This window comes from Ammospiza nelsoni, chromosome Z (assembly GCF_027579445.1).
Source record: "Ammospiza nelsoni isolate bAmmNel1 chromosome Z, bAmmNel1.pri, whole genome shotgun sequence".
NCBI classification, from domain to species: domain Eukaryota; kingdom Metazoa; phylum Chordata; class Aves; order Passeriformes; family Passerellidae; genus Ammospiza; species Ammospiza nelsoni.
The window spans coordinates 17,195,085-17,267,173 of NC_080669.1; the positions used below are offsets into that span (position 1 = coordinate 17,195,085).

General features: G+C 38.7%; 1 protein-coding gene across 1 annotated transcript; it reads left to right on the forward strand.

Moving 5' to 3' along the window:
* Positions 1-14,856: 14,856 nt before the first annotated feature.
* SUSD1 (sushi domain containing 1) lies at positions 14,857-55,488 on the forward strand. The gene is made up of 16 exons (XM_059492418.1): positions 14,857-15,007; positions 16,794-16,925; positions 18,434-18,589; positions 19,234-19,386; positions 20,722-20,898; positions 22,323-22,502; positions 24,465-24,644; positions 30,058-30,152; positions 31,745-31,934; positions 32,921-33,015; positions 34,089-34,275; positions 44,933-45,026; positions 46,095-46,350; positions 49,901-49,940; positions 51,723-51,816; positions 54,546-55,488. The coding sequence occupies exons 1-16, from the start codon at positions 14,917-14,919 to the stop codon at positions 54,682-54,684; spliced, it is 2,259 nt and encodes a 752-aa protein (XP_059348401.1). The 5' UTR covers positions 14,857-14,916; the 3' UTR covers positions 54,685-55,488.
* The last annotated feature ends 16,601 nt before the right edge of the window (positions 55,489-72,089 follow it).

Genomic DNA, 72,089 nt, shown 5'->3' on the forward strand with positions numbered 1-72,089 from the left:
TAGGAAGCTTCTGGATCGTGCTGCTGTGTTGACAGATATTAGGGTGGTTGAAGTTCTCCATAAGGAACAAGGTTTGTGTATGTAAGGCTACTCTTCTCTGTAAGGGGCCTCATCTTCTCTGTGTCCCTGGTCACAGGGGGTGTCTGTAGCAGACACCCACTATAGATCCACCTTCCCTTGCCTGCCTTTAATCCTGACCCATTAACTCTCAAGTCAGCTCCTCATCTATCCCCAGGTGAGGCTCAGTGATCTCCAGCTGGTCTTTGACATAGAGGGCAACATTAACTCCTTGCCTACCCTTCCAGTCTTTCCTGAAGAGTCTATATCCTTGCATTCCAGCAGTCTACTCTTTGGAGCCATCCCACTGTGTGTCCATGACATACCAATGAGGTCATAGGCATGCCCACATGTCTAACTCTTGGAGTTGAGACCCTAATGAAGCTGACTTACTGGCTGGAGTAGCTGGAATTCCTTTGTGTTGTTCTTCTGGTGTTTTTCTGCTGACCTGTGATCCCTCTTAAGGCTCTGGGCATTGACACCAAATTAAAGGAGTGGGATGTGTTGGGACCCATCCCCATATGGGCCACCAAGTGTTGGTGTCGGTGCTTGGCACCAGTTGATGGAAACTGAATGTCACCATGAGTTTATCATCTTACTGTAAAGCTTTCATACCTTCTCTGTGAGTTCCCACAGGCAGCTTCTCACAACACTGACTCCTTTTCCTTCTGCATGGCTGGCTGACTCCTCCCTGTCCCTTGCACAATTGCCTGACCCTCACCACTCCTCACAGCACAGCCAACCAGCTCCAGCTCTCCTCTCAGCCAGCTAACCCGTTCTTTTATGGCACCCATCCTTACTGGACATAGCTGTGCCCTGTTAAGGGCAGGGCTGTTCCTACTCTTTGGTAATTAGTGCAGCTGCAGCTCTACAGGGGTGAGATTGCCTTCAGCACTATATCTATTCTCCTACAATCCATCCTCTCACAGGGATGGACTGAAGTTCCCTTCCCCTGGCATCTTTCATTTAAAGCCCTTCTCACTAGCCTGGTAAGCCTGTGGCAGAAGATGCTCTTTCCCTCTTCTAACATGATGGACCCCGTCAGCTCTCAGTAGACCCAGTTTCTGAAAGCAAGTCCCATAGTGAATGCAGGCAAAGCCCTGGCTGGGATACAGCCCCAGAGGCATTTGTTGGTTCACCAGATTTGACTGGCCCTTTCAAACACCTTTCCTTTGACTGTGAGCATTGATAAAAGACTGCCTGTGGAATCTTAAATATTCTAACTTAGAAAAAATTTGAATGTTGGTATTTATTATGTTTGCTTTCTGGTTTTGTGATGCAAGTATTGTGTATCTTGATTCACCTTTACTGTTCTGTTTTTGCAACCAAATTTTTCTTGCCAACATACTTTTAGATTTGTGTGTATCTGAAAGGTGCTTCCTCTTAGGGAGATCTGCTTTTAAAAGATATGCAGATAAGCTTTAGAACTTGACAGTACACCTTAACATTTGCTTAGCAGCGTGAAGGCACTAGTTAAGGCTACTTTTTCCCTTTTAGTGTTCCACCTTGGAAAATTGAAAGCATAAACACAACACCTTAGTTATTACAATGTATTGTTAGTGAAGAAGCATGGCAGAAGGAATACTTTTTATACTTTGTGCTTGACTCATTAATGCCTGGTGCAGAAGCACAGTTGCATCTCAGTTCTTGATTCTCTAAAGCCCTTGATATCTGTGAAAAGATTCAGGAAAGAATGATATTCTACAGAGTCTCATGGTGATGTGGATGGAATGGGGCCTCCAAAGACCTTAATCCTACCTTTCAGTCAGATTATAGATAACTTTAAGCAGTTACTCAAAGAATTGTCCACGTTAATTTAAAAAAAATAATCAAACGGAACAAATTCTCTGTTCTTCACAGTTCTGCTTGGTGGTCCTCAATGTGAATTTGCTTCCTTAATATGTAAGGCTTTAAACATACTACATTCTATGTCTTTTGCCTTTTTCCCTGTTACCTGGTAACTCTGAAGAGGATTCTGGCTTCATCTTTTCTATACTGTGGCCTTAAGCTGTTAAAGATATGTTTATAATTTCTTTAACATATGTTATTAATTTCTGTTTGTGAAATATCTGGTAATGTGCACAGTTTAAGTTGGAATTTGGGCACGTGGTGGGATTATTTGGGGCTGTCTTATGCAGGGTCAGGAGTCAAACTCTATGATCTTTGTGGGTCCCTTCCACTTCTGCATATTCTATGATTCTGTGACTGTATGGTTATGCCTCTGTATATGTCTTGACCTTGAATCAACTCTGAGTTACCTCCTAGTCCATTTTTTCTGATGGATGCACGCTTGGTTCAAAGTGTAATAAGGCCTTTTTAACAACCCAGGAGCAGCTAAGTGCCTTTTAAAATGATCCTTGATTTTTATTTTTATTGTTATATAATGGTAAAACTTTCGTTTCTTTTAATTTCTGCAGAACTACTAAAACATCAGAATCAACTTTTGAAACTTTGACTTATAATTTGACTCAGTTGCCTTGTCTGCTGGTCCTGTAAGTTGCATTGGATTTGTGTGCTGATAAATTGAGGTCCTTTTTATTCAGAAGATATTCCACATACCTGTGGAAACTTGCCTATTTTTAACATTTTTCTGATTACAGGCAGCAAACCTGTGTTTGTGTGCCAAGAAATCTATTAGTCCTTGTGGATAGTAGTGCCAGTGAGGTCTGTCTGATCAATTATCTTGGCCTCCTCTGATTCACGTCAGTAGGAAAGTGGTAAGTTGGGGTTTTTTATAAGAGATGTAGACCTACTACTTGCCATTTTATGTTAGCTTATATTTCTGTTTTTCAAATGAGAGATCAGCTGCCTACAAAAAGCATTGTTTGCCTTAACCTTTGGCCCTGACATTTTGTTAGCCAGAGCACAGCTCCTAGACTTAGTCTTGTTACTGTTATGCTGAAACTATATTAGTCAGATTGCACAAAATTTTTTCTTTACATTAACTTTATCTTCTTTCCGAAGTTTGGTTTGCTATGTACAAGATTCTTTACCTGCTCTTTTCAAAGCAAATCCTAACAGTTAGAATATAAAATTTCTGAAGTTAAATACTTCAGGGTTTTATTGATGGGGGATGTGATATAGGAACAAAATTGGACCAAAGTTTTTGTGCCTTCAGTAGTTTTATGTGTAGGGCTTTTCATATACTTAGGTGTCTTAGGTATAATAAATACATTTTTCCCCTCTGGAAAATGTATATTTATATTGTGAAAAATTAATATTGTCTACTGACTATACAAGAAGTGTACTACAGCTGTTTCAATACAGATTTAATTATTCTACCCTCTTTCCTATTACAGGGTGGTTTTTTTGGTTGTGGTTTTTTCTTTTTTTAACTGCAATATGTAGGAATCCAAGCATAACTCACATTATTTCCTACTTCAGATAATAATGACATGTTGTGCTTGGAGCCGTCCCAAAGAAATTAAATAATTTACATTATTGAAGGTCCTTGATAAATGAAGAAAGCTTTTACTTTAGCAGATTAATGTCATCATTGTAAGCAGTTTTTCAGTTCTTGGAAACTGTGCTTTGTTTATGAGTGGGAAGGTACCACACATAAACTTGATTTCAAGCACTTTCCAATTCTTTTTGAATATGTTACCCACTTTCTGCTGAAGTTCACCATAGAACTGCAGCAGCACAAGACAAAAGTTGCTAACCAAGCAGATTATTGCATCAGAATGTCACTTCATTCTCTGACCAAAGAGTGTTCTGGTTTTACTGAGATATGAAAACCTGTTTTCTCTCACATTCCTTTCTGATGGGAAGACCCAATGCAAAGTGGCCTCTATTTGAGACTGTTACTGGTGATAGAAACAGTGGAAAATGGAAATAGTAATGTGAACCAAATGGTGTGAGACAATGCAAAAAGTTAATATATTGCTTTTAGTACTGTACTCATGACACAGTAAACATCTCTGACAATTGCTGTCATTTCCTCATTTCACATGATCTGTTCATAAAAATTCCATTTCAGTTTTTAAATATGTTCATCTAACACAAGAAAATACTGTAAATATTTGTAACATCGTGTTTTGTTTTGGTTTTGTTTTGTTTGTTTGTTTTTTTTTAATCTGGAAAAAGAGTGTTTGGGGAAACAAATGGAAATGAAAAATGTTTTTATATAAAATTATTGTCTGTATATTTTAATAAGCAAAAGCTTTCATTTGTAAAGCATCTTGTGGCATTGCATGAAAAATATTTTATATCTGTGGAGATGACTTAAAACTGAAGAGATATAAGATGTATTAAAGAAACCTATTTTGTGACTGTGTAGTGCATGGTGAATATGATTTTGTTTGTGCTGTAATATATTCTGTTTTTTTAGGTTACTGTGGTTTCTGATTACACTATATCTATGCCTAACTAATTTCTTAACTCTAGTTGTTGTAGCATGTCTTTTAATAAATGTAATTATGACTTAAATTTTCCTGTGTTCTTGACTATTACTTTGGGGGGTTTTATGGTCTTAAAATTGTGCAGCTAATAACATCTAATTTTCTGGGGTTTTTTCCTTTAGCATACATGGGCATCTAAATAAAAGCTTTTCATATCAAAAGTATTTTAACAAGATTAGTGCACATCTTCAGCAAGAAGTGAAGGTCAGCAGCACCTAAAGTTTTTCCTGAGCAGCACCTAAATTTTTATTTTCAGTAGGATGGAAATTTATTCTACAACTCTAAACCAATGCAGTAGTTGATGACTATTATGTTATTTGAGACAGGAATGAGAGGCTTCAGTGATGAGAGACTTGGAGCCTTATCGTTGAGAACTCTTTTATCTTTTACCGTGCTGTACTCTTTTCTCGTCCTAGGATTGAAGTTCATATCCTTTGCACAAAGATTTAAAAAATGTAAATAGCAGCTTAAAAAGATGGTCTGCTTTCAGCTTCCTGTTTCTCAACTGTCTTGTTGATTGCTCTTCTTTCATACTCCTTTGGTTGCTCTTCTCCATGTTGCACAACACTAATTTAGACCCTCTTGTTCTTGCATGCAAAATTCAGGATTGATGGTAAACAGATAGTAGTCTAAGGCCATAGATACAAATACAAGGGGAGTGCAACACCTCTTTCTGAACTAAAATTTTCAGCCAGCCTGGCAAAGATTTAATTGTCTGCCCCCCATAGATTATGCAATTGCCAGTCTCTGAGTGTAGATGCTTTTGTGGGGAGAAAAATCTGACTCAGTTTAGACTGAATTGCAGGTTTCAGCAAATTATTCTCTAAAGGCTAGATGTGAAGTCCCCATGTGTAACTCTTGATTTTGTCCTTGATACTTAAATATTTGATAAGCATTCTGGGGAAAATGCTAGCTTTTAGTGGCCATAATTTGGCTTCTTATTTTTTGACCAAGTCTGCCTGAGAATGTATGAGGAACTGGAATTCCCAACTGTTGTCTTCTCCCATTACTCCTTAACCAAAAAGTAAATCCTATCTTGAATTCTTGTCTCCTGTTGTTAACCCTGCAATACAATCACAGTAATTTTTTCCTTTAGTAGTTTATATAAGTGTCCATCTTGGAAAATGAAAAATGAAATACAACTTTTAAATAACACAGATATAAATGTTTTGATACCAGTACTTCTATTACTTGCAAGCTGAAAGAGAAAGGGCAGTAACTGGCAAATTTGCCAGCATCTACTTTCTCATGGTTTGATTGAATCAGACCCAAAAGATTTCTTTATAGCCCCAGGGCTCACCCATTTACAGAGGTAGAAAGAAGATTATTGTGTGCTTTGAAAATACTATAAAAATTCCCACTTGCGTTTTAACTGTTCTGAGATATTTGTACTTGAGTTCTTTGGCATGTAGCAGGTGAGTACAACTATGTCTAAACAAAATATAATGAAAGCAGAAGTTGTGGTAGAATATCTAGGTGAGAGAAGGTGTGGGGCATAGAGGCAGAGGGAAGAAGAGACCTCAGAAATGTGAGTCATCCCAGAGACCATTTCCAGACTGATGCCCTTGCTGTTGAACATCAACTCATCTCAGATGCTGCAAAAATACCAGAAGAGAAGCAGTCCGGTGACAATGAGAACAAATGTTTTTAAGGTAGTGCTAAGGCAGCAGTATGAGTTGTTCGGCTCCAAAAAAGCTCTTACAATGAGAGTAATACTTTAATCTCAAGTTAGTGATCATTCTTATTCCATAATATTTGCTGCTTAATCTAAGACAGTTCATCAGGGTAACACTTTTAGGTCTTGTGTTTCATTTCCAGTCTGTTTCAAGTACAACTACTCCATCCTTTTGTGAGAATCAGAGCTTTTAATGGAAGTAAAGTATACTGTCTGTAATTCCTCCATTAAATCTACTATATAAGTGTTTTTCTAGCTGTGCAGCTTAAGGAGATACAGGAAGGCTGGAGAGGGATTTTTCAAAAGAGCAGTAAGACATGAGCAAATGGCCTCAATATTAACGAGAGTAGGTTTGGATTAGATACTAGGAAGAATTTCTTTACTATGGGGATGGTGAGACAGAGGAACAGGCTGACTTAGAGAAGTTGTGGACTTCCCATCCTTAGAAGTGTTCAAGGCCAGGTTGGATGGGACTTTGAACAACCTGGTCTGAAGGTGTTATTGCCCATGGCAGGCAGGTCAAACTATATTATCTTTAAGGGTGCTTCCAAGTGAGACTGTATGATTATAGGAACTGTTCCTCTTGTGCATGCATATTGTTTGTACAATGCAGGGTCTGTAAGGATTTTTATTGAAGGTCTTCTCTGTTTCTTTTTTTCCTCCAGAGTCCATCTTGGTCTGCAAAGCTGCATTGTTCAATGGTTGGAAACTTTTTTTTAAAGGACAGTGGACTGAAGGATATTGCATAATGCTGCAGGCTTGCAGGTCTGTGGTTGGATAATGGTTCCATTTCTACCCTGCCATGGTGCTGCCTAGCACATACCTAGAGAATATATTCAGTAAGTATCACTGCCTATAAAAATAAAATTGAAGCTCCTTTTAAAACAAATATGATCTCAACACAAAAAAAAAATTTACAAAGGCTAAAGAAATTAAGATAACTCTGCTATTCAGTACTATGAATTCTGTTGATGATCTAGGAAGAACTGTCTGTAGCTCCATGGTCTATTTTAGTCAGTGCAATGTGGGTGGGTGCTGGAAAGAAGGATTGTGGGTTCTTTTCTAATTAAAAACTTCCAACAAAAACCTGAAGTTGTCAGGTTTAGTTCTTACCAAGAAACATGGCACTGTTATTGGTTGACTTTTCAGCATTATAGACCTTCTCTCTTTCTTTCCTTTTCTTCCCTCTTCAAATTCTCTCCTATGGCCAAATTATCCAAAAGCAGTGTGAGATTTAATAGCAGCAATACAGTATCTTCAGCAAAATGTCATATCTGTTTATGCAGAATTCAAAGTCATCTGGTCATCAGATTTGAAGTATTTTGTGAATTGTGTAACTAAGGTTCCCCATTGTGAAAATCTTTGAAAGTAGATTTTCTATTTAAGGTCACAATAAATTTCTAAAAACAGTTAGCTACCCAAGTAATCTCTTCTATCTCATCTATTAACTGAAAATGGTTTCTATACTTTTCTTCATATGTGATGTTTGATTTGGTGACATGCTCTTTTCCTTTTTGTGTATATGTTCTCATTATGACTCAACAGCTTAAAACTCTATCTTGCTGACACTTTAATTATCTTTTCAAAAGCATACAGGGTTGATACTGTTGCTCTTTGTGTTTCAACAAGTTTATCTTCTTTCTCAGAGCCTTCAATGGTCTATGAGATACTGAACTGGTTAAAGATTTTTGATAGCGGACCTCTTCCAGTCAACTCCATCATTGTTGAGTGTGTTTGTTTCAACAGTAAATAACTGCTCTTTGAGCATTAGATCTTTCAATGTTGATTCAGCCACAGAGATATGAAGGTTAATGAACACCACACTTCTTGATGCTAAGACTTGTTATGCTAGAAATGTCTTTTTCTCTTTTTCTGCTCTGGTTTGGCACTGCTGGTTACAGCTTGCCTGTCACAAGATGGCCTGAGTTAATTTCTCCTTCAAGGCACGCTATATGTGCTTGTTAGATTCTCAAAGAACTTATTGGAACACTTTGTGGAGCTCTTTACTCACCAGTCAGTGCAGAACTATGCTACTTGTGTGAACAGTTTTTCTTTAAGTAAGTTGTTCAGTCACTGTATACCTCTAGCTTTTACACAAACTGCTTATTCTGCAGGACTTAGATTCTCCCAAGTTTATATTATGGGAAGATTGCATTTTCCATTTAGTTTTTTTTTTAATGCACCTGATTTTAATCAAGGCCCTTCAGAAATATTTAGGTCATTGTTGCCACTCATCAACAGAAAAATAGATAAGGAAGAGGTTACTTTTGAAGGGCCTGACCATAAGATGTTAGCAGCAGCATCCTGTCTTGCCTGGGATATCTTGGTCACTTACTGTCTCATGAAATCTAACAGGAAAATTGCTGATAACTTTGCCGATCAAGCCTAGAAACACTGGTCTTGATTAACATACTGAATGTAACTTTGGGAATCCTGCTGACTAGTCTTGATTCTGTCCCTTTCAAAGACTGGGATCCAGTCTAAACAACCACGCTCTAAACTGACATACACATAACTACTTACTCTCCAAATGATGGGGCTGTACCTTCAGCCAAAGTTTAAAACACCCTCTGGTGTACATCTGGTTGTGCATCAAACAGGTATAAAATAAAAAATCTGTAATTGTAATTAGTGGATTCATGTAGCACATAGCAAGAAAAAAATTCTCAGCCTTGTGCAGGCCCAAATGATCAGTCATTATTTAGTTCTCACAGGCTTACATTATTTGGATGTCAAGTTTTTCTGCTATATGGAAAGTCATGAGCCAATGGTGCCCTTATGGCTGAGCAGGCCTGTGGTATCCTGGGCTGCATCATGAAGAGCAGTGCCAGCAAGTCCAGAGAGGTGACCCTGCCCCTCTGCTCAGCCCTGGCGAGGCCTCACCTGGAATGCTGTGTCCAGCTCTGGGCTCCTCAGTACAAGAGAGACATGGAGCTCCTGGAGTGGGTCCAGTGGAGGGTGACAAATATGGTTAAAGGACTGGAGCATTTCTCTTACAAGGAAGGGCTGAGAGAGTTGGGCATCCTCAGCCTTGAGAAGCGACAACTGAGGGGGGACTTCAGCACTGTCCATGAGTATCTGAAGGGAGGATGTTGAGAGGATGGAGCAAGGTTCTGCTCAGTGATGCCAAGGAATAGAACAAAAGGCAGAAACTGATATACAGAAGTTCCACCTGAATATAAGGAAAAATTTCTTTACAGCATGAGTCACAGTGCACTGGAATAGGTTGCCCAGAGAGTTCATGGAGTTTCCCTCAATTGAGATATTCAAGAACCATCTGGATGGAATCCTGTGCCATGTGCTCTCAGATAACCCTGCATGAGCAGGGAGGTTGGCCCAGGGTACCTCCAATGCTCCCTTCTAATCTTTCTCATTCTGTGGTTCTGTGATTGTAAGATAAACTTGATTTCTTGCAAGTATTATTTGAAGATGAATAGGGCTTTCAGCTTTGGAATTTGAATGAAAAAGAAAATAAAAAGACTAAGTGGCCACAGAAATGCTAATCTTAAGTTTTTATTATAATTTATAACAACACAGAAATGCCATCACCCAGGGTGTATTTCTGCTCTGATTGCCAGTAAATGTAGAAATAACAGAGTTACACCTAGTTTAATATTCCAAGATCAAAGAACAGGGCTTGTGCTGGTTTTGTAATAGAACAAAAGCATTCTCATTTTTTTATGCCAATGAATGCCTAATTTTATGAATCTAAAATCCAACTCATTCTGCTAGCTTTGGGTTCCCAGGGTCTAAATATACAGTAATTTAAGGTACTTTCTAATTGAGATAAAAATAGCTACTTTGAACTTGATGAACAGCATGTAAAAGTTTAATTGCTTACATAACAACTCAGAGAGTAAGGCTGAGGTATTTATTATGAAAAGTTTGGTTACTAGTTTCCCTTTTCTTTCCCACTACACAGTGTTGATGCAAATCTGAGATTGCCTGGTGACAAAATACAATTGGTCCATGGAGAAGGAAGCCATGGCAAAAGAATCCCCAACTGCCTGAGCAGCTTCCGAATGGTTTGGTTTATTTTCTCTGGTCACAGAACCACAGAATGGTTGGGATTGGAGGGACCTTTGGAGATCATCTGGTTCAACTTCCCTGCTAAAGCAGGTTCACAGGAACATGTTCAGGCAGGATGGCCAGGAACTCACAAGACACAAATACGGAATTTATTTTCATAGATAATATAATTTGACGAGTTGCTGTATTTCCCATCTAATGTTTCTAGACTCACTTTAAGACTCATCTTGCCCATAAATACAGCAAACCTGATGTTGAGAGAAGAACAATACAAGGATAATTGTGTAGTCATGGGATTTGGGTTTTTTCCTGTACCTATCAAAGATATTGTCATTAATTTTTGCCTTATTGACAAGCTGTTATTAAGTTCTATGCAGCTTCAATAGAAAGGCCAACACCTCTGTGGGTGAGCTTGGGAAGCCTGGTAGAGAAGAAAGCATGAATCTTTTTGCCAAGTTTTATTGGCAGATTTTAGCAGATATTTTAGGATCTGAAAGAAAATGATGTCTGTTCATCTACTTGGAGCTGGAAAAATCACAACATTACTTTTTATTTATTATTATTTTTAAAATGTATGAAGGAAGTGCTGTTACTGTTCCTTTCTGAACTTGTCCTTTGTGCCTCTCTGTCTCTTTCCTCCCAACTATGGTCTTCAGTCAGCAAAAACCTCAAAATAATGACACAGCATGAAACAATCAGAAACAATGGGTATCAGCAGTATTCTTGGATGATATTCCAAGATCTGACAACACCAGGACATGGCCCCATAAAGCAATATACACTAAGTGCTTGTGACTTAAAAACTTCTAAAAACTGGGGCAGGGTGCTGTGGCATGAAAGCTTCTACCAGAGGTTATGTTGCACCATACACACTTATGTAGGAATACCATCCCAGTTACACATCTAAGTGGGAGGGAGAAGTGAAGAGAGGGAGAGAGGGGTTATCTTATCAAAGCTCCCAGTGGGTCTGTGGCAAAGCCTAGTTTGGTCTCCTATACTAAAACCCACAGATAGCAGTGTTTTGCTCTGGAGAGCTGCTTTTCTGATTAGCAGTAACTGTCAGCAAGCTTTATCACCTACTGTGCCCTTGTTATGAGATGTACAGGGCATGCTCTGACGTATGTCACATCCAAGACGTATCCTCTAGGCAAATTGTTCATTCAGTTGTAACATTCAATATTTAAGGTTCAAATTCAGGTGTCCAATGCTTTTTCAGAAATCTCATTTACTTTTCATCTTGAACTTCATCTGCTAGGAGTTGAGACAGTGGCATAGGCACCCTGAGTGTACAGACAGAAATACTGCAAATAACTTAATTGATAATATTTCCTTTAAAAAAAATCAAACAAGATACTTCTTTACTTCTGCACAGTATTTACTGAAGCATTTTCAATAAAAACTGAAGAGGATCAGCCAATCTTTTCAGTTATTTCTGAATATTTTGAGTTATTTTCAAAAATTGGTGTTTCTTATTCTAGGAGCTAAGTAACCAGAAACTAGTTATTAATTTGATTAATTGTAAATAAGCAAGCGAGACAGAATTCAGATAGAAGGAATCTTCCATCAAGCTGTAGTTACTCTTTTTATTGCCATTTGGAAAGAAAGAAGCACTTGATAGAAAACTGTTCAAGAATGCAGCTGCCCAATGAATAGCTGAGTGATCTGTTAACAAGGATGAAATACATTTATTCACTCTAGCTGAAGATGTTTGCTGTGGAGTTTTTAAAAATGTATTTGGTGAAAGAGCTATTAATATAAAATATTTTGTCTTCATGTGTCAAAATAAGCAGTGTAGTCTATGCCAAAAATCCTTAGGAAAAAAAATAAAGAGATTTAGATAACATGGTGATATGCATTGTCTGCAAAGGAGACAGAACAAATACATATGGCTGAAGAAATGTTTAATCCAGCTTGCCCATCAGATTTTCAATTATCTGCATTTAGACACTTGCAAGCAAAAAATGCACAGCAAACTTCCAGGCATCTCTGGATGAATTGAATTACTTTGACCATCACAACCCTTTTCACAGAGAACAATTGAAGCAAATATTGGTACATACATCTTCTGGGGAATTTAACATTAGGGGTGAAGAAAACACTGTAATTAAAAACTAGGCTTTCTTTAAGTTTGACAAGGAAAAGATTAAATTTTTGATCCTATCCAAAACAGAAAATATAAGTAGATATTAGTCTGTGTTTTCAATAAAGAGATTTTACATGAAACAAGCAAGATTTGCTGAAGATGTTAAGGATGAGCATGTTGGGACATTAGTCTTACCCTCCCAAGTCTTTAATTATCTTTTTGTACCAATTAGCTAGGGTTTGGACAGGTGACCTCAGGGCAGAAGTGATCTGTGATGAATCTCACCAGTGGATTCAAACCTGAAGTAATGGAAGAGATTGTTTGGGAACACTGAATTCTACATCACTGTGAGCATAAAGAGCAAGTTAGACAAGTCAGGAACCATATTACTGACCTTGTTGTAGAGCAGAAAACAGAACAAATGACCTCTAAACATCTTTTGACACTTACTTCTTATTGCCATGCAATGAATTTAAAGTAGCCTTTGTATGTAGTTTAATTATTTGGTTCTGAAGTATGTCTTAAACAGCAATTAATTGTGTGTTTGAGACACCATAGACAGGGACATAACAAGGAGATCAGTTCCAGTCTAGCTACTGTACTTTTTTCAGCTGATACACATCTTTGGTACTTTCTTTAAAGAATATTTCTATTACAATTTTTAATTTGTTCTCTTTATAAATATGATGTATTTCTTCAGGCTTTGTGCCAAAAATATTTTCCTGATTGCTGCATGAGGTGTTTAAAATTATAAAAAGTTGCTTCAACAACTTTTTATGAAAGGAATAGTAGAAATAGCAGTGATTAGTAGGTCTGCTACACAGTGGGCTGCCAAGGAAGTGGAAAATTGTAATTTCCAAACCATTTAAATATGTTGTGCCAAAAAATAGCTCTCTGAACCATTCCCTATAACGATAAGCTACTTATGACCACTGACAATGCATGCTTCCAATTTCAGTAAGTTTAAGGGAGAAATATGCAGTAATGACATCTGTAGTGTGTTCTTCCAAAAGCAGGATACTTGTATGTAACGGGCTGCTGCTGAAAAATCTGGTCAAGATGTATAAGCATAGCAGAAGCTGATTTAAAGTGTATACATGCTTAAGTAGGCAGAACAGTAATTTAAAAACCACAAAACAGCAAACAAGCAAAACACCAAACCAAACAAAAACCCACAAACAAACAAAGCCCACCAAAACCCAAAATCCCCAAAACTGGAAGAGAGCAGCTTACGTAAATAAATCAATAAAGCTGATGATTCAATGAAAGTGGGTTTTGCGTCCCTTGAAATCAGACAGCGATAATTTGGTGTTTGTTATAATAAAGCAGGAAAAGATCAGGTTATGTCACTTAAATGCAGTGGTGATGGAGGACTGGGCTGAATTAGCATTCAAAGGCATTAATGAAAAGCCACCATTGCACATGAGCAAAACTTCAGGAATCTCATTGGAGTTATCAAATACGCCAAATTCGACTTTTGTGTTAAGCTTCCCCGATTCCTCACCTTGGCACTCCTCTGTTGTGGTAACTGGGCAACTGTATTTGTAGATTAAGTTTATGGCAGTTTTCTAAAGTGCAGGCTCACGGACACGAATGACGACTCTGAGCGCTAGGGCTATTACTACTTTTCTACAGTAGAAAACTCTTCAGGCAGCACTCCTGGTCCTGCCTGAACACGAGGTTCGGGGATTAACCTCAGCGGCGTCTAAGGCCTGCTGTGAGAAAGCTTTACTTTATTTCAAGCAGTAAGGGCCGGCCATGTACGGCTGCACCAGCTCCGTACCTCGTAGGACTGATGCGCCGGCTCCGTGCCGGGAGGCAGCTGCGGCGCCTCCCCTGGGGGACACCGAGCGCCCCCGGCCCGGCGCTGCGGCTCGGTCCCGTTCGCCGGCGGCTGGCGGGAGGCGGCACAGCTCCCACGTACAAACAGGTGTGTCTATCCAGCCGCCTTTCCCGGGAATCATAAATAATCCTACCGTCCGTTTCTCCCCCCGCCGGCGGGCTATGGGCAGCAGCAGCCCTTATCAGCCTTGCCACCTGCCTGGCCGGGGCAGAGGCGGTGTCCCGGGGAAGGAAAGGGGTTGTGCCAGGGAAGCGAGGAAAAAGAAAAAAAAAAAGAAAATAAGAGAAAAAGGGAAGAAAAAGAGAGAGTTTTGCGGGCAGAGCCGGGGGAGGAAAGGGGCCTCGCTGAGGGTGAAAACCCCGGGGGTGCCGAGGGCCCGGCGGCGCCGATAAGGACGTCCCGCCCGCCGGGAGGCAGCGGCTGCCGCCCTCCGCCCGGGGCCGCGGGCCCTGCCCTCGGCTCTGCCCTGCCCCCGGCTCTGCCCTGCCCTGCCCCCGGCTCTGCCCTGCCCCCGGCTCTGCCCTGCCCTGCCCCCGGCTCTGCCCTGCCCTCGGCTCTGCCCTGCCCCCGGCTCTGCCCTGCCCTCGGCTCTGCCCTGCCCTGCCCCCGGCTCTGCCCTGCCCCCGGCTCTGCCCTGCCCTGCCCTCGGCTCTGCCCTGCCCCCGGCTCTGCCCTGCCCTGCCCCCGGCTCTGCCCTGCCCCCGGCTCTGCCCTGCCCCCGGCTCTGCCCTGCCCTGCCCCCGGCTCTGCCCTGCCCCCGGCTCCCCTCCCCCGTCCGCCCCAGGGGCGATGCGGAGGCGCCGAGGGGCGCGGCGGCGGCGTTGGGGACATGAGCGCGGGGGGCGGCCGGGCCCCGGGGCCGCAGCTGCTGCTGCTGCTGCTGCTGCTGCTGCCGGCGCTGCCGCGGGGCGCGGCGCGGGGTGAGTGCGGCCGGGGGGACAGTGTCAGCCGGAGCGGGGCCAGCCCTGCCCCACCTCAGGTGCCCGCCTTGATGGGTGCCCTTGGTGGGGGTGGCGGAGCATTCCTTGGGGGCAGCCCATGCTGGTATGCATGTCCGGCTATGTCCCATGGTGGTTGATGGTGGCGGAGCATCCCTTGGTGGTGGTGATGGTACCCGTGGCGTTGGTGGCGGAGGTGGCCGTGGTGGGTGCTGTCCTGTGCGCTGGCTGAGGTGTCTCCTGGACACCTGCTCGTGTCCTGCCGGGCTGAGAGGGCCTTGCCACGGCGGGAGCCTGAGAGAGCGCATGGGTAGGACCAAAACAGTGAGGGGACTGTAGTGCTGGCATGATAAATTGTGTGTTGTGAAGGACATAAAAGTAATAAAATTTCAGCTGCAATAGTAAGGGGAGGCGGGGGGGGTGGGGTGGGGAACACGTTTTTGTATCTCCTGAACCAGCAATCTGGGGAGGATACTCCCATGTCTTATCAGAAGATTGAGGTTTCACAAGAAAGTTCTCTCTGTGGCTGTTTGTACATTTAATTTTCTGATCTGTGTAGGCTGCCATTGCATGCTGACAGTTTTTCTTTTCTGCTCTTATCGGAAACACACACAAATACTCAAATATATAAAAGCATGTATAATTAGGAATAGGAATCTATGACGCTTCCCACAGCCTTGAGACGCCTATAAAAACCTGAACCCCTGTGCATATGGAAAGGCAGCTTTATCACAGTGATAAATTTGATGCATAAAAAAAAAAACTAGTGTTCATCTTCTTTCTCCTTCCAGTTCTGGTTATGTATTTAGACATTGTAGAGTAGTCAAAATTTGTCAGAGATGCTAAATATGCAGTGATGTTAGTATTCTTATCAATTTCAGCTATCTTAGAAAAATAAAAAATTCCATACTTCTATGTCGAGCAACATCAGACATCAGCTTGTGCAGTATTAGTTCATTATTTTAAAATGTAAAAAGGCATCAGCATACACATGCTTTGTCTACATTAAATCTATCCTTTCTGACCTTCGTCATTTGGAAGGTGAAGGTATGTGTGATAACAAAAAGAGCTAATTGAAAAATGGAGGAAAATTAACATAATGCCCTGAAAGTATGAATGCAAAGAAAAAAAATTTATTCTAATTTCATGTATATTTACAGGCCATGTCAAATTATAGTAAATTAGGTTGTATACTTCTCAACCACTTTTAATATAAATTAATTTATAAAATTACTTTAGTGTGAGTAATTTTACTCCTGGCAACATTAGCAACATTTTTATTAGTAACATTTTTACCATATTGACACATGATACAAACAGATTGCTAACTATCCCAAATGTCTATGCCTAAATAATAGAAAAAAGCACAACAAAACAGAGGAAACAGAAATAAAGACAAAAGTTAAACAAATGGACCTGGAGGAAAAGTTAGTAATGTTGGATAGAGCTACTTACTCTATACCTTCTAAACCGTTCTGAAACCTGAAAAACTCTTTTCTTTGTTCTTTTCTCAGAGAAGAGAAGGATGGACAAAAATGTTCAGTGTAGTTATTTGTTTAATCCTTTCTGTTTATTTTTAATCTTTCATATTTTAATACAATAGCTGTGGTTTTCCTCCAAGTTCCAAAATGAGGTGGGAGGAGGTAGTAGTCTATTCTATGTGTTTTAATCTGGATTTTATCTTCACTTTCAATTCTGTGCTGGTTATCCTACCATGCCACTTGTTGGGTATTTCAAGAAAGGTAATTGTGGTTTTTTGTCCTTAAAGTAATTGTGAACAGATCCATTCCTGATGTCTGTGCAACTTGCCACATTCATGCAACATGTCAGCAAAGTGGAGGAAAAAGTATTTGTATCTGCAATTATGGATTTGTAGGCAATGGAAGAACCCATTGTCAAGGTAAGCTGCCTGCATCTAAAATGGAAAGAAACTCTGTAACTTCCTAAAATGCTCCTTCTCAAGTAATTTTAATGAATTCTTCCAAGTGTGCTAAAAACTTTGTCATTTCCTGGAATAATCTCCCATGAAATATATTTGGATTGTTTTTCCTCACCAAAAGGCTTGTACATATTCAGAAGTGCTGTTTAGCATTTTGTTACTGTAATTTAGTGTAACTAATTTTACTCATGGCAACATTAGCAACATTTTAATGAACAACATACCAGGCTGATAATGTCCTTGTAAGACTATCTCATATCAATATGTGAATCAAAGGATAATGTCAAACACTGTGTCTTAGTGTCTGTAATAGCTTACCAGTGCTTGAAGGGGGTGGCCCTTCACCAATGATGATCTTCTAGCTGTCTCTTACCCTTCTTTCACAAAGCACTGACAGCTGCTGGATCCTGCACAGAGGTCAGGTATCTCGTTGTAGGAGAGCCATAGAACTATGGAATGCTTCAGGTTGGAAGGGATGTTAAAAATTACACAGTTCCAACCCCTTTGCTGTGACCAGGGACAGCTTCCACAAGTCCCAAGTTGCTCAGAGCTCTGTTCAAGCTGGCCTTGAACACTTGCAGGGATGGGGCATTGGGGCATCCACAACTTCTCTGGCAACCTGTTCCAGTGCCTCGCTACCCTTACAATGACGGATTTCTTCAAAGTGCCAAATCCAAATCCATCCTCTTTCAGTTTAAAGCAGTTCTCCTTTGTCCTAGAACTACAGGATGTTGTCCAAAGTGCCTCTCCAGCTTTCTTGAAAGTAGTCTTTAGGTACTGGAAGGCCTTAATAAGGGCTCCTCAGACCTTCTCTGTTCTAGCCTGAGCAACCCTCAACCCCTTCAGCCTTTTCTTGTGGAAGAGGTGCTCCAGCCCATGGGTATCTTCATGGCCTCCATTGGACTTGCCCCAGCTGGGCAATGGGCACCTCAGAGCTGGATGCAGGTTCCAGGTGGGCTCTCCCCAGGGCAGAGCAGAGGGGCAGAATCCCCTCCCTGCCCTGCTGCCCACGCTGCTCTGGATGCGGCCCAGGGCACGTTTGGCTCTCTGGGCTGGGAGTGCCCATGGCTGGGTCATGCCCAGCCTCTCACCCACAGCACCCCCAAGTCCTCAGCAAGGCTGCTCCTGATCCATGCTCTACCCAGACTGTAGGGGGATTCGGATTGCCCCCACCCAGGTGTTCCATGAGGTGCTGTATGGAATGTACACCATAAGGAAGAGTGGAAGGATAAAGTAGCACCCTCTGGTTTCAGCAGCTCTTAAATAACTTGTGTCACAAAACTGCATTCACATTTTCATCCAGGGACAGAAGTTTCTGTTGTTCTCCAGCTTACTAGCAGTGTTTACATCCCAAATAATTTATAAAGGAAATCAGTAAGGAGAAGTCTGGTTACTTGAGCATGAGTGAGGAAGGGAAGTCACCCAATTTTTCTTAATTTCTCTCTGATGTTTTTTGAATGTACTGACAGATAAAGATGAATGCCAGATTGGAGCCAGCAAGATCTGTGGAAATCATACCCTGTGCCATAATACACATGGAAGTTTTTACTGTGTTTGCCTTGATGGATACCGAGCCTCCAACAACAACAAGACATTTATTCCCAATGATGGCACAAACTGTACAGGTGGATATCACAAAGAATCTGAGCTTGACAAATCCAGAACCGCACAAATTTTTTTTTCTTTCCTATCACTGTAGAACTTCTTTTCTGACACTATATCAGAGAACCGCTGTTGTTAATGTGCTTGTTTGACATCCAGGTTCCTAACAGCTATGAAACAGTTCCATTTTGAACTCTGTTGTGTTACAAATCATTACTTTGCAATCTCATTCAAACAATGATATTTTCAGAAGAAGCAGCAGCAGCTTGATTAATGAAATAGGATGATACTTAAAATTTCCCACATTGCAACTTTTGTGTTTGGTGTAGAATATTAACCAGCTTCTTGTTAGTGATGAACTGTTGTAACCAACTAAGAGATGTCCAGATACCGGATTTTTCTGGAATTGTTTGAACAGCATATAACATTGGAAACTATTTGTCAAGTAAACCAGCAGTAATTCTAAAGATAGCTAGTGACAAAATTGCAACAGTCCTCTTTCCAGATACTTGAAGATGAGACAAAGATAAGCTCCTTTGTTTTCCTAGAAGAGCTGTGAGAAGCTGTGTAGAACTCTTCAAGGAAGAGTTAAGCTTGGGCCCTTTATTAATTAATTAAAACAAAACCCCCTATAATGAAGTGCATTTACTTTTCTCTGAATTTTTAGATATTGATGAATGTGAGGAGTCTGGGCTGTGTGGTCACAATGCAAGATGTGTGAATACTGAAGGAAGCTATATGTGTTACTGCAATGATGGTTATAAATTAGAAACTGGAGAACGTTCTTTTCGTCAAGATGGAAACATAGTTTCATGCAAAGGTGAGAGTCTTTGGATGCTCTTTTTGCTAGCAGATAAAATCACGTGTTGCACCATAGTGTAGAGCCTGTTCTGGCCCGTGCTTCTCCTGGCAGAAACCCTTTCTCTGGACTTTGCTTGCCATAGGTTGTTTTTTTCCTTCTTGTATTCAGTTTGTTCCAGTGATGTCAGGATCCCAGAGTAAACACCAGATATTCCTACAGGTTCTCAGCAGTGCTTTAGATGTGCAGGGTCAGAGAAGCTTGATGATGTTATGCAAGTAATGTAGTTCATTTCTGAGTAGAAAGGAAGTGTGTTGTAATCCAGTTGTTTATGTAATCACACCCCATAAAGGGGAAGAGAAGACAGACTGAATAGCTGATAAGAGAGGTTGGATGAATGAAAAAAGCCTAGGGAACAGGAATAATAAAATAACAATTTAGCCATTTATTACGTACTGTGCCTCCTGCATAAATAAACAATTCAGGTTATGTTGCCATAACAAAAAAAAAAAAAAAACCAGAATCAAGTTTCCAATTTGAAAGTGTGTCTTTAGTGTCAGTTTTCACAGATGCAAACTGCTAGCAGTGTAAGCTGTGGATATCTGAGTATATAGTGAACACAGGCATCCCAGGTGGAAGGAGCTGCCTAGATTATACTCAGCTTTTATTTCTGAATTATTGCCAGAACCTTCAACATCTCACAGCCTGTAATTGCTCACTTTTTCTGACTGGAGTGCTCCGCTTGGTTTGCCAGAACTGCTGATAATCCTGCTTCTTATCTCACTGACTGGCCTCTCCATATGCTGTGGTGAAGTAGAGTGTCTGTACCAATTGTGTTTCTTGCAGAGTTGCACAAGGAAGCCCTGTCCAAGCAGATGTGTTGAGGAGCGGAGCTTTTGTATGCAGGCTGTTTCAATGAGATGAAGGATTTGAGGGGCAGAACATTTCAATTTATCTGCTGCAGAGTGCTTCACTTTTCCCATGCACAGGGAAATAAGGCTGTGCTTTGGGGCCTGAAATTTTCCTGTTGATGTTGAAGTATCATTCAGCCATGGCTGTAACGAGACTGGCCCATGCAAAGCACCATCACATTGCAGTGTCTCATCTTCGGTGTTGTGAGTGGCTCCAGCTGTGTGTTAGTAAAAATGTAGCTCAATGACTGCTTCCCTGTGTTCCTCCAGTTGTGGCCAGGACAATTCTTCAAATCTATTATTGTACCTCTTTGGTAAGCCCTCAGACTCGTCAGATCAGGTGTATTTTGGGATGTGACTATGTAGTTTAGCTGATTTTAAAGCAGTCAATGTTGTGATTTTGACTCAATGTACTGTGAGATCTTTCAACCCAGTCTCTTTGCAGAAATCGGATGTGGTTCCCCTCCTGAAATGAAGCATGGCTACATTGTGGGGAACTACAGCTTGCTACCAGGAAGTGCAGTTCATTATGAGTGTCAAGAAGGGTTTTACAGCAATGAAGGAAAGTTCTCATACTGCACTGCAAATGAAACTTGGGAACCTGCCTCTTTAAGCTGTAAAGGTGAAAAGAGTCTTACATCTTTCTTAAATTCTTCATTAAGGGGGTTCATGCATGGGGAGTGTGTTTGTGAAAATAGTAGACTATTTCCACAATCTGAAGGAAATGTTTTTTCAAGATCTGGTTATTTGCAGAAAAAGAAGAAAATTAAAGGACATGTTATTGTTTACCTTTTCCTTTAGTGTAGTGACATTTTTTATGCTAGTCACTGCATTTTTACAGACACTGCAGTGTGTCCTCCTGCCTGTGAGCTGAGGCCTAGAAAACAACTAGATTTCTTTAGCATTTCATGGGAAAGGCTCCAGAGTTGAAAGGTGTCACTGACCTTTTATGAAAGCATCAATTTTCCTGACACCTTGTGAACTTTTTTCTGAAGGTTTGCTGTAGGTGCAAAAGAGGGCATAATAGCAATCCTCATCTCTGGGTAGTCTTCATAATTTTAAGAACATTTGTGCATGAGCAAACACTTCCACATCTCTGAAGAGTTATGTTTCCTATGACTGTCTTTAAAACATGTACTTGCTTTGGTGTTCTAATCATCCATTCCCTGGCAATATTACTGCTTATGGGTGCAGGATTCTTTTTGTGTTCCCATGAGTAGTTAGAAAGGCTTTGTGTTAGTTACATGATACTTGAAGTGCTAACTAACAGAATACACACTGCGATAGCAATTCTGTAGGGGAGAATTGTCATCCTGGAAATTGTCACTTAGTGAGGAGAGTTCATTCTTTCTCTGAAACAGTCCTCCTTGTTTCCAATTCTTTCCCTTTCTCTGTCTCTTTTTTTTTTTTTTCCTCCAAGAATGGATAGAAATGTAACATTTATTGGAAGTGAATTAAAATAAGGGTGCTAAAACAGTATGGCTGGGAAAAGCAAAATATTAACTATCACTAGAAATTCATAAGAAAGGAAAGATAAAACAATTTTAAAACAATGCAAGTAACACTTTCACACCCCCAAAAAACAAAGGACAATGAATTTGAAAACAAGAAGGAAGTGCCCAGAGTCTCAAGAGGTTCCTAGAGAAAGATTGTGGAATGTAATTCTTGCGAGTTGTTGATATTCATTGGCCTTCCTTTGAGTGTTGCTCATTGTGAATGGTAAAGAACTACCTTACCCAATGTAATCAGGTTTGTAAAAGCAGGAGAGTCTAAAGATTCTCAGCTAGACTGAGGAGGGAGTCACAGATTTAGCATGCTATTCTGAGAGAGAGACAGAAAAGCATCCTTTTATTTGGAAGTAGAAGTTTGGAGTAGCTACAGCACTGTCAGTCATAGTGGGAATATTGCAGTGGACCTGAGGAAATATTGCATTACTACAGGAGAAGAGGGTTGGCTGGTAAAGATGAAGAAATAGTTATGTGAGTACAGCTGTCATTGCTCCTGCTGGTTGACTAGATCTGTCTTCCTCTTCCTTCATCTCCTCAGATGTGGACTGTGGGGCTCCACCTTTTGTGTTGAATGCACGTCCAACATCTGTGAGTGGGACCACATACAGAAGTGAAGTCACCTATGATTGTGATCATGGGTACCTGAGGGCAGGTGGCAGTGGCACTGCAGTCTGCAATGCCAGAGGACAGTGGGATGGCCCTGATTTGGTCTGCAAAGGTAAATGAAGCCTGCCTTCTGGTTTGTTTAGCATAGATACTGTTTAAGTCACTGTAATAAATATCAGTCATCCTCTTTGGGCATTCAGTTTACACAGTCTTCTGGCATAGAAAGTTGTCACAAAATAAAAACCATATATTGAACAGGGTGGGGTTTTTTTGTGTTGCTAATGAAGTTGTAATAAATTGTTGAAAGTTAACATTCCAAGAACATAATCCCAATGGAATTACCATGAGATGAAAATGCAGCCTAAATTGCTGATGTTTTTCCAGTTCAATATCCACTCTACTTTTCTGATAGCAGTTGAAGCCACTATCAGAAATCAAACTGCTATTAGTTATTAACATACCTTCAAAATTCCTGTATTTGGACAGTTTCCACTTGCAAATTATGATTGCCCATACATGCTGTTGCCTTTTGAGATGAGTCAGGTCTCTTACAGTGCCATGATTTGGAGGAATGTAGTCTAAAGAGTTCCTCAATAAGATGGAACACAATGATACATTTAAAAAAAACTCTTCAGGTTTGTTTTTTTTTAATCTGGGCTCATATTCTTCATTAGGAGACCTTAGAATAATTACACTCTTTAGTCAGTTTTCACAGCTTCACTTTTCCACTTGTTGGTTAAGCAATATCTTTTCAGCTTGATACTGGATCAAGCTTTCAGTTTATTGCAATCAAAGGTAGTAATTTTTTTAATGCTCCATGTGTATGTTATAACCACTCTCCACTTTTAGAATGGCCTTTAATATTCTTATTCTGTGTCATCAGTCTGAGGAGAAGGTTTGCAGTGTTACACAAGAATGTGCTTCTGCATTTCAGTCTGCTTACAGAATGGCTGTGGGCAGGTAGCTGGAACTGGAGGAATTTTTCTGTCTCATCACATACTGTCCTTCCATGAGTTAAGCACATGCTTCCATGAGCATTAGTTATTCCAAGGCTTATTCTCATGATTTATAGTAGATAGATTCATACTCATTGGTGTATGAAAAGGAAGATAGTCATGATGGTGGATGTATTATCCATTGAAATACATAAGTTTAAATGTTCCTTTAAATGTTGTACAGATCATGTTTCTATAAGCTTTGGCTTTTACTTCTTTGCTTTCCTTTTGTTTTTAATAGAATTTCAGAATCACTTAAAATTATTGAATGGTTTTAAAAGAACTTTTTTTGCTCCATATGAGCTTTAATGAGGGTAAGATTTTAATTCTTACAGTGTTTTCTTCTTATAACTGAAGTGGTGTAGAATCTTTTATTGAGGTATAACGTTCATTGTGAATTGAAAAGCAGATTTTACCCTAAATAATACTGTTCCATCTATTTGATCTTCACTTTTTATTCCTTTTCTTCCCTGTTCTATTATTCAGCCCCCAAAACATGAGCAAATGAATTAAATTATTAGTTCATTATCCCAGCTTCCTAATTATCTGTGAAGTGGTTTGCATAATCTATCAAATTTTCCCCCAGAATTGGTCATTCATCTTGTCTATAGCAGCATCTCTTTTCAAAATTTGAATTAAATCCACTGACAAAGGAACATAACCTTCTTGATGCTGTTCTTTCACGACACTCCTAGGACCAAGTGTGTTTTTTAATATCTACTGTTACTAATGGTAGGTAAAATAAAGGAATAAATAGCTTGTGGAGGTTAAGAGAGTGTTGTGGGAAGATAGACTTGTTCACAAAAATTTGCTTAAAGATCCTTGCTCTCCATTTCTAATCAGGACACTTTCTTTTATTTTATGGGTCATCTTGTAGGATAAATATCTCAGCCTGCTAGAAGGTCTCCAGCCACAAAATTTTGGGATCTGATGACCTCCCTGACTTCTAGGAATCTCTAAGAAGTGGAAAAAACAAAGTGTAACCTGCTGGGACAGTTCATCCCTCCATCTTTAGGACCTCGATATGTCTTGCCTGTTTTCATTCAAATGTTTTGTTTTCCTGCTTTTCTCTGTTCTAGAAATAGACTGTGGCAAACCTTTGCTGATTCCACACACGACAATGACCTGGGACAACTCTACCAGTCTGTGGAGCAGAGTGTACTACCACTGCAAAGAAGGATATTATTTCAATGGAGACAGGAATTTTTCAGAATGCACAATAGATCAGTCATGGGAGAATATTACATACGTATGCAAAGGTAAGTATTACCATAGAAAGTTGCTATTTATATTGCAATTTAATTAGTTTGTCACTCCTGTTCTGAAGTTAGGAGCTGGAGGAAGAATGAGGGCAAGAAACCCCTTTCTGATTTATGATGTAGGGAATGTGGTGGTACTTTTGGATGTGGAGGTCACAGAAGAGAGTGTTTACAATACAGCAACTTCTACTGGATGCCACAGATCTTCTATAGCTGTCTTGCTTTTTTTCTCAAACAGAAATTGACTAATGCTACTGGAGTTTTGTTGTGTCATACAATTGCCTTCAGCTTCAGAAGCCCATGGAGTGTCACCAGAGGGGCAGAAAGCATTTAACAATATTTTCATGTTACTCTAATACTGTAAAAAGCACTCCAGTGAAAATACTGGCAATTTAATTTGAAGCACTTTATCTCTCTCTCTCCCTCATTGTTTATTTTGTTTTTTGTTTTCTCTTAATGATCAAAGCAAAATTTGTTCATGGTTGCCTTTCCAGCCTACGTCTAGTTTTCTGAATTTCATTTCAGAATTATTTTCTTATTAAAGAGTGAGTTCTGACAAGGGAAATGTGTAATAAAGGTGTTGTCATACTGTGTGCTTGGAAACAGGACGTACTGACATTTTATTAACAGCAACAACAAGCAGATGTTTTGGACTGTTACTGTTGTGCTCATTAATGTTCTCCTGTGTCCTAAAAAGGAGTAGTCTATCACTTTCTATCTCTAGCAGTGATGTCTTTTGCAGAAGATGGTGTTCATTTAGCTTTGAAACATCTTCATGGTTTTCAAAATGACTAGAAATGTGTCCTTTCCTGCTGCCACTTAACTTTGTACAAAGTTACTGCATGAGGCCTCTCTTCCCTCACTTGACCTCTTGAGCATCTCTGGTGAATGTAAAACATGTGACATCAAGTAAAACGAGTATGCAGAAAAGCAGTTCTCTCAGCTGTTAAAGTGTCCAAGTGAAAATGGAACTGCTGTTGTTAGAAGTCATGATTCATATTTCATTCAGGAAACTCACATGACTGTATTTTGTGAATTGATTTTGAAGCCAACATTGTGTAAAGTGACTGAGTTAGTCAGGTCTGTCAGTCTTTGAAGTGCCAAGAGTTGTCTTGAGCGCTGTGAAGTTTTGAAGGGCCTGAACCTGCAGACTGCACTGACAGGATTACCATGGATTTCAGCAAGGGCTTTGCCAGATTCCAGCCCTAGCTGCTGGATCAGAGAGCCAGAAAAGTCAGTTATTGTCAAATAGAGTGGCAAAGAAGAGTTACAAAAATAGCCTAACTAGTCTAGACTTCTTTAAAAAAAATTAGTCAACAAAATTGTTACAAATCTTCCATCTTCTTGACTTCTACATTTTTCATATTCACTAGAGTTAAAAAATTGCTTTAAAATTAAATAAAATTTCTGCTTGTGCAGGAATGCCTTTGACATTTACATGCTCTTAATGGCATGTAACAGTAACACCCATTAAAATCAAAGAAAGTATGTTCCATTCCAAACTAATTCATGATAGGCATTGGAAAACCAATTGTCTTTTATCCTGCCTGAAAAATTCCATTAGAAATGAGGCAGTTAAGAGAACATCTGCAAGAAATTCTCTTTGACAATTAATTTCTTCATTTCTTAAAAAGTGATTGCTATGCATGCCTTTTATTTGCATTGTTTGGTGCATTGTCTGTTTGGATACATGGTAAATATATGTGTGTGTGTGTGCATAATAGTACTTTTCTAAGTAGCTAGTTTAAATGCTAAAAATATTAATTTTACATTTAATTAATTAAACTTTTTAATTGCAAAGTTAATTTTATTTGTGATGCTGATTGGATTAAGCCATCAGTAAGGTAAGGCAGTAGTAAGCTGGATTGGAATTTTTACCAACCTCTCATTTATACACATGAAATGAGGTGATTGAAGTGCTGAGAACAGACCAGCAATTAAAATACCTGTTGTCTAGTGTGCTCATCGTGTGAGCCTACACATCTTGTGTATCTGGTCCTCACAGAACTTCTTTCCCTGTGGAGTAGAAGTGCTTGGTTTCCCAGAATCTCAGAACCGTTATTGTTGGAAGGGCCTCTGGATATCATCCAGTCCAATCTCCCTGCTAGGGCAGGGTCGCCTAGAGCAGGTGACGCAGGAACACATCCAAGTGGGTTTGGAATGTCTTCATGCTTCCCTGAGCAGCCCCTTCCAGTGCTCTGCCACCCTCAGTGTAGAGAAATTTTCCCTTATGTTCAGGTGAACCTTCTTGTGTTTTAGTTTATGGACATTGCTCATCATTCTGTCTCTGGGAACCACTGAAAAGAGTCTGGCACCACCCTCTTGGCACCTGTCTTTGAGATTTTTTCATTTATTTAATTGCAAAAATATGTTTGGTTAGTAGCAGATGGCATTTGCAACATTGTTCATCACTTACAGAATTGAGGTATGGGGTTGTTGGGGCACAGACTCCTTTCACCTCAGGAGTTCAGGGCAAAGATATTGATACAGAATTGAACAGGCAAAAATATACAAAGAAATCTAATACCTGGGGTTTTTCTTTCCACTAAATTGCTTCTATGCATGGGGATAGGTAGCAAGAACTCTGGAAATGAACTTGCATGTGTGGATTCTCTTTTAGCTACTTGAAGATAAATGTCAGAGTGGAGCTGACTCTGTCTGCTTTCTGGTAAAAAAGCTGGTATCTTTGAATTTCTTGATGTAATTTCTCCCCCTCCAGCATTCACTGGTGCTGTTGAAATACTTTGCTTTTTTCTGCATTCTACCATTTGTGTTGTGTTTACTAACACCCGTCTTTCCTGGCTGCCAACAGCCAGGTGCTATTTGCATCTCTCTATCCTCTCCTAAATCTGCCTTTCTCTTTTTGACTCCTGAAGGACTTTTCACCTCTCACCTCTGGTTCTCCAGAGGTATTTATTTGCATGTTGTTTCTAGGACCCTTACTTTTGGGATGGGAAAAGGTTGTGAAGGTCACCTGAAGATCAGTGGGGTAGCCGTGAACTTCACTTGTCTTGGTTAATCATAAGTTTAAATGTATAGTGCTGAGATATAGGCAAATGCAGGGTCTTTGCTCTCCCAGTTTATTTGTGAGTTTAGATACATTTCAGACCTGGATGCTACTGTCTGCTACTGTGTGTTTCACAAAGTGAGTTCCCAATCTCTATAAGTCACTGCCACTGTTATATTTCAGAATAGAATGAACGTTTCAAGAAACCTGTCTCCCTCTAATTGCAAAATGTTTTTTTCAGAGAAGTCTTTGTGCTGTTTATTGGAGACTCTGTTTATGCTGCTGGGATTAATGTTAAACCAGGCCCTTTCTTTATATTTGGTTGTCCAAACAAAGATTGTGTGATCAGTAAGAGTAAAGGAGAAAAATCAGTCTCCTCAGAAAGCTGTAGACTTTGTTGTGGTAATTGCTCTGCAGAGGTTTTCATGCTCTTTCATTCACATCCATTTAAAGTGGAAACTTTTGAGAAAAGATCTGCTAGCTGTTCTGTGAATTTATGGTCATTGCCCTGTGGACTTGTCCTCAAAGTTCAGAAAGCATAACAAAAAAAGTTGATGTATTTACAGAAAAAAAGAAAGCTACTAGTTCTGCCTTCTTCCTTCCAAGGAGGCCACTGTAAAGATTTCTTTCCTTGCCTAAATATCCAGTGCAATCCCTTTTGTTGTTTTCTGCTTTATTTTCCTTTTATTTTTAGCTGTATTATATAAATTCATAAGTCAAGTTGCAGATTTTCTTGCCAAGAAGTCTTGTAGATTACTCCCTCTCTTGTAGATTACTCCTGCCTCCTTATGCATTTTAATTTAGATCTCATGGATATGGAAACATTTTCCCTCTGTGTCCATGTCCTTCTTGCTATCCACTCTTTTAATAAAACTGTGTCTTGTTTAAAGAATGCAACAATTGAACATAATCTTTTGCTTTGTTTTGGTACAGAAGCCTTAGACTGCAGAGTTTGGGGCAGTACTGCAAAACAGATAACAATAACAACAAGCAGCCCTTAAATACAGTCAATCACACAGCTATTTATAAGAAACTTGGTTTAGAGGACACACAGATTAATTTCTTTCTTCTGTCCTGGAAACATGAAAGCTTTCAACAGCATTTCCAAATACAATGAATGTGGAATGGGGGAGTTAAAATTAGTTGGGAGATGAACTGGTCTAGTGAATGAGGCATGTATTTGTTGAATATATGGAGAGGGAGATAATGTTAGAAAACAGTTTTATGGCAGTTCTAATAATCAGAAAAAAAAAGTGCTGCAAAATACATTAACAGTTACATTGTAGTTCTAAATATCTGCCTAAGTATGGAATGCTAGAAATGCTAGAAACTCTTAATGTCCTGATTTATTTTAGTGCCAGCTTGATATCCACATGCTACAAGAGGTCCCCTGTGAGATGGTAATGAAGTTTATATGCAAGGCAAGAATGCCCTGACCTGTGCTTGCTTTAACATCAGAACAATTCACTAACTATTTTGTGAATATTCCCTGAAGTATCTACCAATGCTGTCCTATAAATACCTTTCAATTTTTCAGCAGCTAGTAAGTGTTTTTCGGCTTAGATTCTGTATGAGGTTGGGTTTGTATGACCTTGGTCATATAGTGAATGTAACAAGAGAATATGGTGGTGGGAGAAAGGAATGAAAATTTGAAGGCTGGTGAAGGAAAGGAGTAGGTATGCTCGCTGTCGATCTGAGTTGTGACCAGGAGCTTAGCTCTTAGCTGTGTGAGAACGGTATCTCATCTAATGACAGCAGTGAGAGAGCTGCTGAAAAAAAGTGTGGATGAGCTGACCTTCCTAGCTGTGCTTTGTCTCTGAGAAAGCCTGCTCTTCTATAAAGTGTACAAATTAACAGCTGTGTGTTGAGGGATGTATCTCTGGTAGCTAGAGCTGTATTTCCTACATGCTTGGTTCTGTGGGCTCCATTGTTTTAATCTACTGTTTGTTTGGAAAAGTTTTCTGCTGTGTTATTTAATTTTATTCATTCTACAACAAGAAAAAAATGCCAAGACCTTTTAAAAAGCAACTCGAGTCAATAATGAACCAAAACTTTCATTCAACTACAAATAAACTCTTTTCCAGTCTAACACAGAAGCTTTCTTAAAAGTTCCTTGGGTCAGTTTATGTAATGCTGGCTGTATGTTTAAAGAGTTCACAGTCTTTAGCTCAGGACATGCTTCTTCAGTTAGCCTGTTATTTTAAGTTTAGGAGCCAACACAGTTAAGAGAAAGCTTTCTACCTAACATGTGCTTACCTTCTTTGGCTTTTTCCAGTTTGGACAAAAGAAACACAGCAAAAAAAAAGACCAAACCACAGAAAAAGTAAGAAATAAGCAATTGCTCCAAACATAAGCTATGCATGAGAAGTAATTATTTTCTTTCTGTGTTCATGCTTTTGGTCACAGAGGAGGAATTATTTAGTAATTTATCCATTTTCAATGAAACATGTGTGAGGTGGCAAAGGAAAAGTGGAAGAATGGGAGTGCAGGAAACATACACAGTAAGTAATAATGGAAGTATTTGAGATTGGGAGTAACTTTGTTGTGGTTATATCTGCTGATTCAGCATTGGATATTTGTGTTGTGGGTTTTGTTGGTGAGGCAGTTTGTCTCAATCTTCCCAGTGGAACTCCTGGAGGTGACTAGCTGTGTTAAGAAAGAAGAAAATTCCTGTCCTAAAGGTAGGTGAAAAAACTCAGGGTTCAGGGTGTCATTCCCGTAAATCACCTAAATGCCTGTTTGAATCTTTAAGAGGTTATTGCATAAGTTTATGTTTTAGTGAAGTTCCATTGAAGAGCTCAAGCTCACATTGCCACAGAAAACAGTGCAGCACTTGGGCTCTGTCCCGTCTTTGACAAGCTTCTCAACTGAACTGTGTCTCACTTGCAGATACTGGATATAACATGTTTTAAAAATGCAAGGTATATCAAAATAGTGTGCCTTGCTCAAAAGTTTCAACTGATGTATATCTGAACATTTTAGAACCATTTTTCTTGGAAATTGAAAACAACTTTTGTAAGGATTTTTTTTTTCTTTTTTAAAATCTACATGAGCATAAGAATAAAGCTTAAGGCATAAATTTCCAGAAACAAAAATTCGGTCAGTGTTATTGAAAGCCAAAACAACACGATAAGACTTTCCATGATTTCACAATAACATCCCAAGAAAGGGGGTTTTGTTTGTATTTGTGTTTTTTTGGTTTTTTCCCTTTTTTTTAGTATCTACAAGTAAGGAAAAAAATAAAAAGGATTGTTTAGGGTGTCCAGGGTAAGTACATTAATGTGGAAAACATTTCAAGGTTGGGTAATAATTTTTGAAAACAACCCATCTTTCTCCTCCTATGTTATAACCAAAGTGTTTTTACTTTTGTTTTCCATCTCAGCAGTACTTTTATTGAGCACTGCTGAGATGGAAAACACAGCTTCCCAGTTCCCCTAACAGGTCGAAACGATTTTTTATGTAGCCAATGGTAACTGGCAAGCTGTGGGTCTCTGGTATAATGTGCTCTCTTCACATACTTTTCCTGAATTCTGTCATCTGAAAGACACTTCAGAGAAGGTGAGCTTTGTCTGTCCCTTCATGTCATACAAGCAACAGATTTCTTTTTCACTATGCTGGGACAATCTTAGACAAGCTTGTCTACTGTTTTTTAGCGTTTTGTCTTACTATTGCTTCTGTGGGGCACGGGGGAATAACTAGCAAAAGGGAAAGAAAGTAACAAGTAGATGTACTTTCTATCTTTGTGCTGTAAACAAGAAACAATATTTGCTTACACATTACTATTTCAGTTGGAGATCTTTGTAGGGTCCGCCGTAGATTAGGTTCCTAATAGATTGGATTAGATTCAATTATAGATTCCTTCTCTCTCTTGTAGAAATATATGAAATAATATTAATAATTTTAACAGACAGAAGAACTAAAGATCTAGTTTGTTAAGACATTCCATAGCTAGTCAAAATATATATTTTCCTTGAACTGATTCTCTAAACCAGATGTAATCCTGTGTTCCCTTTAAGAACCAATAGGACGAAATAAGCTAATATTCTGAATTTTGGAGAGTCAATAAATTGCATTACTGTCTTTGTTTCAATAGTTTCATATATTGGGCCAAAGACTGGATGAGAAGATATTCTCAGAAGATGTGATATTTAACATCAGTACAAGTGAAGATAATCCAAAGGTGTGTTTAGATCTGGACTCTGGAAGTAACTACGTAGTGAATATAACTACCATTTCTTCTGCAAACATCACTGTCTCAGTTACAGTAGCAATTCAGACAAAGGGTAGGTTGTGTTTTGTATTCTATGTGCTTATAAAAGAACTTACTGTGCTGCAGAGTTCACTGATTTGAGTCTTAACAGACAGGAAAAGGAGCTGTTTCCTAGACTTCATAATTCTTTATGCTGGCTACATGCATGTAGCCACTGTCAATATCCTCTTTTTTCTAAGATGTTTCTCTTCCTGCTCACTTGGCCATTGACTCTATGAGCAAGGAGACCAGGGGCAGAGAGTGCCCTTCTGAAAGATTCTGCAAATTTGCTTTTTCAGGACTTGCCTTCTGATCGAGGCAGGATTGGTACAGAATTTTGGTCCATGGTACAATGCCTACTGGTTTCTATTTTTTGCCTTGAAATATGATTCTCTCTCTGTAGTAGCGTTCCCTGTTGCTTGGCTGTGTGATGCTAATCGAAGTGGTATGAGCATTACAGACAATGTTCCTGTGTTTACCAGTGATTAACAGGCTCTGGCAGTTATCAGTAGCTGTACAGAAGTCATGTTCTAACAGTGGATTTCTGTAGTGTTTTAGTCATAGAGACTTTAGGCTTGTCTTCTGATATACTAATTCTGGTGAGACAGACCTTAAGAAATAATTGCTTTTGGAATCCACAAAAATGCTGTTGCTCACATGCTTTCTCCCAAAGGGCATCAACTATGACAAATTGTTCTGTGATAATTTTATTTAAATCAGGAGGCCTGAACCCTTGATCTTTCTGTCATTATAACCTTCTAGGCCTGGACAAGTAAATCATGTGTTAGATTTCCTAAATAGCATGCTTGTGTTTCCCCAAAAACCGATTTCTCTATAAAAAGATCATGCTTTACTTATCCTGTTTGTTCATTCAAAAAGAAATGATAGCCTACCCCTCTGTCTCAGAAAAGAATGAAATTTAAAACTTCAAAAAAATTTTTCTTCTCAGCTGCTCATATTCAATTAAGCTGAAGGAGGTAGAGTTTTCTAAGTTGATCTCTTTTTTAATTGTCTCTACAGTAAAGGAAGCTTTCAATAATGTATTAATTTTTAATGATACCTGCTTGAAATGGAGGAGAAATGTCAGGGGAGCTGATGTGGAAGACAAATACTCAGTAAGTGACAATTTGTATTTTGAATCTAGAAAGCAATTTTTATCAATCAAAAACCTAATTTTTTAAACACATACTGCTAGCAGTGTTCCTTATCATAATAATGTCTCGTAAAACCCCAAAGAATAATCTTGCATAGCAGCCAAAGAAACACCATGCTCTCTTGTAGTCCCCTGTTTCTTGATCATTTTTCCCATACTTAACTCTTAATTTACTCTCCTTATCTATACTTTTAATTTTGCCATGTTCAGGCAAACAACTCACACAACTCTATTCCGGTTCCACTGAGTCAGTTCTCTTTGCCTTGTGGTATGCCTTCAGTCTGCCCTTATCCCAGTGGGGAATTTGTACATGAACTACTTCTGCCAGGACTCCTGACCACCTGCTGTTGTCTCAAGTTTCTCTGTGCCAGGAGACAGTAAGAGATTATCTGAAGGCATAGGATCTATTTAAAGGAAAATTAATGCACAATTCATATCCAGCAAGCATTTTTCTTTTCATTTTAGAAAAATCATTTGATCAGGATAGGCTTTAAGTTATTGACTTCATGATCATTTCAGTCATCAACAATAAAACAGGAAATCCTACTGAAACAAAAAAAAGAACCCATGAGCCTAAATTTCACTGGAAATATAGGTGTCTGTAGACAGATCCCAGAATGTAGCTGGCATTTTGACATGGGTCAAAATAACTTGATTTTGTCTTGATCCTCAGGGTGTAACTGGAGAGGTGCTCACATGAGCTTACTTTTTAAATTCACCAGGAGGGTATACTTCAATAAAAGTGAGCCGTTAGTGGAAGCCTATATGTCAGCAGGAAATATGGTCTTGGGGAAATTAATAAAAAAGAGGATAGACTAGGAGGAAAAGTGAAAGAACCAGGAAAATATCAGATCTGATCAAGAGGAATCAACTTTTGGAAGGATTAGAATTTGAGTAACTATTAATGCCTACAGTTTTGACACATCATAGCAGTGCTCTCTTCTGCTGTTTCTTCTAATTAAGAGCATGAGATGGCTGATTGCATGTATTGTATTATAACATTTCAATTTTCATGCTGTGATTGTTTGGTTACAGTTTCATGTGCAAGGCCAGCGTTGGTATCAGAAGAACTTCTTTCATGAAATGACCTTCGAACTTTCCACACACAAACAAGCTCCTGAAGTTTGTTTAGACTTGCAACCAGGCACCAATTACTCTATTAATATTTCCATGGTAGCTTTGAATTTTTCACTGCTTGTTTCTATGACAACACAAATCACAGGTAGGTTCCTGCCATTTATTTTATATAATTACAAAAGCACCTAGTGGGCATAAGAGACTCAAGTGAATCTGCATTGTTGATCTCACTGTTGTATGGTAGGTTGCCAAAGTATTCTTTTCATGCTCAAAACTGTCCATTGTTTGTTTTCATGGGTTTTGTAGAGTTCAGAGCCAGAAGGGGGAGAAAAATTGAGCTGTAGATGTTAATGTGTCATTTTGAGACATCGGGGAAAAGATAGTTTGGTGGGTTGGACACAGAACTAGTATCTAGTACAGCTGAGTTAAATTCCTCACCCTTTTAGAGGCTAAGGCTTTTTTTTAAGAAAAACTTCTCCCCACAGTGGAGTTAATAACTCAGATGCACTTTGTGTTGGTATTTATGACAACAGAAACAGATACCACTGAAGTCTGCAAGAATCCAAACTAGAGTACAGGAATCTGCAAGTACCTCATGCAGATACTTGTGCCTCTAATTGGCAGAGTACAAAACATAAAAGACATTTGAGCAAACTAGCTTCTGAAGGAAGAGCCTCGGGTTCACAATTTAGCAAGATGTATGTCACTAAAATGCTGTGATGAGAAGAATCTTATGGGTCTTGATTTGTTTAGAACAGTTTTCACCATCCCTGTACTGTCAGAATCTCTGTATTAGATGAAGTGCAGTGCAGTGTTTGATGATGGTGTCTCTCTTCCTGTCAGGGACACAAATTATAAGAGGTAAGGAACATGAAAGGTCTCTGAGTGTCTGTAACTGTTCAGCCACTAGATGGAATCAATTCTCTTCTCACTGCTTAGGAAGAGCTGGAGATTTGCATTTTGAAATTGATAGTTTTGATGCATTTTCAATAGTAAATCTGATGGTTTTAAGCTTCATGAAAGGTAAAACATCTCCTGTTTCTTAAAGCTACTGTTTAAGGTATACAATGACCTATTTGTTTCTTTTTTTTTTTTAAATGAAATTACAGTAATGATTTGGTAATTCCTTTTCACTAGTTTCCTAATGTCACTCAAAAGTAGTGCCCCTGAGTACATGTGTCTTTGTTTAAAAAGCTAGTAAAATATCTCAGAATTTTGTTGATAGTGGTAATTTTGAATACATACTCAGAGAAAAGGAAAGGCTTTTTACTCTGTCGTCATGTGGTATTTCCCGAATTCTGCAGGATTGCATCAGGTCACTTACTCAGCAGAGCTCTAGAGAACACTTTGCAGCAGGTGCTGTGTGAAATGGTATTTGTCTTGGCAGCTGGCATATTTTCCTCTCTGCTGAGCTAGTGCTTAACAAATGCATATGCACAGCCCCAGGAAAGGTCTTTGCATAAAAGTTTGATTATTTCCATTTTGAAAGGAGATTTTACTACAAGCCCATTTATACCTGATAGTTATCTTACTCAATAGGCAATAAAAGATGGGTGTTGCTCTATCATATTAGGAGTCCTTATCAAAAACTTGGTGTGAAAACATTTCTTATTTTCTGACTTCTACTGAAAAAACATAAAAGTATGTATTTTTTTAAGATTTTCCAGAAATTGCAGAAAATTAAAAAGCCAATAATTATCTTGTGGAAAAACTTGCCAAATGATGGAATTTAAATAGGATTAGTTGTGTTCTTATCTCATTTAAGATGAAAAGGATCCAGCTGAAATAGTTCTTCTGGCAATGCTGTTTTGACTTATGTGTCTTATGTCTTGGAATTGTATTACCTATGCAAGCAGCTTAATTTATATAAAAACTATAATTAAAACTATTATTTAAACTATTTTAACTATTATTTTTATCTTAATTTGTTCAGTCATTTTGTAATCATGTATGCATTTTCCATGGTGGATGGAATGATCTCAATTTATCTGCCAAATTAATTCTGAAAAGTGGCTTTATTAGGTCTGATGCTTTTCCAGCTAAATGGTATTGTAGAAATGCAAGATATGCCTTAAGCACAGAAGCTCTAGGAAAACTGAGACTTTTACAAAAGTGTTTTACCGATTATGTTCTCATAGGTTGTTTGAGCTTTCATACGCCATCCTTGAAGAGGTACATGATTACTTGGTCTGTAGCCACAGCTGGGAGCAAATCCAGATGTTGTGTCTCCTTGACTTTTACAAACCTTCTATATTTTGAGAGCTTGGAAAATCTTAACTGTGGAGTTATGAATAGTGTGAAGAGACATGTCCCAGACAATTGGATGATCACTGCCTTACAGACCTAATTTCCTGACAAGGATACTGATTGTGTAAATTTTTAGACTGTTGCAGAACACAATAAGTATGTAAATCCTAGCAATAAGTGGGTATTTTTTCAAAAAAACAAGATTTGTGAATGCCTGTAATGAAAGTTATTTCTATATCCTGAATATCTATATCTATGCCCATATTCATCCTGAATGAGGATATGTCATATCCATATTATTTCTAAAGAAAAAAACCAAGAACTTGGACTTAAAAGCCTGTTTTTATCCCTGTCAATTAGCATCTTCTAAAAAATTAGTTTGGTGCTGAGCACAAAGTTGGTTTTGCCTGTCAGCTTGTTGATGGTCAATGCAGTCTAGCAAATGCTTCACGGACCATTGTAACAGGCATCTTGCACAGTCTTTTATGTTGTCTTAAATTATTTTAAAGAAGCTCTCACCACTTGTCTACTGGAAATAGTAAATTGAGTCAATTATCAAAAATTATTAGGCAGTAATTATATTGTAGCTGTAAAAGGATGGTAGCAGGATTGTCTTTTAAGCAAGGAATCTCGTGTCCCTTTCCAGAGAAGGAAAGGAGTGTCTTGTGGGCGTACTTGTGAATATACTACTTACACATGGCTCTGTTAATTTTCCTTTTGGAATTTCCTTTAATAAAGCATGCTCAAGAGAGGCATTGTTTTTAATTTCACTACCTGTTTTTACATAGGAAGTGAAGATGATTGAACCATTTTGTAACCATATTTTAAAGTGTTTAAAAAACAAAGAAATAAATAAGGAGCTAGGTCTATTTTACTTTCATTGCTAATATTCTGAATAAGAGTAATTTTTTCAGTTCAGCCGCATTAGAATTCTATTGATATTTCAATCTGATTTTGAGCTTTGCTGTGGGTAGTTTCTTTATGAAAACTGGTGTTTTGGGAGTTCATAAATGCGTATATGTTTACAGAGTCTGGTTAGCTGTTTTTTGCTTTAGAACAGACCACTAGGACTTAAGACATAGTAATACCAAAAGTGTTTCTGGACACTAGAAATAGAACTTTTGTCCCTGAGTAACTGATTACATTTCCTTCTTGTAAAATAATTCTTATGAGGTTAAATTCTCATTGCTTTTCCTCATCTTGATTTTCTGATTACAATCAAGCTGTATTTTGAGTTTGCTCAAGGCATACTATTCACACATGCTGCAATTCCTTACATATTTGTACATGTACTTTCCAGGGGGTTTGAGTAGGCTTGACCTTGAGTCTGTGTACCTCAGATAATTGTAGTACTTCCTGTATTTCCCAGCTGCTGTTCTTTTTGGTTTAGCCCAAGATTTGTCTGCAAGCCACGTACTCATGTGTCTCATCTCTGTCTTCATATGAACACGAGTAAGAAAGTAGACTCACAAGCAGAAAGTTTAGAAAGTTACTTGAATAAGGAGAATGTATTCCATCATATATTTAGTATAATCTTGTAGAGCCCTTTGTCTTAGTGTGTGGAAAATGTACAGCATTACAGATCAGATTGTGATATCTGATTTGTTCATCTGCCTCTGAATGTGCACACGCATATAAAAGATAGACTATTGTTCTGATCTGATGTAGGATGGAAAACATTTATACTTATTCTTTCATAAAGGGAGTTCTTTAAGGTCTGGAAAAGGAGGGAAAACCCAAAATCTACTTTCCAATGAGGAAGTGAAAGACTGTTGGAGGCGTGGTGATCTCATAGCTCTTATTCTGAGAGGACCAGAGCATCATGTACCTCCAGAGAAACTATCCAGTAAAGTGTGCAGCATCAGAGCATGGGAATTGCCAAGAAAGGAGTTTCTGATTTATATAATGAGGGAAGAGAAATGATGAAAACATGAGCATGATTACTTTTTTTTTTAATGTAGGAGGAAATTAGCTGCCAGTCATATAAATAATTTCATACATATGCATACACTTTGTATTTTTGTGCAGAGATTATTTAAATGCATGATAATTAAGTTCATATGAACACCACTTCGCTATAATTTTTCTGAACTCCTCCATAGTAAGAGTTTTTCATGAGTCTCTGTGAACTCATGAACATATAATTTCTCTCAGATAATTTCTCTTATTCTGTTTACAAAGCAATTAATATCGGTGACACAGTCAATGCTTTACAGCCAATGCTTTGCAAGAGAAATAGAACTCTGATTTCCATACTGTTTGCTTTGGGTGTGTTGCTCCCAGAAGAGAAATAATGAAAAGTAAACATGGTGTCTTCTGTCAGGCTTTCTAGTTGAAAGCACCAAAGAAACCTTGCTGAGTTTTCCCTGACCAAATTTTCATCCTCTCCCATGGCCAGGGAGGTGCATTAATCTTGGTGCATATGAACATATGCATATGTGGCCAGTCTCCTGTGCCACACATCCCATTAAAGCAGTTCCAGGTCGTGCACAGGACCATGACACTCAGGCAAGGTCCAGGAGGAAGGGAGAGCTGCAGAGTGCTGAGCAAAGGCAGGGGATATAGGAAGTATCTGGCGCTGTAGGCCTGGGTGCTTACCCCGAGAGTCCAGCAAAGTGCTGCACCCCTCTGCTTACGCAGGCAAGGTCCTGCCATTGGCTTAGGAGCTGGGGTGAGAGCAGTGAGTGCTGTTTGCAGGGTCTCAGACCAGACCTCTTTCTCTGGGGCTAGGAGGCTGTCATTGTGGAAGGACCCTAATCCAAGCACCCTGAGCCAACAGCACCGAGCTCCCATTCTGCTGCCAGACCCTGAACACCTGCCCCTGGTCTGCAGAACAGCAGATGTCAGCACTCAACACACCTCGGTTTGTTCCTAGACATCACAGGGGAAAATTGCCACAGGAAGAACTGGAGCAGAAGACAAACCATAGAAATGAGCAGGCAGGGATGGGCCAGGAGATGGGGATCGGCCTGGCTCGCACATGGCAGCAGAGTGAGGCGACCATAACGCGCCCTAGAGACGATCCATACAAGAAGCAGCGAGATGTGGTTGAATTTACTTTTAAAGGTGGAGTTCCTGGCCCAGGGGTGCTCTGCAGCTGGAATCGGGGCCCTTCAGGCCCTGCTCCGACACAGGAGACGCCCGACGGGGCCCAGCGGGCTCCCTGCGGTTGTGTGGCTGTGGGCTCTCGCTCGCGGCTGAGGGCAGGTGGCAGTCACTGCTGCATGAGAGGTGCCAGCCACGGTTCCCTGGAGCACGTCTCCCCGCTTTCCCCCTTTTCCTTGCCCAGGACCGTTTAACTTTGCGGGTGTGCTGGCCCTGGGCGCTGCTGTCCCCGAGAGGAGGAAAGGCCGCTTTGTGCAGCAGGGCTCAGGCCCAGCGGAGCCGGGCCCGGGCGCGCGGCTGCAGCGGGGCCGTGCTGGCCAGGCAGTGCCCCGGCTCCGGCTGCACGGCTGCTCGCTGCACTCATACCTTCCTCATCATCACCAGCGTGGCGTGACATTCACCACACAGCAGGGAACAAAGCCACAGTCAGCAAAGGGCATCACATGAGTGGGATTTCCAGAAATGACCAGTCTTTAAAGACAGTATAAATTATTTTTTCTGTAGATGTGGTCTTGATTTATTTATTCTCCTTCTTTCCTTCTTTTTACATCATGTTCCTCTCTAATTGAAAAATCTCTTCTCACTCTGTACTAGAACAATTTTATTTAAATATGTGCAGTAAAGTTAATTACTCTTCAAACAGTAATAAAAACAGTAAACAATGTTTTCTATTTTATTAATATCTCTACCTTATTTTAGTTTTACTTTTACAGCAGTATTTTTTATTTCTTGGTTTTAAAATTCAGCAAAAACTTTTTGGACATAAAGCCCTCAAATAACCATGTGATGCCCAAAAAATGCTCTAAATAAAACCCCATAGAACTGTGTCTGTAGAGTAGGTATTTGTTTATTTTACTGCTGGTGGTGAGGACAGAACTCCACCTAGCTCACCACCCTTGTCAAGTGCTGTGGTATATTTATAGAGTAAGTATTGATTCGTGTCACTATGTCACTGCAACATCATCACATAAATGCCAGAGCTAATTTACATGGTATGATCTCATGGTTATAAAAAGCTCTCTGCACTGCACTTGTGCCTCTCCAGTTTGGGGGTCATCAGGGGTCTTTGATGAAGGCTTCTAAAGTCTTCTTTGCATCTGAACTTTTCAGTTCTGTCTTCGGAATATGCACAGTTATGGTGTTCCTTGGTCTGTCTGGTCCTGGCTGGCCTAAATTCTTTGTTTTCTGGCTAAGTGGCTTTACATTTGCCAATTTCTCATTTGTACTACACTTATCTCTTTCTGAAGCTATCCGCCTGGTGTGTTTTTGTCTTCTTTTTTGTCTATTCAGCATTAAGCAGCTAGTTAAACATATACTAGGCTTTACATTGTACAGAAAGTTATTTTTTACCAGGTTATATAGGTATAAAAAGTTATGATTCAGTTCATATAGGTATAAAAGGGTATGATTCAGGTTACTTAATATAGAAAGTTATGATTGAAGTTGTACTGATATCAGGTTATATAGATATATCAGGTTATATTGATGTCCTATAACTTAAGCTATAGAAACACCTTTTAACTTTGATCTAAGTTATATAGGCATCAGATGAAAGAAATCCCTTGTGTGCAGGGAATTAAGATCACGCAAATGTTCTTGTTTCACTAACGGGTTGTTTTATTTAAAACCCAGCCTTAAGAAGAGTCTTTGATTTGGATTCTTTGAATGTCACGTTTGGTGAAGAATTGCCATGTGAATTTGAACTTTGTTGTTCAATTGCATTATTATTATTTTTAAAGCTTTGTTATTGCCCTTAGAGTGTAACAACAAGTAGGGTTTGGCTTCAGCATTGAGGCCTGGGATGATTCTCAGTGTTGCTGCAGCAGGAACACTTCCTGGCATGTATTTTCTTCCTTGTGGCTTGCCTTCAGGTTCAGAGAGAAAATCAGAAGATGGATTCTCACTGTAGAAAATTAGCCTTTGTATTAAATGTTCAAGTGTTGCTAACCATAAGATTGATATGACAAGGAGGTGCTTAGAGTGGGACAATGTATGCATAAATCTATGAATATATGACTTTGATTTCTTACTGTGCCCTTCTCTGTTTTCCTGGTGTTGCTACAGATAGGCTAGTCTGTTCTGCTTGTGAAGACTTAAAAAAATGAATTCTTTAAGAAAGGCAAGGTGGTAACAGGACCTGAACAGACTGGAGGATCTTGTTTTCTTCACCTAGTGCAAATCCTTTCTTCTCTGTAGTATTCCCCTTTTCCCTCCAGCTGTTCTCTGTGGTGTTGAGTCAGTGTTTTTAAGAAGAGAATTTTTAGGTCGGTAATAATATTGACCTCCCAGCAGACTTCTTTTAAATTCTATTTTTAGGTGTTGAATTTCTGGGCAAAGTTCTTATTTTATTAAAAAAGTCAGAGTGGGCAAATACTGCATATGGAACAACTTCTTCAGAGTTTATTTTCTGATCACCAAAGCAAAAATTAAACTACTCTTTTCAATTATATTATTATTAGTGTTATTACTCCTTCACATTGCTACAAACTGTTCACTCTTTTTATTAAAACAGGTAGATTGTCTTCTGTGTGCTTGATGTTTTTAATAACTAGTATTTTTTACTAGAAACTAAACATAGCAAAAGACTCCATCCTTTAACAGCACTATGTGTTTCTTCAGATTCTTCTCTCTTTTACTTACTTACTAGGGCTGTCAGTTCTGGATGGCTACTTATTTTCATTATTTGTATTTTCCTGTCAAATTAAAGAAAATAGAAATTGTTATGAAATTAGTCATCATCCATCTTCTTGTCATCTGAGTCCACATCTGTTTCCTCTTGTGCATGCAATGGTCATTCTGGCTGGCATTAGAGAAGAAATTCCCAAGTTTTTCTTGGAAATTGAAAAAAATCTTTAGGGAAATTAATAATAATGTCTTGTGGTGATACTAAGGAAAGGAAGATAGAAGGAGTATACCAGATAAAACCATCCTGAGAGATATATTTTACTGTCACTCTCTCTATTGACAGTGTCTGTGCTAAGGAACCACTGAAATGAAGAGATAATTTTTGTCTCTTAATTAATATTTCCTTAAGTTTGCAAAGTGCAGAGGGCCTAAAGATTGGCTGTCAAATATTAGTTGTTAATTTATTTTGTTCAGATAGAAATTCTGCCTGTACCTTTTACAGTATCTGTGGCTGCAGATGTATTGAAAACAGGAGCAAAGAATGTTTCCTGTTCCAGCAGGAAGCCATGCAGTACATTTCATTAACTCAGAAAACTCTCAGAAAGGGTTTTCTGCCCTGACTCTACTAGAGGGAAGCAAGTCATTGTAGAGCAATTGCTTTCAGAGAATTATAGAATTTGCTGAGAAGAGACCCATGTGGAATTGTGAAAGTCCAACTCCTGGCCCTGCACAGGATACCCCAAGAGAGTATGTGCCTTTTGAGAGTATTGTCCAAATCCTTCTTGAGCTCTGTCAGGCTGGTCCTGTGACCACTTCCCTGGGAAGCCTGTTCCAGTGCCCGACCACCCTCTGGGTGAAGAACCTTCTCCTGATAGCCAAACTAAACTTCCCCTGACACAAATCCAGACCATTCCCTCAGGTCCTGTCATTGGCCATCAGAGAGGAGAGATCAGTGCATGCCCCTCTGCTTTCCCAGGGGAGGAAGCTATAGACCATTGTATAAATCTTACTCTCATTTCAATCCTAAACATTCATAGCTGGTTTCTTTACTGGTTGTTCACCCATACTGTGGTTTTAAAGATAACCTGGTAAAGGGAACTACCAAAGCAATTTATTTGGGTAGGTAGGCTTTCAGGAGCTTCTTCTGAGGATGATTTTTGTCAAGGGGTAGAGGTTTTTTCTTGGTAGGGATGCTTGTATGGCCTGTTAGCTTTATTTTGGGCACACTGTGCCAAAGTTGTATCCCCTCATAATTTTTATCTGAGTTTAAAGCAGAGGTCATATGAAATAGTCACACAGGGGCCTTGTGTATTTTGGGTGCTACTATTCTAGTGTTATATTAGCCTGATTCATATGCCTTTTATAGCAGCCTTCTGGATTCTTGCTTTTTGTTGTCATTTTGGGGCCTAGCACTCATTCTGAGATACACTAATATGCCATTTCTACTACTCAAAGGCAATTAGAATATTTAGGATAAATTGTTCTTAGAAGCCCAGGTGTATCGCCTTGTATTTTGTACTAGTGAATTTAATCCCAGTTTTGAACAACAGCAGCTGTTAGGGTGGTTCAGTTCTCCTTTTGTAAAATCTCTGTGTTTCTAACATTGAGCAGCAAAGTTAATCTGTACATACTGGGATTTTGCACCGTGATTGTTACCAAAATGCTAGCAGTACTAACCTCTAATAACGTTCCTGCACCCCAGTACTTCTGCTTTCAACATGATTTTCTAGCTCCCTTTTTAGCAGTTACTTACCCTCTTGACAGTTTTTCTAACAAGCCTCATTTTCTCCTGCAAAACTAATGATTTTCTACACTTCAAAAGATATGTGCAGCTATTTGTATTCCAGATCTTTGAAAAATCCATGCATCTCGGCAATATTCTGTCTGATGTCACTTAAGTTTGGGAAATCTGCATTGATTTTCTTCTGTTTCTCTTCATGATATTGATTATTCTTTCTAGCTCTGAAGCCTTGGTGTTCTGTGCATAAGCACTGCATTTTTTACTCTTCAGTCAGATATCATATCAGCAGCCTGATACACTGGTGTTCAAAAAGCCTAGCTATACCTGTATTTACCTGTGCAAGTTCTTTTAGACTCCTGGGCTAGATGATGTCTATGCTTCACACTCTGCCCCCTTGGCTGTACACACTGAATCTATTTTCAGCTTTGCTTCCAGGCTGGTAGTGGTAATTTCCTTTTCAGTGTGCAGCTGTCATCATTACCATTGGAATTTGAGGAAGAACTATTTTTTCAGCTTTGCCCTTGATGCAAATTCCCATTAAAACAGATTAGAGTTCTGTATCCATGTTGAAATCCAATTTAAGGGCCTGGAGATTGCTACCTGACTACGAGCAGTATCTAAGGAAGTTGCTTTCTTGAAAGTACTTTTGGCACTACTAAATTCTCTTCTTTTCATACCATTGTATTTCTTGCAATGGGCTCTTGATATTTTTCTTCTCTGTGACCATTTCAGTTGTCTAGTAAGTAATACTGCTTCCTCCAACAAAGCCTTCATTTTTCTGTAGTCAGAAAGGCTCATTTCTCTGTAGTCAACCACCAAGAGAGATTTTTGAGCATCTCTCTTTTTCCCAGTTAGCAGAAGTACAGGGCCTGCCAGACCACCATGATCATATCTGCTCTGTGTTTTTCTTGTCCAATTTATGTTGCCTGGAGGCTTTAGCTGTTTGGGGTTCAAGTCTCAATTGAGGATGATTTGGTGGAAGAGCTAGCTAGCAGTTGAAAAAAGAACTGAAAGGTTGCTAGGAACTGATGCCTGAAATATTTCTAAAACCTTTCTGAACCATAGGTGTTTATTCACTTTTCAGATCCCCCTTTCCCAGAACTAAAATTTGTTGCAGTAAAAGGTTCTGCACCTTTGCTCAGACTCCGGAAAGCAGAAGATCAAAATGGACCAATCAGGTTTGTCTTTCAAAAAACATTCTGCAGATGCATGTTACATACAGATTAGAACTGTTTTGGGTGACAAGATTATTTTTTTAGCAATGAGAAAAAGACTTGAACTGAACCTGCCAGTTTCTCTCCCCTTAGCAGAGCAAGATTTAGCTTCAGGCTTTTTTGCTGTTTTCTGGAACAAAATCCTAGTTTGGATAATTGTGAGTTTTCACCACTGGCTTTGTGGTTTGATTTTGTTTTTCTGTTCCCTTTATCTACAGTGAGGTTACCATAGATCATTTATTGATGGATACAAACACACCTCTACTGATGTGATTTTTCTTTTCCAATGAACTCATGCAAATGGTACATTTTTCCCCCCAGAGCCAGAGGAAATAGTGAATAATGTCCTCATTTTTGCATATTCTGAAGTACTATTTTCATATTAGTGTAGAACTACCAAAATGTATTTCTGGAGTAAAAGGATTGACCCCTTACTGAGACAGAAATGAAAGGTTACTCAATATTACACTGAAGCAGAAAATACTTGAAAGCTATGAAGGTCTCATGGAATGGCTGGTGTAACAGCCTTAATGAATAGTCTTCCTATGGTTGAATACAATAGACTAAACTTTGTTTTGAGAGGTATGAAGACAGATTTGATTAAATTTTTTTTAATGGTACCTGTCCACTCCTCCTTTCAACAGAAGAGGTCTTGTTTCTTTGAACTTACAAATAATTTTTTGAGAAAATTGTATATTTTTTCATAGGTGAGCTTCAGTGTGAGGAGGAGGAGGAGATAGTCTGATGTCAGTTTTATGTTCTTCTGCACATCAATAAGCATGTAGCAATAACATGAATGTGATGAGAAGACGCAGCTCTAAGTCGTGCATGCAGTGCATTTAGTTAAAATTGAAATGGAACACACACAGAGAGAAATATTTTAGTATAGGAAGTGTTTGTATTGGACATTGTTAATAAAAAACAGTTAAGAGGCTACAAATAGAGAAAAACCAGTATGGATTAATTAATATCTGATGCCTATTTCATTGAAATGAGGGCTAATATTTACTTTTCTCTTTTGTTTCACTCTAGTCTTTATCAAGTGATTGTGCTTCCTCTGGATTTGCAAAGCACTTTTATTTGTGACTCCTTTGCTGCTACATCTTTCTTTAGTAACACCACTGACATTAAAGGATATGTGGCAGCTGAATTTCGGGCAAAGGATGTTGCTGATAATATGTCAATTGCTCTTGGAGACAGACATTATTATGGGAAGTTTTATAATGCTCCTTTAAAGCTGGGAGAAGAGTATTGTGTTTTTTTGAAAATAATAAGTGAGTGGAATAAGGTAATGGATTTTTTAAAACCTCTTCTTTACACCTCTTGAATGAAATATTGCTGGGGAAAAAGACAAAAATGTTAGCTGGGTATTAAATTTTTATGACACTTCAAGGATCTCCTAGTTGACAGAATTAGATTAAATCTGAAGCTCTTTAAATATCTCTTAAAATTCCTTAATGGTACTTAGGTCATTGTAATGTTGAAGCAACTCTGAATGCCAAAAGTCAAACAATGGAAAATAATTAAAAATGAATGGCCATCCCTGCCCACAGTAATTGAAGATATCTGTATTGTGCCAGAATTTACTAAAAGAGATTAGTATGATAATTTGAAAATCACTCCTTAGCAATGATGAATTCACCTATTTTAACTTTTAATTAAATATTTTATATTAAATGTCCCAATTCTCCAAATTACATGGAAAAATATATTTTGTTATGTGTTGTTACCTTCCAAAAGACAGCGAATGTAAGCTCCAGTTCTATTGAGAAAGCCTTGAAAAAAAAAAGTATATTTTTATCATTAATTTTTATCATTTTAAAGTAAATATGCATTTTTAATTAGAAACAAAAAGTTTCTAAAATGTACATATCATCTAGTTTTCCAGTTGTATCTATCTCAGGAGTCAACAGTTTTAAATTTTTTTATAATATAAGTCTCAGCATTAGAAACTTTTTCTTGTATGGGAAAGGGATAACTCCTTGTGTGCAATACAATTCCTGAATGTCAAATACAAAAATTGAACTAAGCAACCTCTAATAAAGAAAAAACACCTAAACAGCACCTTACCTTACCATCAAAATAGAGTTTTTAGGACTTTGTGTGTACAGAACAAAGCAAGGAGGCATGCAAAAACTGATCCGTGAGTCACTTAAAAATAATTCTCTGCAATTTTGGAAGCTTACACCCAAATCTCAGTAAGTTAAAACAGCTTCTGTTAAGAAACAGTGAGTAACATCCTCATTTATGCATATTCTAAAGTGCTGTTATCCTAGTAGTGTATTACTATCAAAATGTATTTCTAGAGTAAAAGGATTTACCTTTTACCTGTAACTGCCTCAGTTCAAAGTCAATGAAATAAAACAAGTGCATTTAATAAGAGGATTCTTGTATCTACTAATCTGTGCAGTACTATTTAACAATAGCCTGAGAAATTTTTATAGCAGAGATGAAGTGGTTTTGGATCCTGATACAAGTCTGTTGTCATAATTTTTTAATTAATTGTGTGAGGGGAAAGGTAGGAAAATTACAGTAGAAGGCATTTCATTTCATAAGTAGTGTTAAGTTATTAACATTGACATCCAAAATATCTTGGAATTTGGACAATGAACTGTATTTCATAGAAAAATGTGCTCTGTGGAGCAGGATTGTTAATACAAGTTTGGCCTCTTCAAGCACTACTAAATATATCTTTGGGCTTAGTTTATTTATCCTGGGGGTTTATGCATTGGCTTCCCTAGCTCTTTACCCCTCAGTGTTTTCTAATACTGGAGTATTTTAACTTCTTTTATTTTGCGGAGGTTTTTGCTGCACAGAGCAAAGTAGATTCTTATACATCTTTACCAGCCGTTTGTGAAGCTGCTTCTGACTGACATTATTATTTCTTATGGATTATTTCTTGATCTTTCACTGCTGATATTTGCAGATGTGCTTTCTAGGGCACTGATTTGATGGATTAATATTACAGTTATTTGTAGAGGTCACTCTTGCTTCCTACCATTAAAAATGCATCATCTCCCTCAGGTACACTTTCCTGTATGGCTTTTGTTGGTTGATGAAATATACAGAGTTATATGCAACAGTTGTGAATCATTATTGGGGTTGCAAATACCAAACTGCTTTGGTTTGCAGCTGTGCTTCTTCAAAATGGAAGTTGGACTGCTGGTTCAAAAGTATTGGTTTATCTTCAGTTGTTATGCCCTTTTATTTTGTGCAATTGCTGGTATTACCTAAAAAAAAAAATCAGAATGATGAATTGCAGGTTGTTGAGTTTGTTGGGTTTTGTCACATTTCTAAAAATGTGATTACTTAAGTAACTGATTTGGATTCAAGAGCTCAGTCTTCTTTTTAAAAAAATGCTTGGCCCTCAATTCTTAATACCTGTGAAATCAGCATTTCTGAAGTGTCTTTTACTTCTTAGCACATTTCCATTTGAATACAGACAAATTAGAAATAGATGTAATAGGCTCCTAACTAATGTTCTCATTATTCCCTTTCATATTCTGGCATCCTTAAGGGTCCCTTCTGTCTCCTTTCATATTAAAAATGGTACCATTGGTATTATCATGCTGCAAAATCATTGCTTGGTTTTGATTTTTATTAACATTATTACTGAATATCCCTAACATATTATCGTGTTCATCTTTCCATTGTTCAGATTTGGAGGTCTTGAAAAGGGTGTCTGCTGTGAGGTTTTTACTTTCTATTTATTTTTTGTTTCTCTGAGATTCATGAGACCTCAGTAACTTCTCTGATAGGCAGGAGATGTCTGATTTTCTGCACACTAGAGTGTTTCATGAAGGTAACTATAGCTATTTCAAAATTATGGCACTCACACCTCTGCCCCAGAATCTGGCATTTGATTGGGTTTCTAAACCCATCCCTTTATCTTCCCACTTCTAAGAAGATTTTTCTTGTCAGTCTTTTGTGTTTTTAATTAACTGGAAAACTCCTGATAAATAGTGGATTTAAGAATCATTGAGATTTGACAATTCAGCATGCAGGCACACAGAAGTGAGATTATTCACACAAATGTGCCTTCATCCTTTAATCCAAAAGCTTCAAACTGTAGCCTTTCTCAAACATACAGTTATTCAGAACATCATAACACACACTTTGCTACAATATGAAAAATGCATGTATCGTGTATGCATTATGTGAAAGTCTGTGAAAGTCATTTAGCAGGAAGCACTACAAAAATACACTTCACAGTAATTACACAATAGATAATAGAACCTAGAATAGAACTTTTTGTGTATCTATGACTATGAAGAGCTGGGGAAAAATGCTCTACAGAGACCAAAGCTTACTGTAAAAAAATCAAACTTGCTTAACAAGTCTGCAAAAGCAGACCCATGATAAATATTTCTTTAATTGTAAGTATTCTATACAGCTATTAAAAATTATCAAGCATGTTATCATAACTGAAGAAAATGCTACATCTAGTATTTGTAAAACATGCCATCAGATACCTGACTTTAACATACATGTTCTGCATGGGAGAGAGTTAACACAGCATATTTATCCTTATCTTCACATTTCATAAATTCTGAACCCTGATCAAAGCAATGTCAAAAAGCCTTCCATGGAAGGAAGGTTGTAAAAAGAAAGAAAGAATAATGAGCTAAAAGCTAGAGCCAACCTTTCAGCAAAGTTCTATGTCTAATCTTATTTTTATAATTTATAATATCTTAAGACAGTATAGAGGCTGCTAGCAAGGGAATAACAAATTCCATTCCCAAGAGTATTTTTTTTTTGATGGCTGATCTTTCAGAGGGTGTTAATAACAATAAATTTTTCTCATGAGAAATGGTGATTTTTTTTGTTCTCTTTTTTAGGTAAGAACACAGTCCTGTGCTGTTTGGGCACAAATTAAAAGTAAGTAAATTTTTCCTTCAGCAAAAAATCTAAGTTGTCATGGCTTTGCTTGGAAGCATAAACTAATAATTGCTGTGGCTGCTTCTTTTTTTGCCATTCATGATCTGTTGACTTCAAGGATTGAAAAGATTAGAGAGTGAAAAATTTTCTTGCTTTTCACTATTCCACTCCAATGGATTCAGCAGTCCATTCTAAAATGGACTCTCCTGTTTTCCCTAGTTTTCACTGTTGTTATTTCTTTGCATCACATCTAAATCTTTACAGCAATTTTTGTGCACAAAGGATTTGAAGCACAGAAAATGTGACATTTTGGAAGCGTATTTTAAGATAGTTTTATATTGTTAATAATTTTACAATCTTAAAAAAACCAGAAGATACTGTGCAAAAATGAAAAATATGACTAATTTGAATACTGGTAAGTACAGTTTCTTAAGTATAAAAGTAGCAGAACTTAAAAACCCTGTAAATTTCTCAGTGTGGTTTTATTTTGATTTACTTTTTGACTTTAAAATATTTCCAATTAATGAGTTTATCTCAGAGCAGTTTGGGATCCACTTCTTTCCTTCCTTTCCACCATAGCTGAAACTCCTCCTCACACCTCGTGTCTCAGCAAAAAGCAAACATTTGCCATTTCTGACAAAGAAAGCAGCACCACTGGAGTCTCCTATGAGCCCTAAAGTCTGCTTTTGAATTGAAAGTCTTGCAAATTTGAGTTAGGAAAGGCAGTAATGCTGGAAAATGAGGCAGTATTTTGGAATGATGTCAAATCATGTGGTGCATGGAGTGTTTGAGGTGCACCTCCTGCATATCAAATTATTACTCTAACTGATCTTGAGGTGACAACTCTGTGTTTATTTCTAGGTTTTGTTTAGTTACTCTTTCTTTAATTACTCTTAGGATCTAGCTCATTTATCACCACACTTAGAATATAATGCAGGCAGCTCTTTGTTGTGGAGACTGTGCTAAGATGAAAGACTCCTTAAGTTCAATAGTTCCATTACTAGGACTGTTCAGGCAATAGCTGTAGAATAACTATGGAAAGACAGAGAACTGTTCTGTTCTGAATTTGTCATTTATCAACAGGCAGCACATCATCACAGGCTGTCTTAAAAATAGGTGGATTTTGGTTTTGGGGCTAAAAGAATGAGCATAGAAAGAGGAGAGAAGGACTGGTCAGGCTTTTGGTGTAAATCTGTTTGCCTTTTTATCCAATGGACTTTTAGTTAGTGTCCTTTACCCTAATGTACTTATGCAGCTGGAGAGGCTGAATCCTTTGAGAAATATTTCTTAATTCAACTTGTGGAAGGCAAATCTGTAAATTAAATCTAACCCAAATGGCCCTGTTTCAGATGCCATCTAGCTAGATATTGTGTGATAGATCATTGTCATAAAAAAGGTAGAAAACTATATTAAAAGCACACTTTCTTCTGCCACAAAGAAGTTAAATGAAGTTTTAGGGTTTTTCATGATATTCAGTTGACAATATGGAGGGAAGACAATTCTGTAACCTTTATGCAGGGCTGGCATCTTCTCTAGAGATGTGTAATTTACTGATGGAAACTGGTGTTATAGTGCTATAAGGGCAGGTATATTTTTTACCAATTTTTTTTTAATACTCTAATTAATCTTTATTCCTCAGCTGGATGGTAACTACCAGGTTGTCAGCTCCATTAACTGAGCTGTACATCCAGCATCTGGGTTTTGTTGCTATACTTCGGCTATGAGAAGACTGATGCTGCACTATTTTATTGGATTTTTGAATTGTTTGATGCTTTCTTTCAGATTTGTCACCCACTCTGCAATACATGACTGCTGTTGGATTAGGGTCAGTGGCTGCTGTCTGCCTTATATTGTTCCTGTCATTCTCCGTGTCACGGTATGTGATGTTGCTGCCTCCAATTTTGCTGTCCTCCTTCATGTGTTTTTTCTTTTCAGTTAGATTTTCTTGCCAACATGCTTGGTTTAGGCATCATGGGTGGTTAGAAACTGTAATCAAGGGTGCTTTCAGTGGCCGCTGGTGCTGTCCATTGCTCGGGCTGATGTCCTCTGTATCTTTGCAATTTCTGGCAAAGCATCAGACATATGTAGGACATATCTTAATAAAGGAAGAATTTAAGACAGTGAGTAGAACCCGGACTTTAGTGCAGAAGTGTTCTGATTTAATGGGAATTAAGCACGTGAAGTTTATATGCTGTCAAAATGTTGATGCACTTTGCTTATATACAAAGCTAATTTTCGTCTTCCCAAATTTATTCAAAAGGCCTGAAAAGAATTGTTTTACCTAAAGGCCTTGATAAAAACATGTTTAAAATTTTTAGGAGATTTATTAATTTATGTTTCATGATCCTTCAAGCAGAGTCAGTAACTTCATGACTGTCATCCTTTCAAAGTTAAAAGAAATATGCAAGTTATGTAATTGGAAATGCCTACATACCTGTAAAACCTCTTCACTAAAATCTATTACTTTGTTGTTGTTTCAGTATGCATATCTACAAGAATAGGCTTCTGATATATTTCCCTTGAAAGGTCAGGAGCCTCCAGCTTGGGGACTATGAAATATAGCATTGATTGGTTAAGCTGTTTGTTTGGTGCTCTGAAACAGAAGGAATTAGTCATATATAGGGCTGAAGAAGGTAGATTTATTTGGATTGTCAGTGGTTGTCTAAATTTCAAATCCATTCTTTCAATCAAAATTCTGAATTAAAAGTTCCATGGTCTCATATTTTTCTTTAAGTTACTAAATAAACAGAATAAACAGATCTTAGGCTTCCCTTAGTATTAGAATGCAGTGGTAAACTTGAGTTTGCAGTCTTGGTTGTTTTGGGGGATTTTGAAAATGTTTTCAGAGTCAGCTTTGATATTTGAGAAAGAAGGGCCTTTTACTGTCTTGATTTCTAAAGTAGCTGACTCCTGACAGAGGATTTATTATGATTTATTGCAGGAGGAAGGGGTTCCCTGGGCTGTCATGGCTTCTCAGTTATTTCAGTTTTCCTGGCTAAAATGTAGCAGAAGGATATAAGTACTTTTCAAAACTATGTCAAATCAATTAGGTTCATAGTGATAGGAGAGTGATTTGAGGTATGAGACAGTACTGGAAGAATCATGTATGAGTATGAGCCACTTGTGAGAGACCCTGAACTGCCACTTCAGCCTTCTTTCAAAAGGAGCGAGACAAAATGAAATCCTTAGGGAGCTGATTACATTGAGTAAATTTGACAGTGGTGAATTGTAGGGGACAAGGACTTAATAAGTCAACAAGTAGCTTTTAGGCCCTTGATCCCATGTACAGAGAAATTTTTGAATCCATTCTCTGTTCTAAGGAATATCAGACAGAATAATTGACAGAAATTAAAACTGCCCCATCCTAGCAGTAGGCAGAGAAGGGAAATCCCAGATGTCAGTTGTGATAAGACCCTTCACAATGCTTACAAAGAAGTATCTGGAATATTTTAAATAACAAATGTGATTTTAGTTATAATTAGCCATCAATTTAAAGCCTTTCTGAGTAAGAATGTGATTTGAAAAAAACTCATGTGAAGTTAGCCTTCTGCCCTATCCAGTTGTAAAAGCATGGTCCTGTTTTAGACACTGTACTCCAAAAGAGATGTGGCCTAGTAGGAGAGAAAGAGAATGGAATTTGATAAGAGAGACCTGGGATCTATTTAATACCCTAAACAGGGCATTCTAGTGGTGGGTTGCTTAGCCTGACAGAGAAGATTCTGCCCGGAAGCATAATATGCAAATATACAAAATGCCACTATATAAAGATCAACTTTATTCTGTTGGTAGTGCCAATGGTACATGTACGGAATGCCCATGTGCTTCTGAACTGTAGGAGAGGGAGACATGGGAACCAGTTGCTTGAATGCAGCTTCTGGGTGGTCTGCAAGAGGAGGTCAAGCAAACTTGTCAGTAATGGCATGGCTGATCTTGCCATGGTGTCAGGTGAATGGTCTTGGATTATTTCTTGGGGTCCCTGTAAGCTTCTGTCACAAAGAGCCACTGTATTCAAGTGCTCACCAGTTTGCCACATGTCTGCTGTCTCAGGAATTATGTCTCCACAATGGGTGGAATTCAGGGTGTGAACTCCTGCTAGAGTTGCTGCTGACAGCAGTTCCAACTGTTCCTCAATAAGTAAAAGTCTGGAACTGGATTCACTAGGTGAAGTCTGACTCTTGATGTCCTTAGATATTATATTTTTCATTTTTAAAAATGCATCAGCCCATAATTGTTATTAAAGTGGTTTGTCATTCATACACCTTGCTCCATTCCTCTTAGTTCTTTCCTTTCTTTTGTATGTGATGCCCATTCATATGCATAAGGACAGTGCCATAACTCCAGATTTCAGAGGATCTGCACTGGGCATCAGTTTTGTTGATGCCAAGGTTAACATTGGTCAGGTAATCATCTGGTAACCTATGGGAATGCTTCCTACCCATCTCACACTGCTGTAGTGATCAGGATTTTTAGCACCACCATGCGTTTTCAGAAAACTTCAGAAGCATTGTCATGTATCTAATCAATATGAGTGATACAAGTTCCTTGTCAGGTCTATGCTTGAGTCTCAAATAACTTGTTTTTAACTGGAATTTTTTTTCTCCCCAGGTCTTGTCTCCGTAGCTCAGTGCATCCCCCACCTGCTGCTGTAGCCTGTGAGGCTGTACGTTTATCTACTACAGTAGACGTGGCACAAACAGGGATTGCATCATCATTCCCAGAGACTGAAAGTGTCTCTCTTCTCTGATGGTTTATTCCTTGAAGTCAGCTTAGAAAATAATGTGCTCTTCTTTGAAAGCCTACATGTGTCTGGTATCTGCCTGTCACATATGTACTACAGCATGGACAGTTTAAATGTGTTTGTCACTGGAGTGAGATGTTTATTGTCTTGTCTTATTCCAGATGGTGTGGTGTGTGAAGGAGAACCTTCCCTCACAAGCAGGTTATCATGCATCCCATGTGTTGGTCACAGTCTTCCCACTATTCCAGCTGCATGAGTGCTTGATAATGAGTACTTGTATTGTACTTGATTACATGAATAATCCACTGATCCAGCTGAGACTGTTTGAGGATTAACTGCTACTTTCTATACCTTTGCATACATAAACTGGCCTATTAGGAACAAAAGTACAGACCTATCCTTATGCGAGATAAAGTGCCTATTGTAATTCCAATTATAAAGGTAGAACACTTCTGTCAGTCACTTAAAAGTAATGATACATCAGTGACATGTATACTTGTTAGCCATAAGTTGCCACATTCAAGTAGTGTCAGCAACTAATGTGTTCCAGAGATATTGCAATCATTGCTCATAGCAATTAGCAGTAATTGCAAATAATATACCAATCTATAAAACTGCAGTTTGCTCAAAAGCTACTTGCTTTATTGGCATGTGAAACTAATTTAAGGAAGGACCTTCCTGTGTTAAGTGTAGTTTTGTTAATCTCTGTTCTATAATTACAGCTGAGTAAAGCCATTAAATCATTGTCTAGTTAATTGTCTGGTGTGTAACATCTGGTTAGAGTCACTTAATAAAGTACAATTAACCAATTTCCTATGGCATACTCCCAGTTAATACATTTTTTTCTTCTGTAAGAAAGAATCAAGTGGCTTTGATTATTTCCACTCCTCTTCACAAGTTGCTTTGTTATATGTTAGCAAAAAAGATGTTAACTGTTGAAATAAAAAAAAACAGGAGTTTTGATTTTGTGATATATTTTTTCCTAAGTTATGTTTTGTGTTTTACTACTTTAAATATATGCTGCACATTTTTGGAATTGTTAAGTTTTTGAATTGCTAAGATTCTGATGCCCACTACCCTTACAATTTTAGATGTTCTGTCTCTCTATAATGCGTAATTAGGGTTTAAAGTACAAAGCAGATTTCGTAGTTAGAAGCAAAGAAGAGTTACAGCCAAAAAGAGTTTTCAGTTGCTGTATTCAGCTGAGAGTGCTTTTCCAGGTCTGGGCAGATACCATTTCTGTTATCCAGCATTTCCAGAGCTGTCCTTGAAGTTAATAGTTAATAGTTAAGTAACACCTTTGTCTACATTAAGGATTAAAAATCTATAGCATTTTTTGTAGCTAATTGAGAAAGAAAACAAAACCATGCCTTAATTTTTCAGTCTCTTGTGTGGAATTCATTATCACACATTCCATGCCTAATTCCTTTTCTCAATGGAATAAATTGCAAGGTTTGGTATAGAGTATGAACTGCATGACTCCATTCTGATTCAGTCTCCTGCTGCTCTGGTCCTTAGAGAGAGTTCATGAGCAGCTGTTCCTGCATAAGGGAGAGCTGGAAAGGCTGGAGAGACAGATGTGCCATCCTCAGTGAAAAAACTGAACTTTTTTTTTACGCTTTACTGAGACCAACAGTGTTCCGGTATGCTACTTGATCAGGACTATAAAGTCCATCTTGTCAATATGTATAATTGGAAAACTGGAGGTCTTTGTGTAATCTTCAGCAGGTTATTTCTTTTCTGTGTGCCTCTTATTTGCCTAAGTTGCTTTTTCTTAAAGTTTTCGGAGGAAGGTTTTTTCTTACAAAACATCCATGCTTCTGCTGGTAGTTAGATAACATGCCTAACGACTGACTTGGACATCTCCACACAGTGTAGCTTCCTGGTACTCGGGAATGGACTGATAAGGAAGAAGACATGAGGCAAGACTGTCTGTCGTCTTCAATTTTCCAGAACAGTTACAGTTCTGCAAGTTTCCCTCATTCCTTCTGCTTCCCTTGTGACTCTTGGCAGACCTACCTCTGGCTGTGAGCATATCTTCATCTGTGTTTATCTTATTACTTATTATTTCATGTTTACTTATCTCTCTTCCACCTATATATGTTTCAGTTAAATATAGAAAGAATACAGAACTAATTTAACCTTGCCATCCTCAGATAGATGTGCAAATGTTAACAGTTTTTTTTGTTAGACCGTTGCTATATTGCTCCCAAGCTTTTCTACTGAACTAATTGCAATGTCATAACCACATTATCATGTTTCCAGAAATTCTGGAGACATTTCTAGTAATTCTAGAGACATTTCTAGTACCTTCAGTTAACACTGAAATTTGTCGGTTTTTTCCAATTTTTTCTCTGCGCTTCCTTGGATAGGTTTTCCACACTCAGGCCAAGTAAGGTTAATTGAACTTACTCTACTTCTACTGCTGATCTGTACCACTTCATGGTGCTATACTGAAATGTGCTGTATTGAGAAACTCGTTGCTTTAGATCCATACCAGTGTCTGCAATATATGCGGATCGTTTTAATCCTCTTTATAGGAAATGGGAAATGGTTAGTCCTGGATAAGGAAGTCTTGCAAGCTTAAGTGAAAGTATTTTTTCTATTTTATTTTATAATTGTGAAGTAATATGGTAAAATCCAGCACTGGTAAAATCCAGCACTTATGCAAGTAGTTGTGATGGTATATCAAATGAAAAGGGTTTCATTGTAAAATACAGTTTCTACTACATGTGTCTGATGAGTCCTTTAAACCTTTTGGTGAAATTTCTTTGTTTTCGACATGATAAACACAGAAGTCAGTCAGGCTTGTTTGTTTCAGTATTTATATTGTCAATCAATTGTACAAACAGGGTCAGATAGGTGAGATGGTGTCATGGTTTTAAGCCCACAAGTCCATGGAAATGAAACACCTTAGAGCCACTCCCTCCCTCCCTTCTCCCCGAAATCCAGTAAAAAGGGGAGGAAAATCAAAGTAAAACTTGTATGTTGAGCTAAGAACAATTTAATAATTGAAAATAAAGCAAAATACAATAATAGAGGTGAAGAAGAAGAATAGTGAAAAGGGGAAAAACCAAGTGATGCACAATGCAATTGCTCACTGCCCACTGACAGATGCCAGAAGCCCCTCCTGGATCCAGACTGGAGGAGCTTCTGGGTGACTCCCCTCAGTTTATGGACTGGGCGTGACATTCTGTGGTGTGGAATATCCCTTTGGCCAGTTCAGGTCACCTGTCCAGCTATGCTCCCTCCCACTTTGTTGGGTTTTTTGCATATCTCCTCACTGGCAGAGCATGAGACAAGGGAGAAAGAGAGCCCTTGGTTAAGGGTAAACACTATTTAGCAAAACCCAAAACATCAGTGTGTTATCAACACCATTCTTATTCTAAATCCAAAACACAGCAGTGTAACAGCTACTGAAAAGAAATAAATTCTACCTCAGCTGTGACCAGGACAGCCAGTCTGCTCCTGTGTTTGTGTATGTTCTCAGATTTAACTACTCTCAATTTCCACTCCTGTTTCCAAGGTCTTGCATTATCTTGTGAGGCCATTTCATATTCAGCATGGTTCAGGTAGAATCCAGCATGGGGTCATAGGACTGTAGCTCAGATGAGAAGATATGTGCTCCTAGTGATAGAATGCTAGGAAGTTATGAAAGTCTGTGAAAAGTCTAGCTTTGCAATCCTTTCAAGGAGGGAACTGGTGTCCTTAATCATAAACTGAGTAGATTCTGTGAAATTAGTTGGTGATCTCAGTGCTGAGCTCTAATGTAAGGGATTAAGTGTCAGTGTTGTAGAAGTACTGCAGTTCCTAGCAGCAGCAGCAGAATGACTCTTTGGACAACACAGGCACTGTCCTTTCATTTCTGACAGCTATGAGGTCTGAGGAGTCAGCATACACTCATTTAATTTCTGGTATTTCTATTATGGAGCTATTTCCATTTTGAAGTTAACAAAATGGAGGGAACATTTCTTAGTCACAGAAGAAAAAGAGGAGACTTACTCTGGAGTCCTCTTTTTTCTCCTCCCCCTCTTTCCTCAAATTTTTTGTGTATTTTTCCAGAAATAGCGCCTTTGTTCCTGCAATCTCACAGTGGAATAAGGAACAACAACAATTTATTAGGGTTTTCCCAGCCTTGAGGCATCAAAATTTATGCAGTTCAGTTGCAGTTCATGGAGTCCTTGTTGGATTACCATGTTGTACACTATACATGCACAATATGTATATACATGTATGTATGTGTGGTTATTTTCTGTTTGTTCCTTTGCACATAACTAACTGAAGATACAATCAAAATTTCCCAGCAAGAATGGAGAACCTTGGTTTCCACCCCAAGACTATAAAAAATACTATAGAATGAGAAGCAACAGAGAAAGAATTATAGAAATAAAGCAAATTCTTAACAGAAAGTAATTTCCAAAGGCCCAGATTTTCTTGAGCAGCTTTTAGCATGGAATATTTTAGCCTGATTTGGTAACAGTTCATATAAAAGTCACTCCTGCAGCCATCCTGGGAGGAGTGAAAAGGCAGCAGTCTGGTGAAGATGTTCCAAGCTAATGATCACAAATCAGCTGTGCCAATACATTGAATAAAGACTAATATAATGAAAACAAAGGGTAGGGTTGGTGAAAGCCGGCTCTCAGCTATCCCTTTCAACTGTGTAGAATAGCTGTCTTAGTTTTTCCCTTAGCTGATGAAACTTAAAGTGAAGTTTCATTTTATTTTGTATTCCTGTGAATTCTGGGTATTTTATTTTCATGCATTCACTTATCCAGTCCTTTCTTCTAACCTGGAGTATTCCTTCATGCACAGAAAAACAGAATCAGATCACTGTGAATGCCAAATTAGTGGCAATTATAAATATCTGCTGAGAGGCACAGGAACAAGGCAGAAGTGTTTAACACATTCTTTGCCTGCGTCTTCAACGTGGATAATGAACCAAGGGGATCTCAGTACCCTGAGCTGGAGAGTCTCCCCCTGACTGTGAGAATGATCAACTCCCAGTTGACCCTGAAGTTGTGCAGGATCTGCTGCTCCAGTTGAACATCTACAGATCTGTGGGGCCTAATGGGCTTCCTCAAAGAACTAGATGATGTCATGGCAAATCCTATTTTGATTTTTGAGCAATCTTGGTAATCCAGAGATGTCCCAGGTGATTGGAGCTGATGAACATTGTTCCAGATTTCAAAAAGGGGCAGGAAAGAGGACCATGGAAACTACAGGCCTGTCAGTTTCACTTCAATGTTCAGTAAAATTACAGAAGGATTATTTTGGGAGATAATGAAAAACACCTGAAGAGCAACACAGTCTCTAGTCTTGGCTGGCACGGCTCCATGAGGAGAAAATCCTGCTTATCAAACCTGATTCCTTTCATGACAAGATAACCCACCTAGCTGATCAAGGGAAGCCAGCTGATGCAATCTCTCTGGATTTCAGTAAAGCTTTCAGTATTGGCCCTCCAGTCTTGAGAAGCCCTTCTAGAGAAAATGTCCAGCTCACAGCTGGATAAACACATTATGCCAGGGGTGAGCAACTGGTTCAGGGGCCAGGCAGAAGGGTCACAGTGAATGGGGTGACACCAGACTGGTGACCTGTCACTGGGGGTTCCACAGGGCTCCATGCTCAGCTCTTCAACAGCTTCATGAAGGACTTGGACAGACACTGATCTCTTCTCTGTGGTAACCAGTGACAGGACATGAAGGAATGGCCTGAAGCTGTATCAGAGGGTTTAGGTTGGGTATTAGAAAAAGGTTCTTCACCCAGAGGGGAGGTTGGACACTGAACAGGCTTCCCAGGGGAATGGTCACAGCACCAAGCCTGACAGAGTTCAAGAGAAATTTGGAAAATTATCTTGGGCTGATGGTGTAACTCTTGGGGACAGTGTTGTGTGGTGCTGGGAATTGGACTCAGTGATCCTTGAGGGTGCCTTCCACTCAGCATATTCTGTGATTTTGTGAAAGAGTGCTTCAACAGCAGTTCTGCATTTTTACAGTATGCCAATCTCCAACTGGCAAATGAATATTATTATTATTATTATTATTATGTGATTATACACCATGTTTCAGTATGACAATTTGAGTGGTTTATGGCTTAATGATGGCGGCTCCTTCCAGTTCAGCTAAATACTACCCTAATCATGTTGCTCTTCATGGCTTCAATCTGCCAGATGTTCATTTTTATTATAATAAAACAGATTCAAAACTTGGCCAAGATCAAGGTATGCTGAAGAATTAATTTTTCTCCCCCAGATTTTCATTAAATTCCTTTGAATTTATGGAATCACCCACAATCTCACCCTGTGCCAAATAACATTGTTATTTCTAAATTTAGCACAATGAGACATATATTTACATTAGTGAAGAATCTACTGTTATGCTTTAACTCAAGGCAGAAAGAGGAGACCAGAGAGGTGAATGTATTGCGTATTTTTTCAAGAAGATTGAAACAATAGATGTAAGAATGTTTCCTGGTATAGCCACAGCAGTATCCGCAGAATCTTCAGCAGTACTATTATTTATCCATTGTTGTCTACACAGGAGGTCAGTGTGAAGCAAGGTGGATAGGAATTTCCAGCTGCACATGGCCTTTGTGCAATTCCTTTTATTGTTTGAAGATACAATTCCATACTTTATGTGTGTGTGTTCCTTCTTGAAAGAGTTCTTTTTTTAATCTGTTCATCAACAACATATGAGATGAAATAAGATTGCAGGAGGTAGTTTAGGATTCTGTTGATCTGCTCTGCCTTCTGCTGGGACTCCTGGGGTTTTTTCATTGCACAACCTTACCACAGGGCTGTTTAATATTTTTCAAATAAACCAAAAATTTTAAACACATTTTTCATGTATTAGCTTTGGGCATTTACCAATGAAAGGCCATGCCATCTTTGACAAGGTGCAACAAGTATTCCTTCGTCAATGATTTGACTTATTGCAAGCAGCAGCTCTAGCTTTGCCCAGCTTCATCCTCCAAAGCAAAAAACAGAGTTCATGCAATGAAAAGGGAATGCATTTAAGGTGACAGAGTAAGACTTAAATTACAATGATTTCATAATCACAGGAGTGATAAACCTAAAACACTTGGTAGAATATCAGCAAGCCAGAATAGTAAGCTAATATGAGAAAGAATCCAGTTTAATGCCATTTAGATGCCCCTTGGTTTTGTGCAAATGTGTCACAGCAGACAAGAGTAAAGCAGTATGATAGTAAAATACTTTTGCCTCCAGGCATTTTATGTGGTCCTTGGACTATCCCTTCCCAGATATTTTCCTTGCAAATCTGCTTTAAGTATTGACTAATTGCTTCCTGTGTTTAGTCATATCTTTTCCTTTTAGTTATAAGCTTTCTCTGTTTGGGTAAAACTGCTGCAGTCAGGATACGCTACAGTATAGGAATAAAGGCATGGTGAAAACGGTTTCAAATACTTTGATACAGTGTCTGGATACTACAATGTTTAAAAGAGATACTATTTCTCAACTGTAAATATCAGGTGCTGATTTTTAATTTTTTAAGACTTACACTCCCTCTTAAAAATCTTACCTCAGCAGTCATTAAGAACCTGAAACTCTTACAATGTATTCACTTCTATATCCCTTTCCATTTTTAGGGTATATATTCCTGTGAGTGGCATATGAGTCAAGACTTAAAAGACTTTGAAGGGACCCATACAGACTGTTAAGTCCGACTCCTTGCTTTTCACAGGACTACCTAAAACTAAATGACATGACAATGTTTAAGAGCTTCTTTGACAGGTGCGACGCTGTGACCACTCCTCCAGGGGCCCATTCCAGTGCCCTCTGTCTCACTGAAGAACCTTTTGCCTAATGTTCAGCTGAAACTTCCCCTGATGCATCTTCATTTCATTTCTTTATCCATTTCCATTGCTGGTGATCAGAAAGAGAGGTCAGTATATCTCCCTCTGCTGAACCCCGCTGCTCTCATTCATAAGCTTGGGATTGGTGTGTCCAAATGTTGCTTCTGCACCACTTATTGTAAGTGGCTGTCTCACAGTTTTAGGTTTTCTAAAGAAATTACTGTGCTATGAGCTCTGTCTCCCCACAATAACATCTTTGCCTCCTGCCTGTGTTAACGCACATTCAAGAGCAACAGGAATATTAAAAGTGTTGTGAGTTTGGTGAAAGCAGGCAGTTGAGAAGGGCAAGAATCCAGCCCCTCTACTTGTCAGACCCCAGAGAATCTACTGCACTAGTAATTGATGTTCTGCCCAAGCCTTATAAAGTGTGGAATACAGTAGAATCTATTGCATAGTCAATTCTCTCTCTCTCCTGCATGCAAGCAGTAATGAAAAACTTTTACTGCTTAGTATGTGATTAGTCTCTTGTGCCTTCTAAGAGCTGAGTTCATTTAATAATACTACTCAAGTTATGTTAAGAATTCAGGTCAGTAACAAGATACAAATCCAAAGAAAACTAAGCTTGACTGAACCCAGTGTTCATAGATCTGCTTGTTATCTAAACTCTTTCAGCATGCCTGCAGACTGTTCTCTTCAGACGGATTTAAAGTATTACAGAGCAATGGTTTTTTTAATTATTCATTTGCAGTCCGTTAATTCTTAAAAACCTGTTATGAGAATCAGAAAATCAGTGGAGCTGGACGTGGCTGCCATAGAGAATCAGAGTATTTCTTACTAGATAAGAACAGTGAAATTCTCTGAACTCATCTATCCATATTTAAGAGGAAAAAAAATAATATAAGTGCAATCTTTCTATACACAGGTCATCTCTGATAGTTGCTGGTCCTGAATGATGACACATAAGCGAAAGGACTCAGGCTTCCCTGAGGAATGTGGTTTTCCCCAGCTCTGGTCTTCTGGGAAACATGGACACAGCACAAACAATATCTAGGGAACATGTAATGCATGGAGAATCTAAACCCTGGTTTAGATTCTCCATGCATTACATGTTCCCTAGATGAATAGAGGAAACAAGTTTATTGTGGGATCTCAGCGCCTCAGGACAGAGGTGCAGAGTGGCTGAGACCACCCTTGGGGGGCTCGGGAGTCCTGGAACGTTGCCAGAAGTGTCTGGTGGCTGGACTTTGATCCTACACAGGAGACGACACCTGTATGAGGACTGGGAAGGTTTCACTGGGTGAATGGTGAAGGGATAAGTTAATTAGAGTGTAAGACACAGGGTTTAGGATTTCTGTACAGGGGAGTCTAAAGAAGTAAGATGGAGGAATTGGGGCGTGTCCTGTTCTTCTTCTTCTTCTTCTTGGCCTCCATCTTCTGTGGTGATGGTGGCACTTTGGGATTGGTTATTACTAAAAGTGCACTGGTTAATAAGGGTAAAAGGTATTGGGGAAAAATAATAAATATTGTGTACGTAACTTGGAGTATAAAGATAGGTGACCACCCCGGGGGCTCTCAGTGTGCTCATGGCTGACATGCTGTGCAGACCTCTGTTGGGCCGAAAGAAAATCTTTTAGATAAACAATTAATAAACACCGAGACCGAGAAAAGATCTGAAGTCTCTTCTCGTCCTTTGAAGCGTCGGCTCTTCAAGGCCATCCCGGGGCCTTTCCAGGCCACCTAAACAGCCGAGAAACCAACAGTTTATGAGGTATACATAACTGGACAGGAGATTTGTAAGAGTGAATCAAGATGATATTTAGATTCTTTCAGATAAAAAAGCCGTTGAGTCTCAGATATTTATTTACAGTGGGCTTTCCAAGATGTCCACTAAAACCATTTTCTTCACACCCAATTCATGCTCTTACCCATTCTTGTTCTTTCAAGAAACTGTGTTGAGAATGAATGTCTGAAAGTATGTCTGTAACGTTCTGTATAAGAGACTGCAGATTAAAGGTCCTTGTGTGTGTTAGCAGGAATTTATTACTGTATTTTGCAGCTTGTATTTTATATGCTAAATTTGCTGTTGCCTGACTTTAGCAAAAATGTGCTGATTTTTAATTATCTAGGGGAAGTCTTCACTTCAACCTTAGCCTTCTCACAGCTGTAGAAATCTGGCCACCAGCTGCTGGAAAATCACAGACAACAGATACAGGTCTTGAAACTGCAGAAGCAGCACTTTCCTTTCCTGCCATCCCCAAATGCAAATCACTATAACCAGTCCTTGTTTTTCAAAGTATAAAAGGAGCTCTCAAAACCAATAGAAATGGTTCTCATTCCTACCTTTGACACCCCTGAGCAAGCCTACCATTTTTTGACTTTTGCTTTGTTTCCTTTTTTATCTTGTACTAATTTTCTCCTCCATTTTAAGTTATATTAATTTCCTTTTGTCTTTTTCCCCATGGAGTCAACATCCTGTGGGAATATAGGATTGCCTGTTTTTTCCTCTTTGGAGTAAGGAGGGAGAGTAATTACTCTTTCTTTTGTGGGGGAAAAATAAAATCAGTTAGACGCCTAGGAAATATATTCTAATTAGAAGTTCTTCCAGCCTGCTGATGTCAAATGTCCTTGCTGCGGTATTTGCTCTTTTGCACTGTTCCACTTACATTTCAAATCAAGACAGAAAAAGTGGATGGATGTATTTTAAATTTGGAACTTTCTTCAGCAGGAGGAAAATCAGAGAGAGATAAAGAAGTGCCTCTTAATGCAACTTCAATCCCTATCTTGCAATCTGACAACAACAAAAGTTTACTGATTCTTCATAATAAATTATTGATCTAAAAAAATTCTAGTGAGAGTTCATATTCTAAAAATGTGGTGAGAGTCATATTGTCCCAAACTGCTTCAGAACATCATCCCGAATGTGACTGGCTCTTTTGCTATCAGAATTTTGAGAGGTAACTGCTTCTTCTGCTGCCAGTCATTAAATCTGCCTTTTGTCATGGTTACCTACAGGCTCTTAAAACACTTGACATCACATGTGAGAACATGTATTTTGGAATCACAGAATTCATTGCTTGTCTAGCCTTCACATTTCTCTACAGCACTTTTAACAGACTGCCTGTGATCCAAGACCCACTAGTCGACTGAGTGGGCCTGACAGGAAGTCATCCAATACTTCTTTGTGAGATGATCTTCACCATTAGATTTTCAATCAAGGGGTCAGCAAATGAAAGCAAGTGACAGAACCTCTGCAACTTCAGGCTGTCAAAGTCTGCAAATTTTATATGTGTCAGTAGGGAAGCATTACCACAGTTCCAGTTAAAGATGCAACTGGATAATGAGAAAGTGGCCTGAGACTGATTAGAGGCATCCTTTTGTGTAATTGCTAAGCTTTTTTAAAAAAAAAGACTGATGATGTCACAACTGACCATTTCCATGCAAATAGGTCTCCTTCTGAGGGAAGGCTGAGGGCCTGCTGTTATTTTGAAGTTGCAGTTTCTAAAAATGATGCATCAGGTTTAGGGAGAGACAGTGTCCTTAAATTCTTTAGATTTCTTTTTGGAAGTGTACACTTCCCTTGGGAAAAAAAAAATGCACCAAAACCATAAAATCTGATTAAGAAGGAAAAGCATAGGTAAATAGATCCCAAGATGTTGTGGAAGTACATAAGGATTTGCACCAAGGCAATGCTGATAAATTTTTCCTGGAAGGATTATCTGGGGTATGTGCCTTTAGAGAAGGAAAAGAGTGTTCTGGATATGGCACTTGTATACATGTTGGTGGTCAGGGTATGCATGTTTGCCTTTGTGCAACAGAGACACTAGTACCCCTTTTAATCATTTATAGATTCCTTTTTCCTTTACTTTTTGTAAAATACTGATAAACACCATCAGAGGTTTTGAAAAACATTTATAAGCTTTGTTTTAAAAAACATTATTAAAACTGATTTTGCTTTTCAGAAAAAGAAATGTGGATTTTTATGGACAAATTGCATTTTTAGGCATTCCTGTATTCACTTCTTTATTTGTTTTGAACTGCTGCTTTGCCTTTGTACTTTGGGAAAACCATGTCAGTGCCCAATGCTCTTTCTTCCTTTTGTACATCAAAATTCCTATGTTTCCTCTGCTGCTTATCTGGAGTTATTTATCTTCAATTCCCTCTCACTGGGATGAAAAACCTTGTGTCTGGTTCTGAATATAGAATCGTCTTATACCCATGCCTGTCAGTTCTTATGTGTTCTTTATATCGTATATAGATATGCTTAACTTCTTTCCCAGAGAACCCAAGACACTTTGCCACAAGAAAGCATGAGGGACAGAGAGATTAGGTGTTGTCCTGACTGCCACAGAATTGGTAAAAAACATTAAACTGGAGCTGTTATCATTGACTGTCAATTTTGTATCATGAGTACTGATTTAGACAGCAAGATTAAGTAGGATCAGATAAAGTAGTTTGTGTGTTAAATTTTGTATTTTATAGGCAAAAAAACTTCTTTTTTTAAAATATACCTTTACAGCTGCCAAAAGGTGTGTTTTGACCTGTAGTGATTGTACTTAAGTTGTTACTTGAAGTAAAATAACAGGAGGTCCTTAAAGTCTAGAGTGATTAACTCTGCTAACCCCCAACATAACAATAATACATTAAAAAAAAAAATACATTATCAATACACAAATACACAAATTTACTTCTCAGTGTTATGATGATGCAATCTTTTAAAGACCTAGTTCTATTATTTCTACATCTGTTTTAACACCTAGAGTAGCTGCAGTTCACACTTGAACCACATTTAATAAATTTAGTTGTTAAGTAAACAAACAAAGCAATAACATATCTGTAACTTTAAATAGGTTACTACTAGATATAGACATCATTAGACATACCACTTTACAAAATAAAACAAGTATTAATTTTTTTTCTTATTAACACATCGTCATTAGAGCATCACTAGATGGCTAAGGTCATTGTTGAAGACTAGGTTGTTAATTTTATTAATGATTGTAATTACTGGTTTGTGTTTCCCCCTACTTACTTAGATTTTTACAAAGAACCCTACAAAAATCCTTAACAACTGTGTTTGTAGCGCAAATACAAAAAGGGGGAAGTACAGAAGTATGGAACCAGCTTAGCAGCTGGTCTGCAGGCCAGTCTGAGTTAGCAGAAGAAATTGATAAAATACAAGTTTATCCATAGCAAGGAAAAAATAAAGCCATTAGCATAAAAATGGATAGACACATAAAAGATACTTACATTTAGAGGATTCATGCCTTAGTGAGCAGTGTACGTGCCTTAGTAATGATTTGTTATAAACTCTTACCAATTAATTATTGGCATTAATTGCTTATACCAATAAAATACAATAATCTATTGCTTTACCCAATGAATATAATAAACTGTTTTGATGTAACTAATGACTTAACATCACACTTCGTTAAGACTATAAAACTTGAGAACAACTTGTAATAAAGAAAAAGCCATTGTTGTATCTACACAAGAATGTGTGTAAGTCGTGTGTCTGTCTCAACAGCAACATTGCTATTCCTTTCTTTTCTGATAACTATTTTTTATGTTTTAAAAGCTGCTTCTACTACACATACCTGTCTGTGATCAAGGCCTGGTTTTCATATTACAGGCTGATTTTACATTACATTGCTGAATGAGAAGGTTACATAAAGTGCTTGTTAATATAGGGACATTTCCCATGCATTTTTACCCACCACTGTGCTTATGATTAGAGTAATACATTTTGAGAGTAGGTAGAAAATAGAAATATTCCATTGTAGGAATTAATGCATTTTTATTTTTTAACTAGTGAAAATTATCAATCTGAATGTTATCTGAGGCATATTATATCTATGTATACTCTGTAGCTGCATGCCTGACACTGGTTCTCAGCAAGAGGAGGAGGTCATAGGTCTCTACTAGATCTCTTAGCTACTCATCTGAAGGAACTGTGAGTAGTAGAGCACCCTGTCTGCATCCTGTACATGTGCTGTCATTGCAGCAGGCAGTGTTACCTGCACAGCTCCCCTCAGTCTTGGTGTGAGCTTTCCACTTTCTATTGCTTCAAACTGGCCACCAGCAGTGGCCTGTTTTCCACAACTCCAAAACAGTATTGGGAGGCAGAGCAGGAGAGCACTCCCTGTGAGATTTCAGTGGAGTTATCTGCTTCCTCTGATCGTCTCTATCTGCTAGTGTGTGATACAAGGAAACAGATGAGGGGACTAGAAATATCAGAAACTCTAGCATACAGTTGTGATCTGAATACTATGGCTATAGCATGGCAAACATCTGAAATTTCTTTGGGCCTGAGGAGCAGTCAGGAAAATAAAAAGCAGCGATGTTTAGTGAAATTGTATTTTTTATTTCTTCTGCTTTGTGTGAAACACCTCATTGACAACTGGAAAACAGTGCTAAACTGTGGCTGACAATCATATTTTTAGTCCACAGTCAAGTGACTTGTGGAAAATACAGACATTCTTGAGGGGAAAGGACCATTATCACTTTGGAGAGAGGCTACTGATAAGAAACTCTGTCACAAGAACATGATTAAGGAGGGGAATGAGTTGCTCAAGAGATAAAGCAAAAGCAAGCAGACAGAATTTGGAAAGAGATGAATGCACCACTTCTGCTTTTCATGCTGTTTTTTTCCTATTTCTTCTTTGTTGCAGTTCCTCATAGCCAGCCATGTTTAGCTGTCAGTTTGAGAGTCCAGCCAGACAGGTCATTTGCAAGTCAGCAAACCAGGTGTAGTGATTGCCATGTCATGGTCAGTCTGGATGCACTCATGTGGGGAGCAAGAGAAATTGTATTTCTCCAGAAAAATATTTACCTACAGAGAAAAAGTGGTGCAGTGGAAGAAATTGGGATAGCTGAAGCAGCCTGAAGTTAAAGCTGAGATCATCATTTTCCCTGTAAATATACCTGGGTTTTTTCCCCTTCCAGAAATACAAAAAAAAATAAAAAAATTCCCTGACTTAAATTTGGCAAAGCTGAGGGCAAAGAAGAACAACCTTTCTAACCTGATTGTTCAGCATCTATCAAAAGGCAGATTTTCTCTTCGTGTCTGAAAGCAAGAGCTTCAATTTGAATCTCTCCTCATGCAGAACACCCTGATTTGTAATCTTAGACACTTTCATAGTAACTATAGAAAGCACATCCCCATCCACTCAGCCAATCATACTCCAATGCTAATAATGCTAAGCTCTCTGTGATCTGCTTAAGGAAAGAAAAGCTTTCTGCTGGTTTTGCTCCTCTCCTTTTTTATTTATTTTTTCAAACAAGCAGGGTGTTGGCACCATTTTTATACTCAAGCACAAAGGCGGTGCATGTGCTCCAGCAGCGTGCAGGTGTAGCCAGAGCCATGATGTGAGCTTGAGCAGGAGCTGCACACGCACCTGCTGCTGGGTTGAATCTGGGCTGCACAGCATGGGAAGACCAGCTGCAGCCTCTGATGCTCATGGTACTGCTGTCTTGCTATCTTGCCATGTAGAATTCCACCACACCTCACCCATTTCTTTGTCTGGCACAGTAGCCTGTCCTCTGCTTTAACAACTTGCATTTCTTTTAGTAAAAAAAAGGGCTTTAAAAATCGGTAAGTTAAAATAAAGTGCCTCCTCTTTTCTTGTTTTGTTTTGTTTGGGAGATACATGTGAACCAAAAAAACAGCTCCTGCTTTGGCGCCGCTAACCTGTTAGCAGTCCTGTTCCCCACACACAAGGTCTCTGTGAGACTGTGACTTTAAGAAGTATGAAATTTGGATAGTTAAAATCTGGTACAGCTGGGTTTCAAAGCCTTGTACTATTTCCACAGATGATAAATAGTTGTTGCTATTTATATATCTAAGGACTTGTACTGACTTTGGAATTTTTTGACAAGAACAATGATAATTTTGTAACAAAACCACTCCTTTTGCTATTGAGGAACAAAATTTTTCAAAAGGGTTGCTGAAACATACATAAATAGGCATTTATTTCAGGTACAAACTATGAAAGTCCAGGGATTTAAAGACACCTTTTTTTTCACAGTTTCCCCATGTAAGGGGAGAGCTGGAGGAATAGGAAGGTATTGCTTTATAATCTGCCTCTGAGCAGGCCCTCTGCCTGGTCTGTTCCATTGGGATTTTAACAGATGTTCTCTAAGGCATTTAGGTGCTAGCAGTTCTTCTGGGGGTAGGCGAACACCCAGAAACATCTGGGTACTGACAATTTACAAACTAGGTTTCCTGAGGACAGAGGTGACTGGAGATGTTTTGGATGGACAGGAGAGTCAAGGGCAGCAGGTCTTGTTTACTGCGAGTAACTTTTACAGAACTGAAAACAAAGTAACAGGTACCCCACAGAAAACTGAAGGCCTAGAGCTCTGACATTAAAAGTGAAGAATGACTTTTTACTTCTTCTCCAGCAGGAAAGGTTCAAAGAGCAGTCCAACGAGTGTAAGCCAACTCACATCCATAAAAAGAGCAATGCCCAATAGGGTGGATAATGCCTAAGCCATAGTAATGTTTGCTTAGTAGTGATTTTAAAAATTTTTTTCTTGATTATTAGTTCTCCAGCGTCCCTTTGATACATGTAGAGGGGTTGAATGGTAGATACAATCACAGATCTGTGTCCTGCTCTAGCTCTGTATGCAATATTTATGCAGCTTCCATTGCCATGTGTTTGATCACACAGTATTACAGTATATTTTTCATTGCAGCATTTCTATAGCTTGTGGAAGTTCACTTAATAAAGTTCTTTTGCTAGAGGGAGACTTACAAATCTCCTTTGAAAGATGTGAATTGGCGAGGTACTGTTAAAGCACATGGAAGAAGGAGGAACTTGTAAGTACAGTGCCAGCAGAAAAGTTACTGCTTTACACGTCTCCAGCTTTCACCTCCCTGGGGTGAGTGTTATGCCTCCTCTGTCTCTGTTTCTCCTCTGCGGGTGGTAATGACTATTCTTCCACTGAGACCTTGGCAAAGGCAAGGCATTCCCTTCTATGCAGTTTTTTCACAGTGCAAATACCAGCCTGGGGACGCTAGCATCATCTTTATTTTTTCGGTGCTGGGGGTCTGGCAACAATAGGCAGCTGGTGAGCCCACTGGCTGCAGTGGACAAGCTCTGAAAGGGGAAGCAGGTTTGAGGTAGGGTATGTGATACCAAACTGTCAAAAACAGCACTGCAGACCTTCTCATTTAGGATATGCAGGTTCATTACACAGATGGCTGTTCAGGCATTTAGAAACACAGAGAGATCACTGAATTTCTTGCATCCAGAAAAGACAAAATTTTTAGGAAAAGCCCATTTGTAGCCACAAGCGATCTTGTGCAGATACTAATACTTCTGAAACAATTCTTCTAAGACAGACCCTTGGCCAGACCCCTTGGCCAAAAATATTTTTTTTTCCTTCAGAGGCACTGTCACAGTGAAAGCTCATGTCCAAAAAATGCATGCCTGCAGTCTCATAGGAAAGCCTTATATTTTCTTCCCATGGTAAGAATGCCTGGAAAAACTAGTGTAGGCCAGTACAGCCAGATCATCCCCACCAGCAAAGTAGCTCTACTATAAGAAGGCGAGTTCTTCCACATACCCCTCACACTTCACGCATGGTCTTCCTTCCCCCTG

Bases quoted from the DNA above. Each gene is read 5' to 3' on its own strand.
- SUSD1 (XM_059492418.1), top strand. From the start codon at position 14,917: ATGAGCGCGGGGGGCGGCCGGGCCCCGGGGCCGCAGCTGCTGCTGCTG. The intron at 33,016-34,088 runs GTAAGTGACAAT...GTTTGGTTACAG, and splicing joins ATGTGGAAGACAAATACTCA to TTTCATGTGCAAGGCCAGCG. The intron at 46,351-49,900 runs GTAATGGATTTT...TCTCTTTTTTAG, and splicing joins TAATAAGTGAGTGGAATAAG to GTAAGAACACAGTCCTGTGC.